The sequence below is a fragment of the Uloborus diversus genome, chromosome 1, assembly GCF_026930045.1.
Source record: "Uloborus diversus isolate 005 chromosome 1, Udiv.v.3.1, whole genome shotgun sequence".
In the NCBI taxonomy this organism is placed as follows: Eukaryota; Metazoa; Arthropoda; class Arachnida; order Araneae; family Uloboridae; genus Uloborus; species Uloborus diversus.
This window is the reverse complement of record NC_072731.1, coordinates 21057278-21129366: the sequence shown is the minus strand read 5'-3', so window position 1 is coordinate 21129366 and position 72089 is coordinate 21057278. Positions and strand designations below refer to the sequence as shown.

Genomic DNA, 72089 nt, shown 5'->3' with positions numbered 1-72089 from the left:
TTGGACTTTTATTCCAAAAAATTTCTGGGAGAGAACCCCCCGAACCTCCCCACCCCCCCTTACTAAAAGCAAGAATTTTTTTAGAGGGCCCTCCTAAAGCTATGCGCCACTGACTAAGTGAAGGGTTGCCTTATTGAGTGGCGCCACTGACTAAGTGAAGGGTTGCCTTATTGAGTGGCAGTATGAAGTCCTTGGCCCACTTCAAAAAAAATGAAAACATCAGGGCACTTTCTCTCTCCTCCCTCAAAAGAAAATAAAATTACGAAAAAAAGGGGGAGGAAAACTAATCTTGCTTATATGGGCCCCCTCCAAAATAAAAACATATATACGCCACTGTATCAAATCATGTATTAGGAAGGAATTATTTATTATCTATTTATGCAGAATTGCATATACATTTAAATCAAATAAGCCATTTACAATATTAATTTGCTTTTGCTTTTGAAATGATTTATTTTAAATTAATAATAGGCCAGTGCTGATACCTTTGAAAATGGTAAAAAGTTAAAAAAAATTAGAACAGGATGAAACCCATCGGAAAGTAAGAAAATATAATAAAAATAATAGGAAAAATATTTTACAGGCGATCTGAATTTGGGAAGGGAGGGAGGAGGGACGGTTTAAGTGGGGAAAATGGTTTATCACGATTTCCGGCAAAAACTACCGAGTCCTTATCGAAAAAAGCTAAATGACAAAAGTTGTTTTTGATAAAAAGAACTACAAAATTTGTATTTGCAATTTTTTTTGTATAACCTCAAAATTTATGCGAAAAATTTAAAAAACCAATTTTTGGTTTTTTATTTTTGCCTTCCATAAAAAAAAAGATTTTTTTCACGGAACTTAGTGAAAAGTTACCTTTTTATGTCTCAAATACGCTGCATTTTTTAATTTAAAATATTTATTTTCTGTTCTATTTTTGATTTATTTAAAAAAAAAGAATTGTAATTTTCAATCAAAAATCTCACGTAAAAATATCTGATTTTTTAAAAAATTCTGAGCGTGTTTTTTCATTGTTATCTCTACTTTCTGATGGTATAAAAATATATACAACAGTATAGAAAAAATTCGCAGAAAAAGAAAAAACACGAAAAAGATTGAATTTGAAAAAAAAAATCATTATTACGTAAAATTTTAAGCTATATATTAAAATTTAGGCTTTAATTACTCAAAAAATGTAAGTTTCCATGTTAAATTGCTAAATTGAAACATTGAAAATCTGTGGAACATAGAGATTGCAAAAAATATGTAAAAATAGTTAATAAAAGTCGACATACAAGCAGTATGATAATGCGCTTTTACTGCAACTAAATCAGGCACATTTCTCAAACTAACTAATAATGTTTTTATCAAAATCATTCTGTGTGTTTTGTTTTTGAATATGCTGTAATTTGTTTTGTGTTATCTCTTGTATTGTTATTTTGAACCTATTGTATTTTTCTTTCGAAATATTTAAAAAAAACATGAGATTGGAAATAAAATGTGAGAGCGTCTTCCTTTAATTTTTTTCCTTCCTTTGATTTTCTCTGTCTTGAAGTGCGAAACATAGCTATTGCAGTCTTATCATTATATTGACTTTGACAATGTCGATGAATTAAAGCTGATGTTAAATTCTCAAATTTTTTGTGTTTATTTTCTACTCTTCTCTTCATGGTAACGTCAGAGCATTAGTCAATCAGTGATATTCGCTATTCTATATGTGAGGATAACTTTTTACTTGATTGGTCTATAGAACATTGTAGCCTTCAGAAAATATTTCATACAGAAGAGGGAAATGGTCTAGAAAGGTCTGAGCCTTATTACCTGCTGATTATTTCGCAGCAGATGCTAAGATCGTTCGAACAATGAACAACATCATTTATAAACATGCATGTGCAGGTTAAGTTACTTAAAGTAAATAGTGACGAACTTACTCATTTAAAATAACTTTTGAAATCTACATAGTAAGGTAAATATACTATGTATATCTTAATTTGAATCAATCAGCTATAAAATAAAAATATTATTTTCTTTCATAAATAGTATGCTTAACTTAACATAACCTAAAAAAAATTGAATAATACAGAAAAATGGTCATTTTTTAATCAAAAATTTCTTTCATACTTTTATTTTTAATACACCCTAACATTGAATATGTGAAGCTGTTCAAATTAACAATACAAGAGATAATACACTACAAATTACAGCATATTCAAAAACAAAACACACGGAAAGATTTCAATAAAAACATTAAAGCTTGTTTGAGAAATGTGCCTGTTTTAGTTTTAGTAAAAACGCATTATAATACTGCAACTTTTTATAAATATTTTCGTGTGTGTTTTGCAATCTCGATGTTCCACAGATTTTCAATTTTTTAATTTAGCAATTTACAGGCAGACTTAGATAAAATGAAAAGCTTTCTGCGAACACAAATCCTAACTGGAAAATTTTCTGCAAATATTTATTTTGCCTAACTCACCCTTGAATAAAGAATTAAATTTACATTCAAATATGAAAGAGGTCCAAAAAAAAAAAAAAAAGTGCTTTAAATCATTTATTTTTTATTTTTTATTTTTACAATAACATATATAGTTTGTGCCTATTTTTCGCTAACTGAAGAAAACTGTTAAAACCATTATTTTTATCACACAATAGCTGTACTCGACGCGCGTTGCTACGCCAACAAAAAAATCCATCATTATACTGATTTTCATGACAATCGGTTGAACGGGGCAGAAGTGGCTACTCTGCAGTGCCACCTGGTGGCGAGTGGCTTCAGTGAGCCTACGATGCACCTTCTCCGTGGAAAAATACATATCTATAGCCATTTTCATAATAATCGGTCCAGGTATCCGTCCGTAGCACAAACGACTATCGACCGCCGCACTCAGTCCCGCGGGGGGGCCGCTACGCGGACCCCCCGTGAGATGGAACCTAAGGCCCTCGGCTAAAAGGTGGGGTGCGTGCGGAGAAAAGTGAAGCCGTGACTCTACTCAAATTTCGTTCTCACGCAGTTTGCAAGCTCAATCCATCGCTAAAAATATCAAATAGAAAAAGTTTGAAATCCCCCCGTTGCATGAAAAGCCATAAAACAATAAAGAAAGAATTTATTTGTTCAAACTCAAGAAAAATGGCAACTTCTTATCAATGAGATCTTTCACGCGAATTCATTTCTGCATTTTATTCGTATTTATTCCAATGGGTTGTGACTTAAATTGGAATAAAAAAGGAACTATTTTTTTTCGAACTGGTCTATAAACATTCCCAGTACCAAAAATAACAAACGGTGAAAGTTTCAACCAAATCTGCCGGCTAGTTTTTGAGTTCATGGATGACATACAGACAAACATTCATTTTTATAGATATAGATGTGCTTTAAAAGGCTTTTGGAGAAAGGCTTCGAAAGAAATAAACTGGGATTTTTTTTAAAAAATTCCCTTAAAAAAAATAACGTAGCAGTTTGAAAAAAACTTCTGCGGAGCTAAAAATTTTCTGCGAACGCCGTTCGCGCGTTCGTCTATATTATGCAAGATTGTTTACAGGGTTGACTTTTTGTTGGCAGAAACTAGTTTTTGCCGTGCCAGTGGAGGAACTGGTTATAACAGGTAAAAACCGGCAGGAACTGTCAAAAGCTGAAAAGTCTTTAATAACTCAATTAATTACTAAATGATATTTGTTTAAGTAAACTAAAAAATAAAACTTTTTTTAATCATTTAAAAAACTAAAATCGTATGCTAGTGCCCTTGATTTAGTTTGGAAAGGGAACTTTTCAATTGCAGATGCTCTAATGTTTGGATTAATCTAACAAAGGACGAAAAATCATATGGGTGCTTAAGAAAGAGGAGTGACATACAAATTTAAACAGGCATTACTGATTGTAATTTGCTTGCTTATATGCTTCATCTAAATTGCTTGTGATGGAAATTATCTGGTGCTTTAAGAAGAAAGTGCCAGAATTTGACTGGCGAATTTTTATGTAAATTTTGTAACTAATGTTTTGCTTTGCAAAACAAATTGGCCCCATCTTTCCAAACTTATTTTTCCGGCCAAATTTTACCACTATCCCAGTTACCACATGATGGACCAGTATAAAAAAATATACAATTGATGAAAGTTTCACGAACATTGCTTGTTCCTTGATGCATTGCCTGCTAGCTCTTCTGTTGCAAGAATATTCTAAAGTTTCTCATTTGTGCATATTAAATTGAGAAACTTTAGATTTTAAAAACCACCTTTTCTAAGAGGTAACTGCAGGGTCCAAACAATGAAACATTTGATTTTGAATTGTGCTAATGTTGTAATTAAATTGTGCTTTGATTAACAATTAATTATTTTTCCATGCATTTTCTATTGTATGTCAAAAATTAATTTTTTGTCATATTGTGAGTTTTTGCTAGTTTCTGCTGCAAATGTGACACAAAGTGGTTTTTGCCATGCCTGTTTTAACCGGTTTCTACCAGTGGTTTTAACCGCCTTGGCAGAAACTTGCCAACCCTGGCAATTTAACATGGAAACTTGCATTTTTTGAGTAATTAAAGCGTAAATTTTAATAAATAGCTTAAAATTTTACGTAATGATGATTTTTTTTTTTTCAAATTCGAGCTTTTTCGTTTTTTTTTTTATTTTCTGCGAAATTTTTCCATACTATTGTATATATCTTTTTATACATCAAATAGTAGAGATTCCAAAGAAAAAAAAACCCCAATAAAAAAAAATAGATATGTTGACGTGAGATTTCTTGGTTGAAAATATGCTTTTTTAATATTAAGTCGAAAATAGAAGAAAAAATAAATATTTTAAATCAAAAAAATTGCAGTGTATTTGAGACATAAAAAGGTAACTTTTCACTAAGTTTCCTGAAAATATTTTTTTATGGAAACCAAAAAGTTGGTTTTTGAATTTTTCGCATAAATTTAGAGGTTATGTAAAAAAAGCGCAAATACAAAAGTTGTAGTTATTTTTATTACCAACAACTTTGTCACTTACTTTTTTTCAATAGGACTTGTAGTTTTGCCAAAAATTGTGATAAACCGTTTTCCCCCCCTTAAACCCCTTTCCACACTCAGATTGCCCGTAAATTATTTTTCCTATTAAATGTTCTTACTTTTCCAATGGTTTTTATCCTATTCTAAATTTTTTGGTACCAAACATTATTACCACTGGTCTATAAGTGTACTTAATGTAGATAAACTTGTAGTGTGGAATGGAAATGCACTAGATTTCCCAAAATATTCAGAATTGCAGATACACGTAAATCAAGTAAGCCATTTGCAATATTAATTTGCTTTTGCTTTTGAAATGATTTATTTTAAATTAATAAGTGTACTTAATGTAGAGAGTGATAAACTTGTGGTGTTGATGGAAATGCATTAGATTTCCCAAAATAGATCAATATTTTATTTTTTAAGTTGGCGTAAAACTCATGTTAAAATTTTTTAAACAAATATTTACCAGTTGACTAGTATTCAAATTAAAGAAACGGGATGACAAATCAGTAATCCAGTATTATGTGATTATGTCAGATTTGGTTGTGACTTTGGATAAAATGTTTGCATGTTGAGAAGAGAGAGAGACATGTTGTTTTCTTCATAGACAATTTTTACCTGTCTTCTGAAGAAATCAAAAATATGAATTTCTGTAAAATGGTTGAAAGTGTTTAATTTTAAAACAAAATTATTACTGATCTAACTTTATTTTATTACTTTGTAAACGAAAGAAGAAAGTAAAAGTACACAAGGGCGCCAACTTTCAGAAATTATTGGGAGGAGAGGGGGGGGGGGCTAGATGAACGACAATGGTCCAGGGGGTGTAATCCCATGGAAACCCCCTCCCCTTCCAAAAAAAAGGGTCAGATTTGTGAACCTTGAAAATTCCAATTTACATATTTTCTGGTAGTTATGATTAATACAAACAAACAATGTGGCATGGCATTTTCAAAGTCAATCTAAGAATTGGTATTCAAATTTTGTGGTTCAATTAGATCATGTAACTTGTCTTAAATGAGATACATTTTTACAGTTCTATTTTGGGGGAAGCCGTGCAGTGCCGTAGCTTGGCATTGATATGAGGTAGGGCACTTGACTTGCATGGACGGGCACTCCCAGTGTGCCGACCTATAAAAAATACTCGATGGAGACGTACCGGGGGTCTAGCCCTGGGAAATTTTTTAAATTCGAGATGGAAAAAGTGAGTTTTACAGTTTTTTAAACATTTTAGAGAAATATATTATCAAGATTAGAACCTCGAAAACACTACTCTCTCTAATTTGAAACAATTTTTAGCTTTGAAAAACGAAGAAACACATGCACGGTATTTTCGTAAAAAGTTAATTTAATTTATAGCAATAATTTTGTTTTTAGACTTTTACAGAACAGTGAATATATATCTTTAAATAAATCTTTAACTAAGATTAAAAGAATAAAACATAAAATATTGCTGTCGCATTTTGATTAATAAGTTAAATAGCTAATTTAAACTTGCTTTGAATAAGACTCCGAGTTCATTAAATAAAAATAATATCCCAAAGTTAATTAGTTTAGTATAGTTAATAAAGTTAATACAGCATGCAAATATCTGGTTTTTATTGGGTCTTATACCCTAAAAATATTTAAGTACTTGAAAATAACTAAAACCGTGCTATAGTAATACAGTAATAAAATTGTGCTAATATTTTGAAATTTTAAATTTAAGATTCTGTATGTAATTAGTTCTCTATTTTACAGAGATTTTTAATATTGCTTTAAATACCATTATTAGGGCTGTCTTTAGAAAGGTGAAAATGTCAACTGCCTGACTAGATTACTGAATTTGAAGTCATTGACGACTGGTCGAATATCCAATTCGTCCAAAATATCTCGGTGGGCATAAAGAACAGCCAAGTTGTTCGCTCGCTTCTACCCCATTGTTGATTGGATAGATTTTACGCTCAGGTTCGCACACTGGAACAAATTCTAAGTGTGCTCGCAGCACCATAACACTATCATTACTCCACACCACTCGCTTTTGTTTAACCGGCTTTTTACCAAAATAGTTATTTGTTTTTACTTATTACTGAATGTATTTTGCAAGGTAACTATCTTCGAACAAAGAAAAATTTTAATACAGACATAATTTTGTGATTTTAGAAAGCATAATGTAACTAAGCATTTTCTTAAATTATTGGGGGGGGGGAGGACTCCGCCCCCAAAGCAAATTTTCGAAGGGGCTCGGGCCCTCTCAAGCCCTATGGAGTCGGCGCCACGGAAAGTATATTTTTCTTCTCTAAATTAAAGCCTTGAATAGGGCTGCCAAGAGACTAGATGGGCTCCTTGTCAATTTGGTCTCCAGTCCCCTCCCCCACACCCCTAAAGCTTGCCAAATTTATACTACGATTCTGAGCCGAGCCCCTAGTTTTCGATCAGGCTGACATGGTCTCCATTGGCCCTGACCTTGAAACATAAATTTTCTTAGTGCCTTCCCCTGTAAAATTACACATATGCAAGCAGCCCATGCCTTGTTGAGAAGAATGGAAAGGAAATAACAGCATTTTCAAAGACACCTATGTATCAATCATGGACTCAAAATCAATTACTGTACAGCTGGAATCTCTATTTGCCCCATGAAGTTAAAAAATGTAAAAATAAGTGGCCAATTCGAGCTCTTGCATGTCAAATAGGTTATTCCAAAGAAAAATCAAGTGTATAAATTTTCAAAAATAGGAATTTAAAAAAAACTTGCACTCTTCTCAAAAATAAAGTTTTCCTTTGTTGCAGTGGTTTCATTCTGTTATTATTTTTTGTCCCTTAAAAAAAAATTTTTTACAAATTTTTTTTTTTATTTATAATTCAAAAAAAAAAAAAAAAATCTGTGTTCAAAAAGTTCGTTCATTTTGTTTCCAGAAATAACACATCTAGGATCAATTAAGAAACTCAGAATGACACAAATCTGAGATCTGTATATGGGGTCGATAAAACTACTTTATAATGTGACGCGTTGTTTTATTTTTTTATAATTTGCCAATAACTTCTCAAACTAATGCATGCTTAGAGTAAATTTAAAGAGGGAGCTTTTCTGGCAGAAAAGTTTTTCTTTTTAATGAAACACCGCACAACGTTTTGCGCAAAAATGAAGCATATTTTGTTGAGGTTGAGAAGGGATAAGCTTTTTTTTCCCTTGGCGATCATTTTTTACCTATGGTTGCCGCACCCTGATCGGGATGAACATTGTTTCTTTTCTCCGTGCTACTCCTCCAATCAGATGAGCCGGGGGTGGACGCCGGTTGATCGAAGGGAGCCGGCGCTCACAGCTGACTTCTCCGCTCAAGTTTGGTAATTCCCACCCCATTTGGGCCTAGTGAGTTTATAAAATGGCGGACATTTTCCGTAGCTGTAAATGAGGGGCAAGTTTCTCATGAGAACATCTGTTGACTGCTTGCTCATAGACATCGGATTAAATTTGTATTATTTTTTAAAATGTTTGAGAGTATTTGAAAGACGGTTTTAGAGCGTTTTATTTTCATAAAAAGTGTCGAGTAATTATTTCTTTGACTTCTGAACTTTCGGTTCCGTTAGTGGTTGCTTTCAAGTTCGACATCGTGCGCTCATAGTAAGAGAAAATATGCTGCTTATGAGGAAACTAGCTTATTTATGCTGGAAATTTATTTGGATTGCTGGAAAGCGCTGAGTTCAACCGAGAAAATTTCTGTCGGTATTTTTAAGAGTAGGTTTTATTTATTTCTTCGAACTGACTGACCTTCCGTAAAGTGCGATGAAAACCACGTGATGTCAATGGGACTGCGCGACGCGTAAGTAATAATTGAGCGAAGAACTGAATTATTTTTTAGTACTGTGTTTTATCCAACGTTCTAATTAGGAGGCGTTGGTTTTATCAATTGCAAGTTTTATATCATGGAATAAAATAAAAAATTTTTTGTAATAATGTTGCCCATTTAATTTAGCAATTATTAATACTTTAGCTGGTTTTTATAGTTCATAGAAAATGTTATTGTTATCTACAAATCGGCGCTGATGAAAATCGTTGTCAATAGTAAAGTGATCTTGCTTAATTGAAACATCAAGTTGGTTAATTAATTATATTTTTTATATGTGAAATATAAAAAATACAATAAAGGAAAAAGAACTAAAAGATATTATCTTTTCGAGTTATTTATAGCTCAGAGCTTATTTTGTTTGATTAAATGTCCAGCTGAAAGATTTTTTTCCTTGCATTTTTAGTAGATTTCTTTTAAAAAAAATCTAACATTGTATGTTGAATATTTATTTCATTTGTGCTTCTTAATGCTAAAATTGCGCAAAGACCTTGTAATTTTTTTTTCTTGCAACAAACTCATTCAGATTAGTCTTTCGATATCAATTATATATTTATTGTTATGCTTGAAAAAATTTTATTTTAACTATCTTCAAGGATTTTAAATCATGCAATTCACATTCCAATGGTATGTTTTACACCTGGAACAAGCAGAATCTATAAAACACTTGGTAAAAAAGAATATTTTATTTTCAAGCTGGTTGCAACTTCTTACATTCCTGTTAAAATTTTAAGCTATTAAACACTGATAAAATTCTTTGTCCATGGTAGTAAAGTTTAGTCTTGCATAGTTGAACTGTCATATTAGAAAACAGGATCAATTGTTTTATATTATGTATTTTAAATCCACTTGCAAATTTTCATAGCTGCAAAATTTTCTCAAAAAAAACAGCAAAGGAAAAAAAATAATTATCACTTAGATTGACCAGAAATTCCTTGATGAAAATCATAAGCTACTAGAAAATGTACCAAAGTGAAAATAAATATTAGTTAATTCAACTGTATTTTCGCAAATTTGAGAGATTACCACCTTAGAGCAGGAATTAAAATGGAGGGAGCAAGTCCAATCATTGGCTTAGCAAAAGCTGACCCAAGGACCCCAAGTTATGTGACTGAACAACAAATGGTTGGCACGTTTTGCATGAAAAAAAAGCGAAAGAAACCTGATTTCTTCCAATGCGTTGCTTTAAAATGTATCGGGTAATTGGGGTCTGGGTCTCATGAATGAAAGTTTTCACTCCTTCTATTTTATCCCTTCTCGATGGTTACAACCCCCCCCCCCCCCCCTATTTTACAGTTTTACAAAATATGTTCTGATATGTTATGGCAGTGTATTTTTCTGTGAGACAAAAGCAAGAACAAATTTTAAATGAGATATGTTGTAAGATATCTTGTTGGAGTATACTTTTTGGACACAGATGAACGTTTTGCATGAAAAAAGGCGAAATAAACCTGATTTCTTCCAATGGGTTGCTTTAAAATGTATCAGGTGACTTGGGGTCTGGGTCTCATGAATGAAAGTTTTCATTCCCTCTATTTTATCTCTTCTCAATGGTTACCCCTCATTTTACAGGTTTCCATCATATGTCCTGATATGTTATGGCAGTGTATTTTTCTGTGAAACAAAAGCAAGAACAAATTTTAAATGAGATATATTGTACAGGGGTCTGTCCAGGAATTTTCACAGGGTCCGTTTTTTGTGAAAAACTAAATAATTTTGTGAAAAAATGAATAAATTTTGTGAAAAATCAAATAATTTCGCAAAAAAAAAAAAAAAAAAATGTTAAAACGAAATTTTACAATTTAGAGGTGGCACAAACTGCATCAATTAAACTTAAAGTTGAATGTTTTCCTCTTCTACATCGAGAAGATCATTCTGGAGTGTTTTTCTGATATTTGGCGGGGGGGGGGGGGAGCATCGCTCTCTCAAGTATCAATATTTATCTACCATTCTACATTTTGTTAAATTATACTACAAATATTTCTCTCCAGTATTTAAAATAATTGTAACAAAAAAATAAATAAATAAAATTCAGAATAGGGTTCAGCATTTAACTTTGTGACCCAAGACACTCTTAAAAAGCACAGAATTTCGTTTTAAACTTATAAATTCTGTGATTTTAACAAAAATAAAAAGTGATTTTAATTGTTCACCTCTTAACAAAGCGTAATAAACATCAAAAATTCGAAAAATCGGACTCCGATAGCGGATGCAAAGAGATCGCAATTCTCAAAGTGAAGGCATCAAAAGTATAAAAACGACTTGTAAAAGAAATATTTTTGATAAAATTATTTTAAAATCGCATTTTAGGGTCCTATGATAAACATTTCATTAACATCTCTGGACACAGTTGAAGCAAAATAAATAAATAAATAAAAATAATAAAATAAACCATCTATTCAGCATTTTAATTTTTGACTCATAACAGAAAATGGAATTTTGCTTTAAAAACTTGAAATGAGAGTTCTAACAGAAATAAAGAGACTTTTCATTTGTTTGCATCCTAATAAAGCGAAGTTAGCTCGAAAAAAGAACAAAATATGACTCTCATATTGGATGTTAAAAGATAGCATTTTTTAAAATGTAGACATCTAAAGAAAAACGGTAATTAAAAGAGTTTATTTAAAGTTAATCATCCTTGTTAGCATCGAAAAATCAAAACCCATATAATTTTCTCCCAAAATAACAATTAAACATCGCACTGCACCATAAAAACGCAAATGCAAATATTGATAAGCAAGTAAAATGATGAGAATATTTTCTAATCAAGTCATTATAAAGGTTCAACGCCAGACACTAAGTGGTGATAATTTTGAAGTTGGTAACCCTATCAGAAGCGATCATATTTTTCCCCCACCCTTACTATCCTTTTGCAGTTCCAAGTTCATTTTGCAGATATATATTATTATTGTTTATTAAATCACGAGTGGGGAGAAAAAGTGCTTACCAATGCCTTTTCAGAAAAGTTTACAACAACACCGCTGCTAATTAGCTGTGATAAAACAAACAAACAACCATTATATTTATTTGGCATTAGCAATTATTTATCGCTTGCAGGAGCATAGCAAGAGTGCCGATTTTTTTCTTTCAAAATTAGCCGATTTTGTATAAGCTGATCCCTCTAATTTGACTTCAAAAAAGGTCCCAAAAATTATTCGGTTTATACACAGAAATATGCGTTATTTTGCTTTCAGATTTGCTCTTTCATTAAACAATTTGTGACAGATCCGAGATCTTGTTCATCAGAATTTTGTGAAGGGTCCGTTTTGTTTGATCCGGATTTTGTGAAAGGTCCGTTTTGTTTGATCGGGATTTTGTGAAAGGTCCGTTTTGTTTGATCGGGATTTTGTGAAAGGTCCGTTTTGGTGGATCGGATTTTTGTGAAGGGTCCGTTAACGGACCCAAATATCCTCTGGCCAGACTCCTGTTGTAAGATATCTTGTTGGAGTGTACTTTTTGGACATAGATGGAATCACGGTGTGCCGATATATATTGTGATGTATATCACAATAGATATGCAATATTTATTTTGAAAATATGAGATGTATATCACAATAGATATGCAATATTTATTTTGAAAATATGATATTGTTTATATTTATTTTTTCGAAGTACGCCATTTGTGATATCATTTATGAATGATGCTTTGATATTACGTTTTGCCCTTAAAAAAAGACAATTCAATGAGAATTTCTTTTTTACAAAAGTAAAAAAAGTTCACAAAAATATTTTACTTTTCACAAAATTTGCACTTGAGAAAAAAAACCTGGATCAACCCCTGGTTTTATTCTTTTATTATTAAAAATAATCAAAAGCAATATAGTACAGGGTTGGCCGGATTGGACCCAATTGGGTTGGACCCAATGGGTTTTTTTTGAAAAAACCCATTTAAAAAAACCCATTATTTAGCCCACTTTTGGGTTTTTTTAAAATTTTGAGAACTTTTTTTTTAAAAATAATTAATTTAAATACTTTTACAATTTAAACTTCTTTTTTATTTCTTCTTCACAATAGGCAATGGACATAAAAAATGAATTTTGAACTTTAATAGTATTTCTTAACTCTTAAGGGCATTAAAAAATGCTTCAAAGATTTTAAAAAAATATATTTAACTTTTTTCCTTCAACTGGTCAATAACAAACTCAAATTATCTTGACTAAGTCCTGTCACGTCAGATTTTCTCAATATTTGTAGATTGTATACAGAGGATACTACTTTAGCTAAAAGGCTCTCATGTGAATTATTTTCTGCAAACCAACACGTCACAAAATTCAAATAAACAAGGTATATTTTTTAGAAATTAACAGGTTTTACAAATGGTCGGACAGAAAACGGAATAGGATGTACAGTATTTTCATTATATTACGAAAAAGTTTAATATTTCTTACTCTGTACACAGAAATAGAAAAACAGGCAACATAAAATTCAAAGAAATGTCTTGATTAAGATGGAATTCAGTAAATAAGGATTTAAACTACTTGAGGTTCTACAGTAGTTTTGCATAACAAAATAAAATACAATAAAGTAAAATACAAAAAAAAAAAAGTCGAAATTAAAAACGAACAAATAAACAATAGATTTTATCACTCAAGAAGTAACTTTGCCTTAACTGTCGGCAATCATGGAAACTAAAAAATCTGAAACTTCACCATTCTTGGATTTCGCCGTCTTTTTTACTTTTCTTCAGAAAACGCTGAATTTTCCAGCTTTTTTTATCAAGACAATTTTTGTGCTTTGTCCATATACTTATGCTACAATATGCTACGAGTACCCCACCTTTCCCCTAAAAAAAGACAAAAAAACCCACATTTTTTTGGGTTTTATTTAAAAAAAACCTAAAAAACCCTGGGTCCATGGGCTTTTTTAAAAAAACCCGGGTTTTTGCCAACCCTGATATAGTATATTATAGTATATTTATGTAACATATTAAAATTAATCTATCATTAGTATAATGTAAATGATATTATCGTCCTTCTTCATTTTCTATTCATAAAACTGTAGGTAATGTAATAATTTTAATTCATAAGGGAAAAAAAAATCTTTTGGATGTGTACTAATGCATATTTTTTATTTCTGAAATATATAAAATTCGTTAAAGTAGTTTACCAAAGAAATAGATGCAAAGCATCTAATGCTTAAGTAACTCGATTAAAACTAATTGAAATGTATTTCCATTTTATTTCCAGTAGATTCAATCATCAAATTTTACAAATGATTGTAAATATTATTTATACTTTTAAATGCCATTCAAATTATGTAAATTTCTATGTAATATGAATATTTCTGAATGTAAATAGTGAAAGAAACATCAATTTACAAATTGATGCAATATAATAATAACAACATAGGAAAACAAACTTAAGTTTCTACTGATTGAAAATATCGAATATATCTCAAAATATCGGATATTTCTGATGTTTTCGAAAATGCAGTCGGATCCTGACTTACGCGAGGGATGCGTTCCAAGACTCCTTGCGTAAGTCGAAATTTCGCATTGTGGAAAAGTGTTGTGTATATGATTCTTTATTAACATACTCAATCATTTTAGACATTTTTAAACACCTTTTCAGCTGTTTTAGACCATTTTTTAACAATATATTACTGTTTCTTGCATAAAGAGCGGAATTTTTACCGTATTTGAAAAAAAAGCTGCATTATTCAACATAAAATACTGTTATGATGCACAAAATCAATGCTCAATAGTAGAGAGACATAAAAATAAAACACGTACAGTATGTAGTAATAATAAAGCACTGCACTGTAAAAGTACTATACCGTAGATACAATAAGTTACATTTATAACTTAAAAATTGAAGATGATGATTTATGCTGCACAATCTGATCGTCATTATAATCTATTTTTAAATACAGTAGCTTCACATTTACTTTTATAACATTTACATCCATGGTAACACCCCTTATTTCAGGGTCTCTATAATCTACAATACAAGGGCAGATTCCAATTTCATATTATTTGCATTTTGCTGAAACTCTACCCTGCAAGCTTCATATTAATGCTAAGGTCTGGACTTACACGGATTGTCTTCTCTTGACTTTTAATTGTACGTATGAAAGATTCACGGATACATAATTGTCGTGTAAAATTTGACTCACTTTCTGGTTGTTCAAGTGTATCAAGAATCTTTATCTTTTCTTAAATTGTCGCAAACTTTTGTCGTTTTTTCTTTCTATCTTCAAACTTTAGAGGAAATAGCGTGCCTAGGTGCCACAATATTTCATCACCTTTCATATTTAGAATAAATAAAATTAAAAATGAGGAGGGGTGATATATGCACACTAATAAAACTATGTTTATAGTGCAGTATGTGGGAACTTGCACAGTCAGTGATGTTGAAAGGATGAATGTACATTCAGAAAGTCTATGTTTAGTAAGCAATAACAAAGCCGAAACTTGCGTCATGATTCCTTTCCAAATATTTTCGTGTTGAGAGGGAGAAATTTGCTTTAGCTTTAAAATTCGTTGCTCCTGAAAAGCTCGCTTTATAGCCATTTTGCGGGAGTTGGAACGTTTTGTAGCGGGAGTTGACTCTATCATATTTTCAAACCCTGGATGGGACTAATGAAAACTGATGAAAAGGTTGACTGCCAGATTTTTTAGAGTTACTTTTGGAATTTAATCGCCACATTTCGAGAAAGATATGAGTAAAATAAAAACATGTTTAAATTTTTCCTGGGAGCATATGCAATCTACTGCCTCTGGGTTTAATCCACTGGGAGCTATGAGTATTGTAAAAAAAGCATTCCTTTCTGCCTCCGTCTTCCAAAAATAAATAACAATATTTAGGAAAGTCTGCAAGTAAAGAAATAATAAAACAGCAAACGAATAATTTGTGAGAACGAGACAGATTTATGGTATGTTATTGTTTTTATCAAAAGAAATTGATGTCATGGAAAAATTCTACTTTTGTAACTTTTCTTATATTGATTCGGATATATTGATAATTGAGTTTTTCAAAATTTGCTTTAAAGTATTGCTTGTTCTTTATTTTTAGCTTGGATCCTTGAGGATGGGCAATTGACAGCACTCACATGATCATATCACTGGAGTGTTATGGCAGTCACTCTTCCTACATCTTCAGTCGCCTCTACTTCAGCTTCTTGTCTATCACCGCAGCTGCCTTTGATATCTCTACGTGAAACTGTGGCCAAGATCAGCATGCCTGCCGTCGTCCAAGCGTCAGTCATGAATGCTCAGGTTCCTTCTTCCACTGTCGTCACTTCCGATGCTGTGTACAACTTGACGATTAGCAACGGCGAGATCTTGCCCGCGTCTTCTGCCACTGTATCGAAAATTACTGTTCCTTCCATTGGTACTATTGCTGGTATGTATTAAGTGATTTTTAAAGCTAACTTTTTCTATTGTTTTACAAATGTGAGGAAAATATGAAAACTTTTTTCTTTACATTCGAGTAATAAGGTAACTTTGTATTTATTTGAAAAATCATCGGTCGCTAAGCAAGTGATTGCGAATAATTTTCATTGGGAAACTATTTATGCCAACTATGCCGCTTTTGTATGATTTTTTTCTTCAAAAAAAGTTGATCTTGCTACAGATATTTCAGTTGAAACAGATATTTTATTATGCAAAATTTTAGTCTACTAAAAATCTAGTCATTTTTAGTGTGTGTCGATTAATTGACTAGTTGTCCTTCATTGATTCATCCTTAATGAGTAATCAGTCAAGTTGCTTATCCATGCATCTTTCAGGGGTCGATCCAGCGCCAAATTGGGGCCGCTTTGCGGCCCCTTCACAAAATTCCGCATGGCAAAAGCGGTCCCATTCACAAAATTCCGCGCCGCAGAAGCGACCCCATTCGCAAAATTCCCCATCGCAAAAGCGTCCCCATTCACAATATTCTGCGTCGTAAAAGCAGCCCCTTCACAAAAATTTATAAAAAGGCAACCTTTTCACAATATTTTTTAACCGCAAATGTGTACGCATCTACGCGGGAGCCTCTTCCACCTTCCCCCATCTTATCTTTTTGCTTGCTGCATGAGGTGTTTTTGCTTGAGAGAGTCAGAAGGGGGACGGGAGAGGGAAAATTGTGATTGGTAGCTTGTTTTCAGGAAAATCTTAAATTTTACTTTGATTACGCAATATATATTTGGTATCAATTTGTGTTGAGTTTCAAAATCCAATTCTAAAATAACTTTACTTAAAATAAACATATTTACATGCTGTTTTTATATTTTTATTTGTTTTGAAGATCTTAATTTCCTTACATCGGCCATGGTAAACGAATTTTTCGCATTTTTTATGTTTACTGTACCTTGTTAAGAGGCAAACAAATAAAATTTCTTATATATTTATTAACATCATTAAATTGCAAAGTTTTAAACGAAATACCTACTCTGTAAGAACGTCAAAAGTCAAAAAATTAAACGCTGAATGCTGGTGCAGTATTATTTTGGGTTTTAATTACTTTTAAGTTTTTCAAACACATACATGGAATCTTTAATGAGTATTTCACTTCTGTGTTAAGAAATATGTGATATCTTTGAGTCTGTTCATATTGTATTTATTAGGAGTTATCATTACGTTCAGCAGCATGTGCAATTTTCATTGCTCTTAAAGTATTTGAGAGAGGCAAACAGGAAATCTGTTGTGAGACTTTCACCTTAAGAAAGTGTGCCTTGCATATGTATATTTGTAAAAAGCAATAAATGTAATGTATGTGTCAAATTACGAATAAAATGTTAAGGGTCTTACTTCCCCCCTCCCCCAGCGCATTTTCTCTTGACTGCTTTCATGTATTCTTCAAGAACTTGCAATCACCCCTGAAACCTGTCTAGGGCTTTTCTATAACGATACGACAGCTAAAAATGCTTTGATATAATCTTTTCCAAGAAAAAAATCGCGAGAAGGTCTTTTTTACAAAAGCAAAGAAAATTCACAAAAATATTTTGCTTTTTCACAAAAATAACGAAATTTCACAAAAATATTTTGCCTTTTCACAAAATGGGGACCCAAAAAATAAAACCTGGATCGACCCCTGTCTTTAATAGAGATCAACTGGAAATTGTAGGATGGAAGTTTCTCTGACTAAGTTAAATTTTTTGTATAAGGACGTATCATAGTTCTCATTTCTGCAACATTATGGCTTAAAAAAAAAAAAAAACTTGTTTTTCATACTTTTACTTGCAGAAAGTAATTGAATTTGTGTTGAAACATTTATGATACATACGGTACATACTTGCCTATAAGTTATACCCCCCTATTTTTCAGAGGACAATCTGGAAAAAATCAAAAACCCAAGTATAAGTTGAGCCTGTACTTAAAAAAAAAGGGAATGTTTTGCCTCTAATTTTGAAAGGGTGGAAAATAAAATGCAATGAACATTTTTACATTTAAAAAAAATCCGATTATTATTCTTTTGCACATAAAAAAGGTTCACTTCTGTGATGACAATTTTTGTAAAGTGTTCGATTTTGTTTTTATGATTTTTGTTATTTGTTGTTTTTATATTGGTAAAATATCAATAAAATTCTGCACTGTAGCCATATTGTGCATTATTTAAAAAAAAAATAAGCATTAATTCGCAATTATCAGGAAAATTCGCAAATAAGACGATTCCCAAAACTTTTCATGTTGTCAGCCGTTACTGTAATTATTTAGTCTTTATTTCATAGTCAGACTATGCAAAATTATAGCCAAATGTGTAAGCGTTTACTTCTATAGCATCTGCTTAAAAGGATTGGACTAAAATCGGGAAAAATGTTAACGTTTCAAGTGTTTTTCCCCCAAGAATTGTTAGAGAAAATTTGTCGCAAGTTTTGCCCTGCGTATGTCGACCCCCTAACTTTTAGCTTTTTTTTTTCTAAGTTTCTTGACTTATACGCAAGTATAAGTGGTATATATTAAACATCAGCATTAAATTTAATTTCTATACTGTTGCTTTGTAATATTTTAATTATTATGGACAGTTATCTTTCAATGGCATGGTTTATAGGTAAGAGCATTGTTTATAAGTTCCTTTCAAGTGGCCAAAAACCCGGTATTTGAATAAGTAAAATAAACATTATACATACATTTTCTTGAAAATTCAGCGAACAACATTTTTTGTGCTTCAATGCATTGATATTATCTTCTTTTAAAACTTGACATAGCATATCACTTTAAATGTGATGAAATCAAATATTAACAGCAGTTGTTCAAAAATAAAAAATTTTTTAAGCACCTTACATTTTTTTTTCTTTCTCTTATTTTTTCAAAAATATTATAAGGGGACCGGATAGTAATGCAGTTTTTTTTATTCAAACTAATAACTTTTTACTTTTCGTGGTGTATTTATTCATTTTCCTCGAGAGAGTAAATTGAATTTTTTCTATAATGTGAAGTCAACATTTTGTAGTTGTATGCAGGACATGGTGAAGATGCCAGGTAAATTTTCTCCGTGGGTTGGTTTATAAAAAAGTCATTTTTTGAGAATTTTGTTGGATTGTGAAACATTCTTTGGACCAACTGCTTCTTAGGATGAAGTTGAAAGCTGTCATGCATCTTGGCCTCACAAAGGGAGTATTTTCTTTTTTTAAAGTTTGAGATGTTTATTTTTCTTCTACCTTTTTACAGTTCCAAGAGACTTTAAAAATGTTCCTGTGACAAGTTCTAGTCAAAACCCTCTTATTGTTACTGTTTCAGGCATGCAAGGGATGACACCCACTAAACAGGTAAATATTCAACTTCAAGAATTTTATTTTTTAATTCAAAACAACTCATTTTTCCCCACTTAGTTGTTGCTATATACATTTTTTTTAAAAATTTCATATTTTTATGAAATTGGTCAGATGACTGATAAACCTTGAAATAAGATCATCCGCACATAAGATCACTCTTTTTAATTCCTGGCTCATTAAATAGGAATTATATGTTATGGATTATAGGATATATGGTCGGGTGTTAATACTGTCATCACTTAAGAGGTCACTTTTCCCCAACTTTCTTTGAGTTATTTCAATGCCTCACGGATTCAATTCCAAAAATTTTCTGTGATACAGATTTTTAAGAAGGAAAGTCATTTCTCCTACTACTGTAGTACAAAGCGTAAAGGAATGCAGGAAGTGAGTGTGAAAAATAATAGAGGTAGTAAAAAGTGAAGTAGTGACATAAGCAGAAGCACACAAATCATAAATATCATTAAAAAAAATTTACGAACTAAGAGAGAGATAGAAAATATAAAACAAGTAAAATATTGGACAAAGATTTAAAGAAAAATAAAAAAATAATGACAGGCCTACCTTATGGGTTATTTTAAGTAAGGTAACTTATATAGACTAATACCAAACTAAAAAAAAAAATCAGAATTCATTTTGATTCCTTTAAATTTGATTGGTTCAACACAGTTTAAAACATTTTAACCTGATGAACTGGCATGCATACTAAACTTTATAATTTACACTAAGAATGAATATATGTATATATATCTTAATGTATAAAAATCTTCTGTGCAGACGTTTATCACCATAAGGCTTTTAAACGGCTGGACCGATTTTGATCAATTTTTTTGTGTGTTATTAAGTTGTGGCAAGCATGGTTTTGAAGCGCAATGGATCAAATCAGAAACGTTTTTCTCAATTAATTACAGTAGGCGCCGCTTAATGTGATTCACGATTAATGTTATCATTCGCTTAATGTTATCAGAATCACAAAGTCCCGGAACACTTGTACATTAACACATGTTAAAAAAGTCGGGTATTGTAATCAGCGACTTCGTTTATTGTTATCACTTTTTCATAAACTTTCAATTTTTTCCCCGTTTTTGTTCCTCAGTTAACAGAAATGCATAGGCAAATCCTGATGAGACTAACTTTCTGTGTAGCATTTTGTGTTTTTCAATAGCAGTTCAACATTTTTCTAGGAATGAAGCTACAGAAAGTTCGTCCCCAGGGACCACAAACTCCCCCTAAGAAAACTTTCTTTTGCACTTGAAAAAATACAGTCGCTGGACATGTTGCAGGCATTGATGTAGGACCTCCATTGTTGCCATTACTTTGTAAACTATTAAAGAATTGTGTCGAGACCCTTAATATCTGAGAACGCCTTTTATCCTTTGAGTAGGGCTGAAGGAACAAATCATCAAGTACGGGAGAAAAAATAGTTAATAAAACAACTGCTCAGTGGGCATACTAGTTGTAATAAATGTGCGCATTCAGATCCCAAGCAGCTTAAAACATTTTCTTTTTACTTATTTTTTTCAACAAAATGGTTCAAACACTTGATAGTTTATTGAAATTTTTTAACTTTTCAATTTGCAAAGTTTGAACAGAACAACGTCTGTCGGGTCCTCTAGTATATATATATATATATATATATATATATATAAGAAACACTGTCATGTACTGTATTTATAACCTGGACAATTCAACCAAAATGAACTTCACTACTCAGATCAAGGACTACCTTGAAGAGTATCCCCTGATGAGGCCCCAGGGTATTTTCAAATTTTTTCAATTTTTCCTTCTTTAAAAAAACTTGTTCTTTCTTGTTCAATCCTTATATTAATATATATATATATATATATATATATATATATATATATATATATATATATATATATATATACTATCTGACCACAGATTGTATGGAAAGACAAGCATCCGTTTTACAGCTGGAAACGGACAAATCTATTATTTTTTATCGATGTCAGCTTTTGCAGAAGCAGAGTCTCATTCAAATGAGCTGAATACGTGCATCAAATTTTTACTTTTCCCCCTTACTCACATAGATTCGTCTTATCTGGACGTTTAAAAATTCCAAGCAATCTGTGGTTGGACAGTATATATATATATATATATATATATATATATATATATATATATATATATATATATATATATGCACCTTTTTTATAGATAAATATAGCTAATACAAATTTTTTCATTGGAGCAATGTTAAAAGTTTCCCAATTGCAAGTAACTTTTTTCATAGTCTTACCCTCCATAATTATTTAAATAAATACTCTTTTATTAAGTGAAATTCCCCTATTGTAATGTAGTAGGTTTTCCCCTTCCTTTCTCAAACACATTTGATTCAAATACTCAAAAAAGTTTTTCTAGTCTTTTATCCCCCTTCAACTTATAACAGTCAGAAATACGGTAGCTTATGTCCATCAGATCTGAAATCAAGAAAAAAAGTTGAGCTCATTTCTAAAATTAATGTTGTCAAAATCTTATGTTATTTATTGTCATTTTAAGGCTTGTAGGAAAAAGTTATTTCACGTAGTAAATAGATACTAGATACTAATACTAGTAATAGATACTATCAAAGCAACTGTGAGTTGGTTTTGGGCCAACTTTGATAATTTTTCTGGTTGACGGAACTTACACATGGGCAGTCTGACCACTGATGAGATGGAAAGGCTAACATCCGGTTTACAGGCAGAAATGGATGCATCTATTAGGTTTCAGGAATGCCAGCTTTTGCAGATATGTGTTAGTCTCTAAATTAATGAAAGTCACATTAAAATGAGCAAACTACACAGCAAATTTTTACTCCCCCACGTCCATTCAGATAAGTTCATTTGTTCATCCTAACTAGATGTTTGCCAATTCCATAGCAATTGTGGGAGGACTGTGCCATACATATCATATTCATAATTTTATGCTATATGCATTTTCTTTTTGCCTATGTAGCTTACTTCAGCTACCAGTGTGCTGACAGCCCCACTCCTATCAGCTCCTGTTCACATGGTAGCCCAACACTTCACCACAGAGAAACTACCGCCTTCATCAGGCATCGTCACTGTGCCGCCGCTTTCGAGGGCTGCCACAGTCAATCCAGTGATATCGGCCAAACCTCGACAGACTCCGCATATTGCTCCTCTGTTGCCTGCCAGCATCATTACCTCAAAGGGCCAGCTTGTCTTAGCAAGTGCAAACACTCCTCTATTGGGCTCTTCCGGTGGAACAGTCATCACCACCATGTCGGGAATCTCGCTGAACAGCAGCATAGTCACTGTCACTCCCGTGATCATGACTTCGACAGCTCCCCTGGTTTCGCTGCCGACGAATTCTGCCATGACCTTGAATCCAGGCACTCAGGCTCAAGTTCTGTCCACCATGATTCAGCCAAACGTGAAGCCAACGAATAATAAGACCATCGTTCCCGCCTTTTTGAAGCCGGTCAATATTACGACGAATCCTGCCTCGTTCACCATGGCAGCGGTTCAACCTGGCACGATAGCTCCTGGGACTATAGCAATTGCTCCGGCGCCAGCTCCCATGGTTCCTAATCAGATTCCTCTGCAACAGAAAGAGCCAGACATGGATCCTAAGTGTGATCCCAAAAATCCTGATTTTGATCCCATTCAGGCTATGGAATGGAAAGATGGAGTTGCTACTTTACCTGGTAGCAATTTGAAGGTATTAGCTTAACTTCTTAAGTAACCATGTTTAAAATGTGGTGAGATGTAAAAGTTTGGTTGCAGTTTAATTCAAAAAGCAGAACTGAATAAGTAGAAGTAGATTTTAGTTATTAATCACATTGAATGTAAAATATATAACTACAGTAAATGTATAACATTTGCAAGAATTATATTTAAATAAAATAATAGTTTAAAAAGCTTTTTAAAAAGCACACTTTTGTAGCAAAATGAACTAAAATGTGAAAAATAATCTTAGGATGATAAGTATATAAAGTAATTGACCAAACACTTAATTTTAATGTAATACGAGAAAAAAACCCATGGAGTGCCGTCTATTTACAATTTTGCATGGACAACAAATGGAAGAAATTCAAGTCAACTGATAAGAAGCCCCCCCCACGCTGTTTTTCGTAATACATTAAAATTAAGTGTTTGGTCTGCTTGATATACTTATCGTCCAAAGATTATTTTTGAGCAATTACAATTGCTTATTGCTTTCATTTGACTGTTTTTGCCGTCCTATCATTTTATTTTCCTACCGCCACCCATCGCACCATCACCGTCGACTGGCTCCTCACGATGCTGCTCCTATAGCGAAAGCCGTCTCCAGGTTGCATCCATGTTCTACACACATGCGCATACCTACACACAAACACACACACACAAAAAACCCACACATACACACACTCATATAGACACCTACACATACACACACACAAAAACATACACACAACTACCCACACATTCATGCCTGCACACAGACACAAACACATATGCCTACACACACATACACATACCCCCTACACACAAACAAACATACCTACATACACACACTCGTGATTGCAAAAAACATAATTTGAATTCAAGATGTCAAAATTCAAATTAATTTTCCTTTTTTTTTAACTTTTAAGTTCATTTTGCTACAAAAGCGTGTTTTTTTTAAGTTTTTAAAACTATTCAGGGTTTATGGAAATCCTGGAAAGTCACAGGAAAAAAAAAAGAAAAGGCAAATTTCAGACCTTCAAAAGTCATGGAAAATTAATATTTTTGTTAAAAGTCATGGAAAGTTTATTTAAAGTCATGGTCAAATTTCTTGGGTAGTAAAAAGGTAACAATAGCTAAAAGTGCGCTAAAAATATTGAGTGATTTAGTAATATTGCATATAAATTGAACCATCTCAATCACCAATCTGTTTTGAAATCCTATTTCATCCCCTTCTGTAACAGTCGCTCGCCTTTTCTTGTTATGAGATTTTACTACTTGGGCATCACTAATTTTGAATTCACCACTATTTTCAGCATTTCTTATGTTTTATATTCTGTGGTAGTGGACTTGCACATTCTTGATTTTGCTTTTGCCCCCTCAAAAAGTAATTCAATTGCATCCAAGTTCGTTTCAACTATTTGTAAAAAATTCATTATTAAATTTATCAAGAGTTTATCTTGATGTGTTGAAGGCTTTAGAAATTGAAGACTTCAGTCAGGCAATAGAACATAGAAATAGGGAAATTCTAATACTCTAAAACAGTAGTACCCAACATACAGCTCGCAAAACTGATCCTTGTGCTCAGCTGAAATATCTGTTTTAGAAAAATGAATTTACTGAAAAATGTGGCTTTACTTTAATGAGCAAATATTCTGTCAAGTTACATGGGTGATTAGATGCACTATTGACACCATTGGGCAATATTTTTATGAAGTTAATTTATTGTTGGAAACTTAGTAATGACTCATTCAATTTTTGTAACATTCATCTATTCTGCCCTAATTATTAGATATTTATTAGACATTTAAACATCAGTGTATTGCATTCATTATATTTTTACTTTACTTGGATTTATATAATGAAGACAAAGAAGAATAATTTATTAGATTCTGCAGTGTGCGCTGATATTTTTTCAGTCACAAGTAAGTGCTTCAATGAGATAGTGGCACTCATGTAAAAGTTTTTCTAATGTCCATTTCCGAAAATTGACTAGTTTGACATTAAATAGTATTATTCTCTTCGTATAACAAGGTCATGAAAATTTTTACGAAGTCATGAAAAAGTCTTAGAAAAGTCATGAAAACTTTTTTTAAATTGAGTATGAACCCTGACAATTATTTTAGTTTTCTATTTTATTCCTTCTTTTTGTTTTCTGTTTAGTTTAACTTGTTTTAAGAAAAATATTTATTTCAACATAATTCAAAATATTTTTATTCATGAAATTTTTCCACAAAAAAAAAAAAAAAGTCTAAAGTTACTTCTCTTGAAGTGCAAGAGAGTGCTATCAAACAAAAAGATTTTTTGAAGGAAATAATTCTTTTAACAATTAAATTTGAAAAAAAAAAATGTTTAGTACGTATAAACATTGTTTTTAAATAATTATATAAAAATCTTTGTTATAAGTTTAGTGAAAAATTCAATTTTGTAAATATATTTCTAGTTTAAATTGAATGAATTTGGAACTCTAGAGATGATCACAGAAGATTTCTGCAATTTATCGTCTGCCATAGCTCGTACTGTCAAAGATGAATGCACTACGGACCTCTGAAGATGCTTCATCGGAAGGCAGGCAGAAAACAACGAAGTTCAAAGAGATGTATCAAGATGGTATGTAGATTTTGAAAACTTGATTTTTTAAACAGTTTAGAGAAAAGCAATTGAAGATCAGTGCTTCCTCATAGTTTTTAAAAATATCAATCGTCAGGAAATTTAACTTGAGTCCACTCTCATCCCCGGTGTATATTTTTATATGGATTTTCATTGCATGAATGTTATTTCTATCATTTTAGAAAATAACATTGAAAAATGTACTCAAAATGGCCCAAAGGATCCTAACATGTCTGAGGAGTTATGCCGGTGTGAGAATTGTGATTGCTTTGGTCTTAAAGTTGAATTTTGTAAGTCTGGAAGATTTTGCAGTCAGTCATGTGTGTCATCATATGCTAACAAGTAAGTAATTTTTTTAAAATGTTATCTGATCAGATACAGTTAATTCTAGTCTTGATGTCATTATTATAACAAGATCAGTGCTGCTTAAAATGTTAACTACTGTTGTTCAAATGTGTTAGGCTTTAGATCACATAATTTCAAAATGAAAAGATAATTATGTTTCAATACATATTTTTAACAAGCATTTTTCTTCGCTCCAACCATTGACATTTTTTGTACCACTAAACCCCAGGAAATTTGAAACGTTTCCACAAAAGAGCAGCTTTCTTGCATCTTTTTTAGAAGATTTAGGAATTGTTTTCCAAACATACTCGATTTGTTGGGTCTAAAAAACGAATTCATAGTATTTTTAGAGTCGCAAAATTATAAAAAAGAGAGCTTAGTTTCTTGAACCCTTGAGAATCTAAGATGATACACATATATATCACTTCAGTTTATGAGTGCATCCGCCATTGTGGGAGGTGGATAAGGAAAGCAGCTTATGAATAGAACTGTCCTTGTTCATTTTAATGGTTAAAATTTATTTTTAGTTATTTGGACAGTTGAGAAATATAGACTAATGAATGAAATCTAAAAGGTCTCGTGGTTGCTCTCAGGCTGCGCCTCATAGCATTTATAGCCTTAAAATTTGGTAAAAAATTACTTTGAACTCTGAGGGTTTGCCCTATATTTTTTTTTTTTAATTTCAAATTAGTTTTTTATAATTGATTTTTTAAGCTAAAATTTCTCATGAATTGTCCATTGAAGGGATGAAAAATTTCCCTCACCTCTTAACATTCTATGTCATTTGAAAGAGCTTTTTTTTTCTGTATCAGATTAAGCTTGTGCCAATTTTCTCAATTAGATCAGCAGATATAAAGGTTGCTATTTCAGTTTAAGTCTTAGGCTGAACTGAATTCAAGCTCAGAGCTGAAGAGCAAAATGTTACTGGAGAATGCAAATTTGAATATGACTTTTCAAACATTCGAAACAACCATTTTACTTTGCTCAGCAATCACTTAGCACTTATAGCTATGAAATTTGGTTATAAATGGCTCTTTGATTGCCCAATCATTTGCGAGAAAAAACTTTTAAAATAATAAAGAAAAGTTTCAGTTTAGTGATTCAAAAAATCTTTTAAGTTGTTGACAGTTAAATGAAGTGCTGTTTATAAACTGGTTTAGTGAATAAAATTTTTATGTAATTCTTTGCTTTATTTAAAAAAATCTTTTTTTTTTTTCAGACGAAATGCTTGGTTAAAAAGAGGAGCTGCAAGAGAAAAAATCAAAAAGAAAAAGTTAAAAGTAGAACAAAATGAGGTTTGTAAAAATATAGTTAATATGTTTATGCTATGCAGTGAAATTTGGTTACAACAAACTTCAGGGAACTGTAAATTTTGTTCACTGTGACGGATATTTTGTTATACTGTAATTTAAGTACTGTAAGGAAAATTAAATTGGGACAAAAAAGCTTTATTTCTTTAAAACAGATATTTCATTGTACTAGTATTCATTGTAAAAGGATTTCAATGTTGTAACTCCTAACATTTATTAGTTAGCATCTTGTTTATTTGAATGTCTTCATTTAGTTTTTTTGACTAGAACATAGGGTTAAGAAATTTTCCTTCATTGAAATCAGGGTTTGTATGCTTCTTCAAAACTCTTCCAATACTCCTTCATTTAGGAAATTTTTTTAAAGGGTCCTTCATAGTCTTCCTCTGTGACAGTAACTTGAAGTACCTCGATCGACAATTTAACTTCATCACAAGGGCGAAGGTATAAGGACGATTTTAAAGTAGTAATTTCGTGTATTTACATAAAGATGTGATTTACAAATTGATCATAGAAGTAATAAAAGTTGACGGTGAAAATATTATTAGTTGACTAAGACACTTCATTAATGAAGCAAACCATGCTTAAATGGTGACAAGGCCGTCCCAAGGGGGGGGGGGGCAATTGCAAAAAATTCGGGCCGCCGTAAGGCACCCCTCGTTTTGTGTATCGTAGATACACAATCATGGACACACAAAATAGAGAATCATTGCAATGATTCTCTATTTTTTCCTAGGGCACGAAAATATTCCTTTCTCTAAGTCTCCAAAACATTCGTTTCCTTTGTATCATTGAAGCAGACACAATTTCTGAGAGTTTAACTGTTTAGAATCAAACAATAGGCGCTTCTCCTTTGTCTAGTTCTTATCAAATTTGCTTGAATTCTGCCCCTGTGTGCAGTGACGTAACCATAATAAAGTTTTAAGAGAGCACATTCAAAAAAAAAAAAAAAAAATTCTTTTTAATAGGTTGGGAAAAAAGACCAAAAGCTGTCCAGTTAAAATTTTGAAATTTTTAGTTTTAAAAGCGCAATTTTAACCTTAAAAACGCGATTATAGGCCGGGTTTATTGACGTTATGGTAAGGGAGGGAGCTCAGAGACTTTTTCCGATCATTTTTTTAAATAGATTGAAATCAATTCCTTCTCCCCCGAGCGAGTTTCGGAAATTTAAGTTTCAAAAACATAACTTTGGACTCCAGGAGAATCTGGAGCATTTAACTGGTCCCCCAAATTATTCAAAATTGTGGTTCAAAAAATTTAAGCAATGTATAAAACCCATCGCTTGTGATATTTAAGAAAGACGGCATGGGGACTCTTGTACGAATATTTTCTTAAACTCAAGTCTTAAAATGCAGTAAGGCCATATTTTGTAATATTAGGGCCAGTGATTTCTCGAAATTAGAGCTCCAAAAACGCTATTCTGAGTGATTCTCGATGTTGTTGAGTATTTGTAGGCTTCTCCCTAAAACTTACAAGTATTTGATGTAAAAGAATAAAAACTTTGTTTATAACATATATAAAAGCTGGTGTTGAGTTTGTACAAGTAAAGCCAAAAAATATCTTAAAAAGTATTATGGGATGAGTCCAGATTGAAATTTAATTTTGATGCAATTTACTTCGATAAATACATTTTCTATTTATAATCAGCAAATTATTTATTCGTGTTCTTGGTCTGATCAATATGAGAAACCAACTCAGTTTTAATTGTTTGTATTTTACTTTCTTCTATATCTAATATATAGAAGAAAGTATTGGATTCGTGCAAATTTTCGAATTTCGAATTTTGACAGATTCGAACGTTTTGAGGTGTGCTGAGTCCATTTCGACTATTTTTGGAAAATGTCTGTCTGTGTGTGTGTATGTGTGTCACGTCTGTGTGTGACCAGTTTTTTGTGGCCGCTCTACAGCAAAAACTACCACTTGAAATCTAACGAAATTTGGTACACATATGTGCCCCTATGTGAACTTGTGCCCATTGGTTTTTGGCGCGAATTCCTCCAAGGGGGGTGGAGCAATGGGACGTTTTTTGAGTTTTGCATGGCTGCTATTCCCCAGGAAGTAACTGGCAGAATCAGACAAAATTTGGTTCATATGTTGCTCCTAACAGGAGCAGGTGCTGATTCAATTTTGGTGTCAATAGCTCAAACGGGGGTTGAGCTATAGAACGTTTTTTGCCGTCAATTGTGACTGCTGTATCTCAATAAATAATGAACGTAATCAAACAAAAATTTATCGACAAGTAGCTCTTAGAGGGTATAAGAAATGATTTTATTTTGGTGTCAACAGCTAAAAAGGGGGTGGCGCAATCGAACGTTCTTTTTTTCCATTGTGAGTGCCATATCTCAAGAAGTAATGCTACGTTCTGGATGAAATTTGTAATAAATATGAATCCATATGTAAACAGGCGTTGGTTTAATTTTGGCGCCAATCGCTCCATGGGAGGCTGATTTTTTTTTAATTTGTGTGAATAAAAATAGCCTTTTAATTGCAACAATAAGAAAGATAAATCGTAACAGACTGTCGTCTGCGTTCAGCTCGTGCTTTTAATTGCATGGAAATGATCGGAAATATTATCTCAATGATTATCTCAATGATTTAAAATTTTTAACTGTTGCCATCTTGTGTCTGTTAACAGATAAATGTTTGTAATTATTTTAAGCAAGGCTTTTAAAATAATTTTCAATTTTCATTCTTTGCTTTGCTTTTGAGATAAATCAGGAATTGGGATGGTCATCAAGTTTTGGCATGTGTAATTTTGTTTTCGCTGGGAATATTGCTTCCTCGTTAAGCATGGGGAGGGATCAGAATTATAAGAAAGATATAGAAGAAAGTTTCGTGCTGGCCACAACATACTAGTTATCTAATGGGATAACATTTTACTACATAAATATTTGGATTTTCAGCATTTTCATTTTTCGAAAAGTTTTTGGGCATTAATGTTTTACAAATATTCGAAACAGATTCATTGCTTGTGTTTTAATTTGTATTATACATAGCCTTATGATTGTTCTGTTCATTAATATGTAAAAAAATAACTATGTATTATGCATTGATGTTATAACTAACTTGATTTTTCTGTGTGTATGGGGGGGGCAGGAAACTTTCACCCCGGGCGCCGACAGCTCTTCGGACGGCCCTAAATAGTGCTTTGCTATTTTTTAAAGTATTATGATTGTTGCTTTTCCATCCACCCCAATCTCAGCTGCAAAAGTCAGTTTGTCTAATTATTATTTAAATGTTTAAAAATACATAAGCAGATTTGATGTAAGTGATTGTGTTAAAAAAGCAATTGTGTAGTAAATCGCAGTTATGATATGTAAAAAGGGTCCTCCACAAGTGATGTCATGCCTTGAGGGGGGGACGGGTTCGTGAAATTGCGACAAAGGGAAGGGAGAGGGTGACAAAAAGTAACATCATCCAGTTATTATAACAATATGTTTTTAAAAATATGACATGTGACAAGAGGAGTAGTAAGATAGTGTGGCACTTCGTGACAAAGGGGAAGGGGGTAAAAAAAAGGGTGACATTTAAGGACAGCCCATTAGTATTTCTTCAAAATATCATTTTACTCCTTCAAAACTCCTCCATAACTCCTTCATTATTTTTTTCTGAAATTGAATATGAACCCTGCAAATCATGCACTAATGTTTTCATTTTTACTTCTCATCAGTTTTAAGGAGGTTTTATTAATCAATGAAAAGTAGTAATAAATTCTTTATAGTCAAATTGATTCAGAAACCTTATGTAATTTATTTTTCCTGGTTGTCTTTAACATATTTTTTTTTCAATCTTATGATTTGTATTGCATTTTAATAAATCATTTGATACAATTTGTTTGAACTGTTTTGGATGCTATCTGTTATTCTCCCTTAGCTTTTTTTTTCCCTTTCTATCCTATCTCCTTTTTCTATCCTTTCGTTTTTGTCCTGTTTCCTTCCAGTTTTCGTTCTGCCAAAAAGCAGTTTCGTCTTAAAGAAACTTAACTTTTGTATCATCAATAGTGAAAGAGCTATAATGTTTCCTTCATTTTCAGGAAAATTCTCACACGGAGATCAAAAGTGAAGAAACTGGCTCGGAAGAATCGACAGAAACAAAGAAAGAAATTCCTGAACCCAAAAAAGGAGACTTTTCATGGGATGAATATTTAAAGCAAGAAAATGCTGTTGCTGCTCCTGTTAAATGCTTCAAAGATGCAAGTACCATTTTGGTTAATTTTTCATTAAATAATTAGTCTAATTCAGTGTAGTCATAGACATTTTATTGTATGTGAAATACACTGCCAGCTCAGTCATTTCCAGCCGAGGACTGCAGTTTCGTGCTTATTAGCACTCATCAGCCCGGCATAGGAAAGTGACTGAGCTGGATTCTTAGTAAGAGTTAAATGTATTTAACACAAGTAATAATAGTAATTAAACATTAGTGTCACATGGCTAAGCAAGGTCAGCTCTGATAAAAATTTAAAATAGCAAATCCTTTTTATGGGCCTAAGAACTGAAAATTTTCTCAAAAGAGAAATAATGGATAAAAGATTCTGTTGGGAAGGAAAATATGGATCATTAAAGTTTTTTCCCCTCCATATGCAACACCAGAGTATGCACATTCTGACCCAGATTAAAATGAATGATAATGAACAAGTGTGCAATTTAAATAGGCTCGCTCAGTGCTGACCGTATTACAGCATGAATAGAAATTTCAATTCTTGTTGATTCACTAGTATGATATGTAATTTGAAAAAAATTTGCGCCAAAATATTGGGTTACAATAATTTGCAGATAGTGCAAATATATTTTGCTTCACTGTATTAATAATTTTAATTTACGTATCTTCACCTAACTCAGAAATATTTAGTCATCAAAGGTTAATATTTTGTATGCAGAACCTGTAAAACATCTAGTTGTGCATCTTCTCTTGCTAGTTTCAATCAGATGCTCCAGAAGGTCTCTTTATATGTTTTGTATGGTAAATAAATATTAATTTCAAGTTGATTTTTATCGATTTATTTTTGGCAATTAAACATTCAATCCACCTTTATAGTTAAAAAAAATATTTCTTACAATTTGGTGAATGTTAGCGACACATAACTTTTCAATTCCTTTTTATTAATTTATTGAATGCTGTTAAATAAGTTTTATAATCAAGATATATTTTAGGTTTTAGCAAAATAGCTATGGGTATTGCTGTTCTTGCTTCAACCTAACTCAATTTAAGCTATCAGACATGCACATAATTTAAACAGAATTCAAGGAATTTTTGTGGTGTCAACTTTTTATGTTTAATTCTGGAAGATGAGCGTGTCAGCGGGAAAGATATAATTTCCTCTGAGCCAGAGATACTTAACTTGCCTAACTTAGTTACAATCATAGAATGTTTTATTTATCCTATTCTGCACTTTCATTGTTTGAAGTTTTGTCCAGTACTGAGTTAATCGTGAAGTTCGATTTTTACCTGTGTCACTGGACTTCTTTTTATGAATTGTGTCAGAAAATGTATGGTTTTCCTCATTTCAACTTTCTTTAGACCTGAATGCAGGAGAAAGATCACTTTCTATTACTGATGATTTTTTATTTTGATATGAAATTAGGAGGAAAGATTTCGATTTTTCATCTTAGAACAATAGTTTTTGTTTTCTATCTTTCATTACTAGTGTTTACATAATGTGTTGCATTTGAGAATTCTTTTGTACTATTTTGTAAAATTTGATGATATTCTTTGCTCTGCAGAGTCAGGCGTTCCCGACCGAGAAGAATGAATTTGAAGTTGGGATGAAGTTGGAAGGAATTGATCCTAAACATCCATCTCTGTTTTGTGTGCTTACAGTGAGTGAGATAAGAGGATATAGGATACGTCTGCATTTTGACGGATATTCTGAGTGTTACGACTTTTGGATGAATGCGGATTCTCCCGACATTTTCCCTGTTGGTTGGTGTGAGAAAACGGATCATAAACTTCAACCACCTAAAGGTTTGGTCATAAGTTCATTTTTATCAAAGTGTGCATGAAACTTTAATTTTATTAACGTTTGAAAAATTGGTACTAATAAGGGATATTTTACTCAGCTAATACATTTTCTGAATCCAGTTTGTGAAACATTTTTTTGTTGAAATATATTAAATTTTAGCTTTTATCTTTCTTTCAGGTTTTACACCTCAGGAGTTCAATTGGGATAGTTATCTCAAATTATCTAAAGCAAAAGCAGCTCCCAAGCACCTTTTTTCTTGCAAACAATCACAGGTAAATGTGATATATATTTTTTTCTTGGTGTGTATTCACAGGGTGGAGTGAAAAAAATCAAAATCTGATGAACGCTAAGTAATGATGTGGAAAAATTGCCTTTTGTAGAGATATTTGGTTATGCAAAAGGATTTCAACTGCAAAAAATATCTTGAGGTGTTCCTCGAGCCTTGAAATTGATCATTATTGTGTAAAAACTGGAAAACAATAATTTCATCAAAAATATAAATTTGATATAATCTCTTAAGTCTTTATCTGCAGATTACACACCATATGATATAAGATCATTTTACTAATAAACTATTTTAAAGTTCCATACCTGCCTTGAATTTGTCCGATACAGTGTCAAAATAGAGTAACATCGTGATGCTTGGTACAGTTGGATCCCAACTTACAGGAGGGATGCGTTCCAAGATCCCTCACAAAAGTCGAAATTTTGGGTTGTAGAACAACATATGTTCAGAATTTTTTTATAGGCATACCCAATTATTTTAGACACTTGTAAACACCCCCCGAATTGCTTCAAACAATTTCTTAACTATATATTATCGTATCTTTTATAAAGCACTGGCTTTTTATTGTATTTTAGAAAAAGAGTTATTATTTAACATAAGTTATGTTTATGATGCACAAAATCAATGATGAATAGAACAGAGACGTGAAATAAAACAGTACAGTACTCAGGCGCGGATCCAAAGGGGGGGGGGCAATAGGGGCAATTGTAAAGGTCAAGACTCAGAAAATTTCCAAATGGCCCAAAAAACTTTGTGGCCACCATTGTCGCCAAGTTTTGAAGTAAAAAAGGGGGGATTTTTACTACTTTCATAAAAAAATAAGTAATCAGACGGATAATTTATTAATTTAGAGAGTGTATTTTAAAAGCTATAGACATACATTTTGGAAAAATTAAGATAGGTTTTTAGTTTTTTTTTCAAACTAAATCGATAAACAAACTAAGGAGAAGTCGGCAGGAAACCACATTTTAGATGAAATAGTTTTAGTTTATCATAAAGCCTCTGAAGCAGTGAGGATCAAATGCAATTGCTGATAAAATTTTACTTTTCAGAAAATTACTAATTTAAAAAAAAAATCTGGCCCTTTTTATGTTATTTTCAGAAGTTTGCATTGAGATAGGCATCCAATTCTGCTTTTGAAAACTTAGGCAATTAATAGTCTTGTCTACTTCCATCTTGCGAATGACCAAACATGGCGACCAAGCGAAAAATTTAAGAAAATAGGCTTTAGAATTTGTTGCATAAAAGTAATTATAAATAATTTTAAACCCTCGAAGTACTAATTTAGATAAAAGAGTTAGTTTTTAGCACATTAGCGTCCAAAGCAATAAGGATAAAACAATATTCTGAACATAAAATTTGAAGGAAAAAAATTTCCATTTTTTTCAAGAAAGTAGTTAATAATCTAGGCGGGGGGGGGGGGATACGGCACATTTTGGGGGATGTTCAATAGTTTGTATTGTATTGCAATGGACATCAGGGGCGGCAAATAGGGGGGTCAAGAGGGGGCGGTCGCACCCCCAAATTTTTTAAGCAGAATGATAGAAAATGGGTGAATTCAATTTATGTAAGTCGGAAATCAATGTTCATTAAAAAAAATCTCGCTGGTTCTCAGTAACTATTTGATGAAGCTCGACACATTCCCAGACTAGAAAAAGTGTTTTTCGTTATTTGGATGATAACTTAGAAATTCAAGAAGTATTTTTCGGCCTTTTCTCGGCTAAATATTTCATACTTGTGTGCCCAGTGTAACGATGGTATGTCCAATATGAGAGGCTCGTGCAAAGTGGTGTGGCTGCATGGTTTTCTCAAGAAAATTCCTTGATATTTTGCATTCACTTTTACGCTCATTTTTTAAGTGTATATTTATTTAATGAGTGTTCATCGCTTTCTTTTGCTAGAAACACGCTTTAGCTGCCCAATGCATTATCTGCTTTCATAGAAACTTCTTAAAAATGCACGTGCTTATTGAATTTAAAAAATAAAAAAAAAATATCAACAAATACCTTTTATGGGACTCTATAGTTATGCAATCTCGAAGTGACACAAGATGGTCTTCAAGAGTTAAAATCATAAAAACCTTTCTCTATAACTTCAAAGCAGTGATTTGACGACTGTGAGAATTATTGCAAAACGATTCTTTCAAAAGCTCATGCCCTTCAAAGCATGTATGACTTCGTTTGAATTTTTATTCAATTTGTTTCTATTGCGGAAAGTGTTTTAAAAATGCTTTACTCTATCAAAACATCTTCAATCCGCCACACTTAATTTTCGGACTATTCAAGCCACAGTTCAATCTACAATTGATCTGTGCGTTCATACTACCATAGTTCAATCTGCAATTGAAATTGAAAATAGATTTTACATAGATGCATATTTCAATCAATGGTGAAACGTTTTCAAAAAAATTCTTCCTCCGAGCCAATTTGAAAAAGGCGCTAAAAAAAGAAAAATCCACATGATGATGTGAAGTCAAACACTGATTTTTTAATATTTTGTATGAAGTAATAGATTGTTTTTCGAATAAAATTAACACAAGATTTGATGATAATTATTTTTCTGCATGGTTGGCTCTATATTATCTGGATTGGATTTTTTGAAAACGAAAAATAAAATGTTTCAATTATGAGTATAAAATTTTTAGCACTAGGCAAGAAAAATTACAGGCAATATACCGACAGACCAGTTATCACATCCAGAGACTGCAGTTCCGTCCTTGTTGTGGACTCTTCAGCCTGGAATAGTGAATAACAGAGCTGGTGGTAGATGACATCTCATTGAAGCTGAGAGTGCCCACGAGACTAGATTATTCAATGATGAAAATTAAGCTCCTTGCAATTTTTTAAGTTGCCTGTGTGATTTTGAAGAGCAAGACATAAAAAGTGTTTTCATACATAACTTTGTTACTTCAATTATTTTTTAACTATTCCAATCAGCTCAGCTGGTAGAGAAAATTTTTTGTTAGGTTAGAGAAATATTTTCGAAGCACAATGAGCAAAAGAAAAAAAAAGAAAGAAAAAACCTTTTCTATTTAGCTGTACTGGCAAAACAGCACGACACTGGGTACTGATAGTAAGACGATTCCCTGCTCTTCCGAATTCCAAAAAACATGCATTAAAACTTTTCCAAAAGGTATAAAAACTTCAGTATCGAGATGTTTTGTATGATAACTTATTAGAAAATGAATCAGAATTTTAATTGCGTCTAAGCACTAATTTTTATTCATATTAAACCGATTTTATGACCACTTCTTGTTAGCTAATGTGTGTTTGTTACCGCACTGTGATAATACATATTTAAGAAACTCGACCCCCCAAATGAAATGCTGAAATGCCGCCCCTGATGGACATCCAATTCTGTTATTGGAAACAGGAACTTAAAGAATCCTGCCTACTTCCATCTTCTTGGAAGTGACCACATATGGTGTCTGCCCTAAAAATTAAGATTTAGGTTTTTGAATTTGTGGCACAAAATAATTATTGAATAAAAACTCTTCCTTAAGCATCAATTTAATTGAACTGTTATAGCTTTTAGCACATTAGCATCCAATGCAATTAGGGTAAGATGAAATTTTAAATACAAACTGTTTCATTTCACAAGAAAATTATTTCAGATATTCTCAAAAAAAAAAAAAAAAAAAAAAAGAAATTGAATTCTGAAATTTCGAATTCAAATTATGTTTTTCGCAATTACGAGTTGCGACAGGATCCTATTTATTGATTACTACCCTACCCACATGTTTCTAGAAATGGCTTCTGTCCTTCCTCTTGAGCGGTTATGTGTGTACAGTTGTGTATGCATGTGCAGGTGCTTGTGTGTGTGTGCTTAGACCTGTGTATATGCACGTTGGTGTGTATGTGTGTAGTACATGGACGCCACCGACCAGGAGAAGCGACTACCGGGAGGAGTCGTGCCTGCAGAGGACGGTGGGGTTGAAAAAGGAACCATAATGTCAAGGACGGTCAAGTGAAAACAATTAGTAATCGTGATTGCTCAAGAAAAAAATAATGTAAATAAATAAAATGCTTTGCAGCACATTGTGCGTTACTTTCACTAGTTTGAATATAAATAAACATCAAATTCTGCTTTGTTTTTGTAAACATAAGCACTTAGTCCTACCTTCAGCTTGTGCACCTACTTCCAGCTTGTGAATGACCAAATATGGCGTCTCTGTTTCATAGGTATTTGAAAAGTCTTGCTGTTCTTTTAAAAAAACAATCTTCCTTGAGCACCCCCCTCCCCCTCCTCCCCTCAGTGTTTATCCTCAGACTTATGCTTCCAAAGCAATTTATTTTCTTCCACCTTTTTGAGCTTGTGCATAATTCCTGTTCATCCAAGATTTTTTTTCTTAGGAACAACCTGGGTAAAAATGGCGACTGAAGAGGTTTTTTTAGGTTGCCACTTTTTCAAACTAGGGTGCCGAGTGGCGACCGTGAATCTTGACCTTTAGGCAATTGCCCCTCCCTGGGAAAATCTGGGGCGAGAGTAAGAAGGGGTTGCCAAAGGCGCTCTGGCTCCTACTACCAACGGTATTCTACTAGCAATGATGTCACACTCCGATAGAAATGTATGTTAACTGCTTTTTGACTCTTGACGGAAGCATGGTTTGACCAAAAGCCAACATCTAGGACAGGTTGGCGAGGCAAGTTTGGGAAAAAGCGTGCTTGAATAATGGGAAAGGCACTAAATCGTCAATGCTGACGGCGCTGCATTTGCAATGCAAATTGGGTACTCTGCTAGGGTTGGGGGGGGGGGAGTAAGAGGTTTCCTCTATTTTCTCCACTCTGTGAAATTGCTGAAAATGAAGTAATTAAGCCTCATTTGTCTGATGGCAAAGGTTCGTTGCTAAAGGATAGTAAAAAAGACATTGTAGAATCTTTAAGTGTATTAGTTATATGTTTGCAACATGTGATTTAAAAGAAATAGAGCAAAATTAGAAGGGCGCACGGTATGAAATGAGTAAAAATTTTGAATCCTTCAAATAAATTAATTTTGCAGTAATAAAGGAACCATGCGTTGTTTTCTACTTTGAGATTTTATTTTGGTCCTTTTAAATCGCAATTTGCGTAACACCATGGCCTGTCATCAGTCAGTGGACCCTCGTATCAGATATTATAAAGGAACTGCTCGCAAACTCCCCTGCCCCCCCCATCCCTTCCCCCTTCACTTATTAATTTTGGGACAACATTTTGACCTTTTAAATATTTCCCCTCTCTATCTTCATAAATTTTAATAGGTTGAACAATTTCAACAAAAACATTATTAACAACATTTCTTACAAAGTTTACTTCTGTCACAACTTCAGATAATGCAATATATTCTGCAAAGGTAGATGACTTAGAAACACAATTTTGTTTTTTTAGATTTCAATAAATGGGGTTTCCAAATAATACAATTACAAATCGGGTAGTTGACTTCCTATCAGTAACATCTCCTGCCCAGTCGGCATCAACATAACAGTTCATAATATCAGCTTTCTGATTTTGGTAATAAGTTAGTTTAAGATCTTTAGAGTTAAATACAAGTATTTCAAAACTTGCTAGGCATACTTGAGATGTGTTTTGTCATAACAATTCTGAAATCTTTTTAAATAATTAACACTGAAAGATATGTCTGGTCTAGTACCATGACTAATGTACAAAAGAGCTCCTATTAAGTTCCTATATTTAACATTCTCATTTATGTTTGATTGACTCAGTTTAAGGTTGACCTCCATAGGTGCATTGTGAAGTTTTGAGTTTTTAATATTATAGAGTTCAGCTAAAGATATGATGTAGTTTTTCTGACTTAATGTTAAGGTGTTGCATTTCTCATAATCATATTCTATGTCAATCCCAATGTAGCTTTTTATTTTGTTCAAATCTTTCATTTTAAATTAATTATGTAGCTGTTTCTTAATATCGTTAATTATTGAATGATATTGTAACAAGGCAATAATCGTACTTACTTCTATGAGAACCTAGACTTTTAATATAATCATTAAAACATTCATACCAAGCTTGTGGACTCTCTTTTAGACCATATAATGCTTTGTTTAACTTATAAACACTATATGATTCATCATCACAGCCTTGTGGCTGTCTTCCCTGTCCACTAGCTCTTTCCATCGATCAGCTTCATTGCATGTTATCACCTCCTCGAAGTTATCTGGAATCATAGCATCACAAAAATTCGCATCAACACAATATCCAAATTCTTCATTAAATCAAACGGGTGGTTTCACTTGCCTTTTTGGTCTTGTTTCACTTTTAATATCATCATCATTTTTCGCATTGTCTTTGAAACGCTTTTTATTACTTTGCCCATTTGACACTTCTTCAGATAGTGTCCTATCATTTGTATCATGATTGTCATCTTCATCACAGTTAAGACACATAACGTCTTCTTCAATAATGTCAACATGCCTGGTATCTATTATTCTATTATTGACCAAAACTCTGTATTCAACTTCCAAGTGAAATTCCAAATTCTTCCTTTTCATCCCATTTGGATTCTCTTTGTCCTTCTGGTACTCTGACATACACTTTACTGCCATACAGTTTTAATTCTTTTGCAGATGATTTTTTGTCAAAAAATATTTTATAAGGTGTCTTCCTCGGTACAGTATTTGTCAATGTCCTGTTTTTCAGATAAACAGTTGTTTTAATTACTTCAGGCCAATAACACTTATCAACTTTTGCTTCTGCTAGAAGGCATCTAGCTATATTAATTAATGTTGTGTTATACATCTTGGCCGTACCGTTTAGTTCTTATACATATTGCGGACATGGCTTTATCTGTATTCCTTTTTCTCTTGCAAAATTATCTATCTTATTATTCATATATTCTTTGCCATTATCGCATCTCAACTATTTTATCATCTTTCCAGTTAAATTTTGAACTTCATTTACATATTCTATAAAACAATCAAATATTCGATCCTTTGATTTAATACAACAAACTTTTGCCAATTTGCTATAATCATTGATGAAAATAAAAAAATATTTTTCTCCATTGCATCCAGTAGTTCTGTGAGGTCCATTTACATCAGTGTGTACAGTCTCCAATATATCTTCAGCTCTTCTATTATTCTTAAAGGGTAAATTACATATCTTGTTTTCAATAGACATAGTACACTTCATAAATTCTGTTTCTATTTCTTTAGGTATCTCTTCTAATAACTGATTTTTACTTTATGTCCAAATATTTAAAATTTACATATCCAAATGTGCGATGTAGCTTTTCTTTTAATGTTGATGTTTTTTTTGGTTACATTTGCAAATATTTCATAGTTTGAAACATAACTTACAATTCTATATAATTTTTCATCTTACTTCGCTATTGCTAATAATGTGCCATCAAAACCATAAATTTTTGAGAACCATCCTTTTGAAACAATTTTATGATTGTCATTAATCTTCAAATAACTTAATAAATTTGCCTTCATTTCTTTAACATAAAATACATTTTTCAAAGTTACTTTGGATTCAAGGTCATAAACAAGAAAAGGGACTTTAATATTTCCAACCTTTGTCGCTTCTAACAACCTTCCGTTACTAACCTTTGCTATAATTAGGTTCTTTAATGTTACTTGACTTTCAAACTATTAATCACTATTTACTATATGATCGGTATGCCCGCTGTCCAGCAACCAATTAATTTCATTTTTATTTGTCATAATCCTTTCATCCGAGCTTGACATGTTACTTTCAGTTATTGTAGTATGGAAACTTTCTTCTAACTGATTATTGTTTACACTGTGGTTAAAGTTCGCTCCATGTGCATGATGATTACCAAAACTTCGACATTGTTCCTGATAGTTCGCAAGGCTTCATCCATCGTAACTTTCGTAACCTCTGCCATGATAATTGACTTGGCTGTTGCCATACCAACAGTTCTTTTTAATGTGTCCAGCTTTTCCATAATTGTAACAAGTATTTCCTTGTGTGCCCGATTTCTATGTTTCAATTTTAAAAGCATTTGATTTTTCCATTAGAGTTCGTTCGTTACCATCATTTTTCTCTTTGAACGATTTCACTTTAATTTTGCTTTTCAAATATTCAGCTGTTCTATCTTTTTCTGGTAAAACATCGATTAAATCGCCAATATGGCTATAGTTTAATGCTAATGCTCTTAGCATATAATTCAATATCTCTTGTTCTGTTACGGAAGCACCAGCTTGTTTTAGGTCGTTCACACACTTTTCAAAGTCATGGAAAAAAAACTTAGATCAGGATGATTCTTTTACTTCACATTTTCTAAATTATTTTTACGTACAATTTGCAAAGAAGTGGAAGTTTTTAAATACATTGTCAAATTTGGCAATAATTTCAGACACAGACTCGCATTCATGGATGTATTCCAATTGCTTATTTGTAATAGCGCCATAAATATAATTTGTCGCTTTAAAATCTTTTTCTTCCCATTTCGCTTGATCGTCATTTGCGTTAACTATCTGTTAAACTACTTCCTTACACTTTTTGAACTGCAAAAATTTCATCATTCTTGTTTTCCAATTAAAATAATCTGAACCGTTGAAAAGCGGTATACCAGTATCACTACTTCTTGCGTATGCCATATTAGTTTTCTTTCTCTTATATCACTGTTTTTAAAGCAACTTACTAATAAATCTTCTTGATCTTTGATAGTTTTCAATAACTACTGCTTCTGCTACCATGTTAAGTGAACTCTGTTAATTTGTTAAGTTACTTGAAGAAAAACTAGAGTGCCAGATGCATTTTTCTTATTTTTTTTCACAAAAGACAACAACGAAAATATAACGAAACTAAAGCAACAACCATTTTAAATAAAGTTAAAGGTTATAGATGTTGCCACAATGGTAATGATAAATGTATCATAATTTAACAAAAATAGTGAGCCATTTAATCAAATCAAGACATTTGGAGGCTTTTAATTCTTTCTTTAGACACGGCAACAACAACATTTAATCAAATAGAGTGTATATACAATATCTACATACAATACAGAACATGACACTAACAAAAATTTTTGCTCGTTTGTATTGAACATAAAGAAAAATGTATTAAAACTTCATAAAATTATGTTTGGATTTTCGACATTTTACTGTATTAAATAGGTAGTGCCATCTCTTGCTGCTGATACATTTTTATCTGATGCATTTTTTTTTCCGAAAAGATGTGAAGCTTTACAACTCCTTCAAAAAGCATTCCGATCTTAAGGATTCCAAATTCAAGTTCCTCACACCATATTTATACATAAATTTAATCCTTCTCACAGCAAAAAATCTGACTGAAAATATTTTCAATGATCTGTAGACCTCCACCCGAATTTCCTCTGGCGTTGTCGTGAGACGAGATTTTTTGATGTAAATGTACATGTAAAAATGAATTCTTTTTTTATTGAAACATAACTGAATAATAGCAAAATAAAAACAATTTGTATTTTACTGCTCTGGAGTAGTTTGCGCAGTTAATTTTTAGAAAATTGCAGTAAAAATATAATTTTGTTTATTTTTTTAAACATAACCATCTTTAATCGATAGAAATGTTAGTAATTTTCTTATGTATAGAACCCAAACCCTAACTTCAAGCGTGGAATGAAACTGGAAGCTGTTGATAAAAAGAATTCATCATTGGTTTGTGTAGCTACGATAACAGATGTCATGGATGTTCGTTTCCTCATTCACTTTGATGGTTGGGAAGATGTATATGACTATTGGGCTGATGCTTCGTCTCCACACCTCCATCCCATCAATTGGTGCCGAGATAATGGCAAAGTATTAACTCCACCAAAAGGTAATTTGGCTTTGTTCTGAAGATTGATTCAAGTAAAGAGAGTAGTTACTAAGAAATTTATTTTATTCTATTAGAAATGTACTTACTGTTCATGTAAATCGTCTTTTCATAAGCTTAAAAATGATGCAAAAGAAGAAAAAGTGAATGTATTTTTACTGGGGCAAGGCAGAGTAAGCGATTTTTCTAAGTTTGAAGATTTTTTTTTATTGATATATATTTTTAAAATGATCTATGCACCCAATTTATGCCAATTTGGCAGTGTTTAAGTTCTGGATTGTACTTAGTCAAATCCTGAAATTTGAAATACCATCAAGGAAGGAATCTCTTTTTACTCTCGCCACACAGAAAGCTGCATTAAAATTAAGAAAACAAAACTTTTTTTTCTTGTAAATAAAAGGGAAATTAGTGTGATAGATGTTATTGGATGCTACTTGTTGGGTGGTTCATTGGTGTCATGTCCATGAGATGAAACAATTAAAAATATTCTTGCGCAGATAGCACACATTTTGCGATGTTGACAAAATTGTCAGTGTAAAACTGTCCACTGAAGAGAAACTCCCTGATGAGAGTCGACTCTCAGAGTAGCATGACAGTCAAAAATTCGGTCTGGGCTAAGGGGGACTTCTGGGGTGTTATAAAGACGATCTCATACTGTCGTAATTTTCTTACCTCAATAGTGTTTAGTTCATAACTGTGTAGTTGCCTTCGTAATTTCTCCACTTTCATTTATTTCACATATCTGATGGCCATTCTTGATAGCTTTTCCGTTTAGTTTGAATCTCAAAATAGCATTTGCATCTTCCTCTGTGTTACCAACGTTTTTCACAGATTTTCTCCAATTTCAATTGTACACTTTGAAAATTCAATTATTATGGGAAATCTTTTTTCTTTGATGAAAAAACAGCATCAAATTTAGTGCATTAAAGGATTGACTAGTTTAAAACTTCCATGTAACTGAATTTTCACAATTGAGGTAGTGAGAAGCAAGGGGATGCAAGTAGCAAAATTAAAATTTTGGAGATAACCAGCACAAATGGTAGGTGAACCTCTCCTCTGTCTTGGGGCAAGAGATTGTACTAGTAGCCCTGGTATGTGCTGCTGTACAGCACAAATTATAATAAATTCAATGAAAGTCTAGGACCTTATTTTTAAATGCGTTTTATTCAAAACTTGAAAATTTCATCTTACATCCCTTTGCCTCATTTGTTTGGTCAAAAACAATCACTTTAAAAGTTGCTCCATTGCCAGTAAAGAAAGCATATTCTGGAATGGTTGACATTAACCACAAGAAAATATTAGACATTAAGAAAGTGTTAAAATTACACGTAGTAGTTTTCTGACTTTTTGTAACGAAATTTGTATAAGGCACAAACAGAAATGAACTAGAAGAAGATTCTTGAACTCATGGGTTTAATTTAGCTTTTAAATTTCGTTATTTACTGTTAATTTTTTTACAGTACAGAACTATCCAAATCCATTTCATTTGAAACACATATAATGAGTTCTATTTTCAGATCTCAGAAAAAGAATTATTAATCTTCTCCCTTGTCATAGGAATCTCAATGAAAGTTTACCTAGGATCTGATCTTTAAACGCATTTTACTCGAAACTTAAAACAGTCCACTTGCATCCCTTTGCTTCTCACTGCCTCAATTAATAATTGATTTAATAAGTCTTTTTTATTTATTTTACTTTTGATGGTAACTTGCCTACATCAAACTTGTTCTTTGCTGAATAATGCATGCAGTGTTTGAGATTCCAAACCTATTGAGCTTGTAATTTTTAAAATTAATTTAGCTACACTACCCAAAACAATTAAAGGATATTGAGATTTTGTGTTGATCTTGAATGTAGAGAACTTTTTGGATGATTGATACATTATTGGCAGATGTAATAAATTATGTGATACAAAAATTACATTTGTTTGGCAAAAAAAAAAAATCCTTTTTTAAAAAAAAATTTGGGTACAAAAGGGAAGAAATGCACTTTGTGCATATGAGAAAAGCGAATAAAAAAGTGGTGTTTTCCTTAAAAGAAAATTGCTTTTAGTACGGGGTATAGTAACCCTCAACGGCCAGCAACGTAAAACACCCCTCAGGCATGGAATCAATGAGGCTATTAATGAGGGGCTGGGGTATTTTGTACCATTCCTCCTGAAGAGCTCTTTCCAGTTCTTGAAGAGTTTGTGGAGGTGATAAGCGTTTAGAAACTTGTTGCCTAGAATATCCCAAACATGTTCTATAGCAGGGCTGTCCAACTGATATTGCCTCGCGTTGCCAAGGGGGGGGGGAGAGACAATGAGGGAAGAAGACATTTCAGATAAGCAAAACCTGCCTGCAATTGGTTAACAATAAAGACGACTCTCACTGACTCTACGGCCTTTATTGATTTCGTAAAAGAAATCGAGAGCTTGCTCTCGTCAATTCTCCGCTCTTTTCCGTTGATGATATTTATCTGACTGGTTTTCCCATTAAAATGTAAGCAAATTGTTTTATAATCCTCCAGTTTCATTGTTTTTTAATTAATAATTCAACTATTAATTGTTATTGTATAAGAGGTAAGAGGTTATTTTTCAACTTTTTCAAACTGCGGCCCGCCTGGTGATCAGTGACCGTAATTCTGGCATTAGGGCTCTTTGCAGTTGGACAGCCCTGCTCTATACGGTTTATATCTGGAGAACATGCTGGCCATTCCATTCGTGTGATTCCTTCCTCCAAAAAAAAAGGAAAATCATTCATCAAGTTAGAACGATGTGGTCTGCAATTGTCCATTAACATGAAGTCACCTCCAATTGCTGCGGGGTAAGGCACTACAATAGGTGTGAGGATCTCATCCCTACTTTGACGATCAGTCAGAGTTCCATTCGGAATGACATGCAGATTGGTGCGCCCATCAAAAGAGATGCCAGCTTGTACCATTGCACCACCACCAAATCTGACACTTTGTACATGAAAACTGGATAATTTCTATTGCCATGCTCCCTCCAGATGAAAATATGCCGTTATCAGGATGAAGGCAAGAACAGGACTTGTCAGAGAAAAGAAGATTGCTCCATTCATTTCTTCTCCAATTCACTTGCTCTGTTAAACACTCCCTGCAACGCGACGGTGCCTCGCAGCTAATGTGACACATACATACCATTGGTCGACGAGCATACAGTCTTACAGTGTTAAGGCGATTCCGGACAGTTTGTATCGAAATTGTGGTGCCAGAACCCGAACAAAGGTGTGATGTAGTGGAGTGGCACTCATACTTTGGTGCCTCCAAGCCGCTGAAGCTAAATAACGGTCTTCATTGAGTGTTGTTGACCGTCTGTGACTTTGCCCTGATCTTCGGCCAACACTTCCAGTCTCTAAAAAACGTTTCCTTATCCTAGAAATCACACTTTGCAAAACTTTAATAGCTTCTGCTGCCTTGGCTTGTGTTTGACTCCCCTCTAGCCTACCTACCACTTTAGAAGCTTCTGATTCCATTAAACGAGTTCGTTGAGACATCAAACTCATTGAAACAACGTGCTTACTGAATGTCAATCATTCTTTTCTGCTTTGTCTTACAATTAGTTGAGCGAAATCTCATTTGTTGCCACTAAAACGTCGTCTTCAATGTCAAACTCAAAAAAATTTGCATACTGCAATGTTTGAAATTAAGAAAAATTTGTATTTGTGACTCCCTTCTTTGATTCTATGCAAAAAAATATTTGCCAATACTTTTTTTGTGTGCAAGACTTACAATATCCTTTAATTGTTTTGAGCAGTGTATTTTAACTATCTGCTTTTTTTATGTTTCATTTTTACAAAAAATTAGATGTGTATGAGTTTGATTTAATTTATTAAATAAAATGACATTGGCAAACAGCTGCATTATTTATTGAATCACAGCTTTTAATAGTGCACTCTTGAATTGCATGCGGCTAAAGATATGTAAAATGCCAAACTTTTGTGGACATGAAAGACTTGAAAATCATGACATGTAGAACACCAACAAGTGTTAGAAAAATATTGCATCATATTTTCCTGTGATGCCATCACAGCAAACTTTTAAAATGTATTTTAAAATTACAAATTGTATTTTATTTTGTAACTGCACAGCAAAGTAAATACTATGCCTTAATTGTTATTTTAAGTCAGTAGTTGTTGTCAATCTGATTCTTACTTATTTCCCACTATTAAAGATTGATTTTGAAGCTTTTATAGTGTGTTGTAAAAAGTTTTGTCTGATGTTGGAACTGAATCAGCAGATTGTTTTGTTATGGTCAAGGTTTCAAGCAGTCCGAACTACTCCTTGAAAAGTTTATTCTATCATTCAATATCCCCTAAAAAAAATCTGATTTCATGTATGCACAATAATTTAATGTAACTTATTAATTTTTTATTAAAATTTTAGAAGTAAAAGACACTGCCACTTTCAACTGGACGAAGTATTTGTCAGATACTGGAAGTGTTGCTGTCACACCTCGAGCTTTCAAACCGTGTTCACCGAATGAATTCAAGGTGGGCATGAAGATAGAAGCCGTAGATCGGCGGAATCCTCTCCTTATTCGTGTTGCCACCATAGTTGACAGAAATGATCACAGCATCATGATTCACTTCGATGGCTGGTCAACCGTCTACGATTATTGGGTGGACGATAATAGCCCAGACATACATCCCATAAACTGGTGTGCGCAGACGGGACATCCTCTCGAACCTCCCATTGGTTAGTTTCTCTTCAAGTTCATTTAAATTGTTTTGTCATAGAGGACTGGCAAATAGTAAAAAAATATGATGATGCTAGATTCATATTCAGTTAGCATATTTGCCTGCACGGCTAGTTGTGTTACCCTATTTCTGATAGAAGAGATAGCAGAAGTTTAAAATTATTTCTGTAATGATTTTCAACATGATTTAGAAAGAAATTACAAAGAACAGCAAAATTTGGCTCCCCCTTCCATCTTTAACTCCCCCTGCCCCCACAGGGTCGGAGACTTTCAGTATATTTACTAATTAATTACTTCTAACAAATTTCTTACTGATCAAATGCTGGCTTTCTGCACTTCCTCAGTTCACTTTCGTTAAATAATGCAATGAGTATGTCATACTGCATATACGTAGTTCTGCAAATCTTCCTCCGATTTCTTGGTAAGGGGCTGTCCATAAATGATGTTACACTTTTTTCTCAACATTTTTGACCCCCTCCCCTTTGTCTCAAAGTGCTTTTCATAAACTAATTTTTATAAACATATTCGTATTAAACAATGCTTTATGTCACACTTCTTACTTTTCCCTCCCCCTTGTCACAATTTTACGACCCCCCCCCCCAACCCTTTAACATCATTTGTGTTGTAATAATCCACAAATACTTCTTTACTGTCCATCAAGATTGTCGCATTCATTGAAGAAAGAGGAAGTGCACAATCCTTTCGAGTCAGTTTGAAATTTGTGAATGGCAAGTGCTCCATTTTTTGCCATGAAAGTGCATGTTTGAAATTCTGTAACTTTTGATTGGTTGATTACAATATAATAAAGTAGCATATCAAATTGAAGGAAATTTAAAGCTCTACAACTTTGTCTTTGATAATTTTCATGAATACTGATCTTGTGAGGCACTAGGAGCAAATATTTGATAAAAAGAGAGAATTTTTCCGAAAATCGTCGATTTTTCATAGCATATACCCGGAAAATTATTGAAAATTTGACAAATATGTGTAGAAAGTTTCATAGTAAATTTATTTAGCTTGAATTTTTATTTTAAATTCATTTTTTTCCACTGTTTCCGACTTTTTCTCGAAAGCCCCAAATTTTCTTCCTCCCTTCCTCCCACCTTTAGCTTACCCCCCCAGGGTCGAGGACTTTTAGTCTGTTTACTAATTAACTACCCGTAACAATATTCTGAAGTCAAAAATTATCGCATATTCCATGCACGCTACACCACTGTTTTGACAATTCATTGACTGGACTATATCCAGTCTTTTGAAGTTTGCTGCAACAGGACTTCACTGTATTTTGTTAGAAGGTCAATAACGAGTACTATACTCTAAGTATAAAAGTAACAAAAAACGAAAATGACTGTTGTTTCAAAAATTTCGCTATGTTCAAGTAATTAAATTTTTCAAAAAAAGTATTTTTGGTTCAAAGACCCTTTTTAAAAGTTTAAGTACATTCGTACTCAAGTTTTTTAATTTTAATAAATCGCATTTCATTGTTACATTGATAACTAAATGACCCTCCTAACTGATTTAGCTAAATTTATTTTAAAAAGAAACGGAATTGCTTTTGACAGTGGGAACTTTTGCAGTTTTGCTTTTGTTGCTCTGCAACATAGTCATGTGCAAGCATGTTAGTCTCTCTTAACTCATTTTTTAAATTATTATTTATTAGCTTTCAATGTAAATAAATAAATGTTTTTTAAACAATTTTTTTAGTCACCGCTCCAGGCCAGCCTGGGCCTTGTCCTACAGCCGGATGTTTGGGTCAAGGACATATCAAAGGACCAAAGTATACTACACACCATAGGTGAATATGAACCAAACTTTTTTTATTTTGTAACAGGATAACCAGTGACCTATATTAAACAAACTGGGGGGGGGGGAGGTATTCTGTTATTATAAAAAGAAAATTTTGGGAGTTAAAAAACAGCCTATGATTCTCAATTAGTAATCAAATACATGTGAAACTTGAACCAACTATTCAACTTCAGTTGCTCAATTAGTCAACATGAATTGATTTTTTTCTCTTTGGATATTAGTTAACTTTGTAGAAGATGTGGAGAAACTAGTTAAGATAGACATATAATTATTAGGGTTTCCAATTCCGCGCCAAATTTAGTCCCGCGGGATTTCGGGATTGTAAAGTGCCTATCCCGCGGGATTGACTTCATGCTTCAAAACATTTAATTTTTATGATAGAGAAAAAGTTGTGCGTTTTAGACTGCTTTTATTACTTGAATGAGAAGTCTTCTTGAATTCTGTACAACAATTGTAAAGCACTACAGTCAGATCCTAATTAGCAGCTATCGCTTAGTAAGCAAAAGTGTGCTGCTCGTATGGGATGGTAAAGGATTTTTACTCTTAAAATGATGCGCTTGATGAAAACATGTGTTGTGGCTGCATTGCAATTGGCTTTACTAAAATTAAGAAATTAAAAAACATTTAATTTTTATGATAGAGAAAAAGTTGTGCGTTTTAGACTGCTTTTATTACTTGAATGAGAAGTCTTCTTGAATTCTGTACAACAATTGTAAAGCACTACAGTCAGATCCTAATTAGCAGCTATCGCTTGGTAAGCAAAAGTGTGCTGCTCGTATGGGATGGTAAAGGATTTTTACTCTTAAAATGATGCGCTTGATGAAAACATGTGTTGTGGCTGCATTGCAATTGGCTTTACTAAAATTAAGAAATTGGAAAGCTAAAAAAAAGCTCCCCATTAACTTTATCACTTTCTGAAATAGATTTTTCTTTTCTTATGCTGGGTTTTTGCTCAAGAACTGCACATTTCTGATAGTGTCTGTTGGATATGTGTTTTGCTGCATCCTATTTAACTTGCATTGATAATACCTATGTTGCTTCATTAACGTTGTTCACTGTATCAGTGAATTTGATTCATTGCAGCAAGGGGTGAATACTGCTTGATTTTCCCATTTCACCAATTTTCAGTCTCAGTAAAAGTGTTTGGATAACTTCGCTAATTTTACCTCTCACTTTATTGGGGAATTCAAAAACATGAGCAGCTTCAGGGGCGTGCACGGGGAGGGGAGGGGGGAGAAGGAACAACTGTTGACCCGAGACAGAAGGTGGCCCAATACTTTTAAAATGATGGGTGAAATATAGGGATAAACAATATGAAGTAGGTCCCGTAAAAGTTATTTGTGACGGGCTCCAAAATTTATGTGCACGTCACTGAGCAGCTTAACTTACTGCATTGTCAAGAGAGTTATCCTGTGTTTCATACAAGTTTCTGTCACCCCTTTTAAAGTTGTGCCAAATGCATAAATAATGTCAGATTTTTCATTGCTTTCTTCTTTGAAGTGAACTTTTTGTAACTTTTAGATTTTGATTGTACTTACTAAAGCTTACAGAAGTACTCCAACATTGCATTCAAGCTACTCAGCGGATTTTAGAATATGTAACACACTTTCTCTATTTTTTTAAGCGTAATTTACTGGATTTTAAATTTTAGTGATGCTTTTTAAAACGCTTATAAATTTTACACATTTTCTCAATTGATGAACGTATTAAAACTTTGAATGAGAATACCAATTCGTTCTCAGAAAAATATACTCTATTTTTATTGCATTCTGAAATGGTAAATCCAGTGTTGGTCTTATGAAACAGTTTTACTTGCTCTTCCTGCAGATATAAACGAGGAAGAAGATTCAAACTTCAGATGATGCTTGTGAAAATAATTATTTTATGAGCGGCAAAAGCTGAAAAACACTTGAATGAAAGAATTTTGAGAGATTGCGAGCAAAATCCCACAGTACTATCCCGCTAAAAATCCTGTGGGATTCGGGATCGGGATTGGAAACCTAATAATGATAGGTTTTAGAGTTACATAAGGGGAACAAGAATCGGTGGTGGATAAAGATGGCACTATTGGAAATATAGTTTAATCCTTATTATGATGATGTTAGGTTAAAACTTAAGCCCAAGTTTTTGTTTAAAAAAAAGCTGCATAAGTTTTTGTAAAAGACCTGTGGCTCCCTCAGTCACTTTTCAGTATGGAGTTTCAAAAGTGCAATTTTAGGTGATCATCAAAGATGCTATGAAAAGAGAGGAGTGTTGAAGGGGCTTTATCTGGGAAAATTTTCGGTGTTCGAAAAATGTGATTGTAGGTCATCTTTGATGACATTAGAAGAAGGTATGAGGTTCAGAACCCTCTTCCAGAAACGTTTTGATATTTAAGTTCCAAAAATGTACTTTTGAATGATTTTTTGTGATGTTAGGGTGTGGCGAGATTCTGTACCTTTCCACCCGTTTTATCGGAAAAATGTTGAAATTGGAGTCTTAAAAATGCAATTATAAGCCTTTTTCGTTATCTTAAGGGATGGAATGAAACTAAAAATTATATGTATGTAACAAAACTTAAATAGCAAATGAATTCTTTTAGGTAAATTCAAAATTTTAAAGGGGGGAGGGGAAGCTAACCCTCTTTGTGTACGCCACTGAAAAAAACCTTTTTGTTAATATTTTAAAGAAATACTTTGAAAATGAATGAAAATGTTGGCAATTACTGTTTGTTCTCACGGGAGAAATATATTTAGTTTATTTTTTTAAGTTAAATGTACTTATTTTTATTAATTTTGCAGTGCCTTCGGCTGTCCATATTCACAGATAAACCTAAACAAATTAGACAGTGCTTGCCAAGACAGAGTTATTATAACAAAAGAATCTCTTAATGAGTTCACAAAAAAGATTTCTGATCAGAGCAGTGCTACAGATGGTTTGAGGTAAAACCATTTTCTATTTTTGTAATTTAATTGAGTTGCATCTTAAATGTCAACTATTTTTACATCACTTAGTTGTCATATTCAGTAAAATAGATACTGTTTTGGTATCAAGCTGTTTAGTTTCTTTCATATTTCCTGTCACATTTTGTCATTTGTCTGTTGATGAATTCTGAATTCCATAATTTTGTTGTGTTCTATAACATTAAATTTTTGCTTATCTTCTTTAAGGCTTAAACTTAACTACTATTGGTAGGATTGGGTTGGTTGTTTATTCAGAATATGATAATGATTATTTTTCTAAATGTTTGTGCTATTGTAACAAATTGATGTTTCAAGAATGCTTTATTATAAAATTCCAATAAAACTTAATCAGGTGGCTTCATTTATTTATTTTAACAGTTCAATCATAGAATGTATCATGTGGTTAGTATATATTTACATTGCTTATATATATATATATATATATATATATATATATATATATATATATATATATATATATATATATATATATATATATTTTAGGGTGGTTCTTATTTTTGAAGTTGTAGATATTTTACATGACGCCCCCTCAATTTGTTCCATTGTACAAATAACTGATCCTTGCAAAATTTTAAGTCAATCCATGAATATTACCTGTGCCCCTAGGGCCCCCTTTTTTGAGTTTCGAAGAAAAAATTGCGGATTTTCTCATTTTTATGTGAAAGTTTTCTATAGTTTCATAATTAAAGTAATTTTGAACCTGAATAGATGTTGCTACTTCCAGACTGACCATTCTCTCACTTTCACTGTGTAAAATTTTACAAGTTACAGAGGCTTCATGTACACCAATGAACTTGGGTCAGCCATACCGCTATTTTCCGCTCGGTTCAAACCAAGCGGCAGGGGAACATTTCTTTCAACCGATATAGACACCAGGAATTCTTAAGGCCATTAATGAATGACCTAGGCCATTAATGAATGATCTTTGACGATAACAAATTGCCTCCTCCAGGCTTTGGGGGTGTTGCTTAAAAACACTTCCTGTGTATGTTATAGGTATGGCCAATAGGGTCCCTAGATTTCAGTGCTATAAATATAATACTGGCAATTATATTTTAATTCGTGTTCTTTAGTTATAAATATACTTAAATGTTTATGCAATTTTTAATTCTTGAAGTATAAATTTTGAAAAATACTCGATTACTCTAACATAAAAATATACTGTATTTTCCATACCTAAAATATAAATTTTAAAAATGTCCACATCGGAATAATGTAAAAGTTTATACTTAAATTAATTTTCTTCTATTTCAGTAGCCTTTATTATCATCAAATTCTTCTTACAATTCACAAGATTTAGAAACCGAAATGGGTATTTATCCTAACTAGTTGAAACTTTTTTCTATATCTGTTCTACTACTACCAAAAAAAGCTTAACAATTATTGATATCGGCTCGCCTTTCATCACTGTTAGACAAATGCCGTATTAGGGACAAAGATGCTGTTCATTTATTAACAGCCTATGTAGATAAAGTAAATTTAAATCCAAATGACCTTGTGATCAATTGGACATCCCTTAAGAGAGCAAGAGAAAATCTTCGAGACGAATCAAATTTCATGAATTTAAATTTAGGTTTTTTAGTTATTCACTGGGATACAAAGCTACATCCAAATGTAACTGGAAAAAAAAAAAAAAAAAAAACGCTGATAAACTGGAAACAATTTAACTTGACCTTACATAAGAGGAAGCCCATAAATGCTGTTTTACAGTTAAATGCTGTATGAAGATATGATTTTTCGCAGCAACCCAATTTAGGCTAATTTAAATAATATAATGTGTCTAAAAAAACTAGCAGTGTACAAAATGATGACAAACATGCAGCAGAAGCAGTGATTGAAAAATTCATAAATCACTTATGGTATTTATGGGATAAATTAGTAGCTTTGTCCGTATTGGATGAAGGAATTAACTTTGAAGATAGGAAAAAACTACTCCAAAAAATGCTTCCTGATAAGGAAGAGGTGTCTTATGACGTATAAGAATTTTCAGATAACAGTAGACGATTTGGAATACTTCCTTAGTAAAGATCTTCCTCTTTATATAGTCAATACAAATCAATAAAACTGTTTGATAAGTTACAAACACCAAAAGTTGTTTTCCTATTTGATCCTGATTCGTGGCAAAATTAAGGAAGCTATTTAAAGGGAAGAGATATCGTTAAAATACACTGAAAGTTGTTAATGATACAACAGAAAGAGGATCACAATTAATCGTAGAATTTCACAATCAATTTACCAAATTTGAGTCACAAAAGCAATTTAGTTTACAGACAGTCCAAGACTCGGAAGAAAATGCACACAATTGAAATACATTGAGAAAAGCATATGATTAAGGTAAAGTTTCTAAAGCACCATTTCATTCTTATTCAATGCAAAATCTTTAGATGAAATGAAGTAATTAAAAAGATTAATTTTAGTGCTACCTCGCTGTAAAAATATTTTGCAAACATAGGAGAAACGATGTACGGGGTCTGAAGTAAAAACTCGAAGATTTGTGGAAAAATTATCAAAAGTGTTAAAGTTCACCGCCCTAGGGGCACGTGTTATTATTAACCGATGGAGTTCAAATTTTGCACAGATTACTTTTTATTATAGTGTCACAAAACTAGGGGGCGTCACTTGTTGAATTCCGAAAAAAATATTTTCCCAGATAAATAAGGACCACCCTAATATATATATATATATATATATATATATATATATATATATATATATATATATATATATATATAAAATGTATATATTTTAGCCACAGAACAAAAGAAGTAAAACATTTTTTTTTTTTTTGGAACAAAATCCATGCCAACATTTTATGGCAAAATATTGTAGGTTAATACCAAGCCAATTCATTTAGCATGGTTGTAAATTTTTACTGGTTTGTCAATTGCTGTTGGGGGATAAAGTTGCTGTATTTGAAATTATTAGGTTATTTGATTGTAGTGAATTTTAAGTGTGCTTATTTTCTTCTGAAATTGAAAGCAAGTGTTGATTCAAATACAAATACGACGACCAGCAACAGGCTATGGGCCCAGCTAGGTTGATCCTATTCAATTTACAATCCCCAGTGAAGATCAATGGCCCTCTTAAAACCATCTACTCCCTTACTCATTACCGCCTCTTCCAGTAAGCTTTTCCAAGGTTCCACTACCCTGCTAAAATAATAATATATCCTAATATCCATGTTAGCCTGAGATTTAAATAGCTTATAACAATGACCCCCTTGTCCTGTTTTCATTGCTAAACTTTAGCCCGTAACATCTTTCATTTTAATAAAGTTTAAGCAACTGAATCATGTCCCCTCGGTTTCTTTGCTCAAGACTACATTTTTAGCATTCTAAGCCTGGAATTGTAGTCTAAATGAGAAAGTCCATTTATTAGCCCTGTAGCCCGCTTTTGAACCCTTTCCAGTACATTAATATCTTTCTTAAGATAAGGAGACCAAAACTGAACAGCATGCTCCAAATGAGATCTTACCAAACTTCTATATAAGGTCAGAAGAACTTCTTTAGATTTGTTTGAAATTGATCTATTGATAAACCCAAGCATCTTATTGGCTTTGTTACTAAATATGCTGCACAGTTGACTAAACTTTAAATCCTGACTTATTAAGATGCCCAGATCAGTAACGTTTTCTACCTGACTAATGACTGAACCATGCAAATAATAACTTGTACACTTATTTCCATGCCTTAAATGTAGTACGTGACACTTCCCAACATTAACAGCCATACCCCATTTATTAACCCACTCCGTAATATGATCTAGATCCTCTTGCAGCTGATTTTCTTGTTTTTCGTTTTCTAGTCCCCATAACTTTGAGATCATCAGCAAAACAATTCATGTTCCCAGGAATATTTTTATGAATATCGTTCATAAAAATAATGAACAAAACAGGCTCTAATACTGATCCCTGAGGAACCCTGCTTAAAACCTCACTCCATTTAGAGTAATTTCCCTTTACAACTACCCTTTGTTTCCTTCCGGTCAGCCAGTTTTTTACTGAAATGAAAATTTTCCCTCCTATTCCTACATCAGCTAATTTGCTAAGTAGAGCAACAGGCGGTACCTTATCGAAAGCTTTTTGAATATCAATGTAAAGCTTCTTATTGTCTAAAGCCATGGTAACTTTGTCATAGAAATGTAATAAATTAGTTGCACAAGATTTACCTTTCCTGAAACCGTACTGAAAACTACTCAATAGATTATTAGTCTCTAAAAAATTTACTATCCTAATTTTTATCAATGTTTCAAAAATTTTGCAAACCACCGAAGTTAGACTCACAGGTTTCCGCACTAACTTTAGACCCTTTCTTGAAGAGCGGTGTAATGTTAGCCAGCTTCCAATCCTCTGGCACTGTCCCCAAGTTATAAGAAGCATTGAAAATAATTACAATTATATCTGCTAATTCCTCTGCACATTCAACTAAAATTTTTGGATAAATATTATCTGGTCCCGGAGCCTTAGTCTCTTTAATGTTTTTCAAATGAAGTAAAATGTCATCCCTGGAAAATGCAAAGTCCTCAAGCTGTACTATAGCTTGTGTCTTGCTGGTGTCAACTGTTGAGATACAGTTGTCGTTAAAAACACTCGAAAAAGTTATTAAGAACACTAGCAATATCACTATCGTACTGAATTAAAATTCTGTGCTCATCAACCAGTGGCCCAATATAACTATTCCATTTAATTCATTAAAATTTGTGGTATTGTATATTCATTCTCTTATTTTTATCCATTAATATCTTTCTTTTAGGAGGTGTCCTACGCCTGGTTGTAATGGTGTTGGTCATGTGAAAGGCAAGTACTCTGTCCACCACAGGGTGTCAGGGTGTCCCTTGGCTGAAAAGAATGCCCTCAAAGGACAACAGAACAACTCCACCCCTACACAGAATAACACGTCTCTCTCTTCTACTCCTGTAGCATCTCCCGCAACTTCCACCACTGATACAAAGACTCCAGAGTCCATAAAAACCAGAAATGGTGTTGGCAGGGGGCGTAAAAAGTAAATCTTTAATATTTTGTATAGCTGTAGTTCTGTTGATTCTTCTTTTTTTTTTCAATGACTGTAAGGTTTTTAGGGGGGGGGGGGGTTACCCTTGGTAAAGTTTTGTTATTTTTTTAATGGCAAGAGCTGGTCAGTCATTCAGAGGAGAAATCTAGAAAAAAAGGGACAAACGTTCCCCCTTTTACAGAATTTTTTTTTTTAAATTAACCATCAGTTTTAAGCCTGTATATATTAGACATATCTGATATTAGGTTTTTAAAGGTGAGGATAGACTCGCTTTTAGTTTCTGAATGAAAAGAGGAATCATAAGTAGCCATATTATTCGCTTATTTTAGACTTTTGTGTGTTTTTTCACTAAAATTTTTAATGTTTTTTTTTTTTTTTTTTTTTTTTGCTTTTTTCCACTAAATTTACAAATGTCCCAAAATGTTGTAAACATTTTTAGTCATAGTAAGTAATTTTGTTTTTAGAAGAATGATACAAAGAGAGAGTTCTTCCAAATTGCTTCCATGCATCTAATCAAATATTTATAAAAATTTAAATTAAAACAGTATCAAGCAGTATTCATCCACATTTTTGAGGTTGTGTGATAGTAGTGTTAAATATTTTGAAAGAGGAAATTTAATCTGTGAATGATTTTTATTTCACTTCTTAGGTTCTGTAAATAAAACAGAAAAAAAGTTAATGAGTTAATGATGTTTTTCCTCTTCAAAGAAACTCGAATTGCAAGAATTGCTCGAACGCAAAGGAAGACTTTGCCCTGATTGAACCTTGTTGTGGTATTTCCTACTAATTGTAAATTATAATATAACATGAAAATTTAGTGCATATATTTATATATTAATTTTACTTTTTAAAGGAAATACATATTTTAAAGCAAACATTGAGCCAAAATGTGAAAAAATTGAGCAATGAAAAGTAACACAAGTTTGTCATCCTATTTGTGACATAAATAATATTTTAGTAATTCTTGTGAAACTTTGTGCACAACATGTTGCAGTTTAATGTTATCTGCAAAAGCATTACTTTTTTTTTCCAGTGTGTGTATGACTTTAAATTGACTTCAATCTGTCGTGTACTTTAATGGTTGCATTCACGAGTTGAGTCAAACCCTGTCAGACAACCCAACTGCTGAATAAAGGCTTCAATCTGCTGTTCAGGAGTCTGGCAGATGCTTGAATCGGCTAGTAGCCTAAAAATAACAACTAATACAAGCATTAGTTATTTGTCTTCTTGTATTAAGAGTTCAACTGTATATCAAATTATGTGGAATAATTAGTGTAATTTTTTTACATTTGTATAGTGTTTTAAATTGAAACAAATTCTACTTCTAGGTTCAAACTTCCAGGTACAGGATTAAGAGGAAGACCTCCAAAGCATATTAGTAAGCTAGTTTTTAAAATTCCTATATAATTCTGTTTAAAACGCTGTACAGAATTGGCATGTGTAACCCATTGAGCTATAACACTAAGAGGAGAAAGAACTTCCCATTCTTCTACACTGAGGCTCACAGTCTGAATTTCGAGCGAGTTTGGCAAAACCAATTGCATTATAAAACATCTTGTTTAATGGCAAAAGACCGCTTCTTTTGCCACAACAATTTGAATATATTAAGGATTTGAAAAATGCATGGCAAAAGGCTTTACATGATAAAACTTGAGTGTAAATGTTAAAAGTGCGATTCTTTTGCCATACTCGCTTGGGCAAAAAACGGGCCGATTAGTTCGCTCTCCTCTTAGTGTTACAGCTCAATGGTGCAACCACTTTAAGTAAAATATGAAAAATGCTTTTTAAGCCTTAAGATTTGCACTAAAAAGTGAAATAAAATTAGTAAAGGAAGGTGGGATACCTCGGACCTCTATTTTCACTTTTTAATTTTTAATTTCATAATTATTTGCCAAATCTAAATACAAATACCTTTAGTTAAAACTTTATGATTTTTTACACAATATATAGTTATCTTAAAAAATTATTTAAATTATTTCAATTACATGAAAAAAAAAAAGAATGCAAATAGTACCGAGGTACACCATCGGTGGTGTACCTTGCGCCAATGACTAACAGGTAAAGAAAACATGATTTTCAGTTAGAACATCACTATTTATCAATAAGTAAACCACATACAAATTTAGAAATACATTTTTTATTTGTTTCAAAGATAAATAAAAGTTTGATGCTCTAGCTTTTGAAAACCATAGTAAAGATTATTTTTTTAAACTACAGTTATTTTTAACCAAGATTGTATTTGGATAGACCAATTCCTAATGTTAACTTCTCGAGCTGCCTTTCAGATCCACCAGATAGTATTTGGTGTGGTAGCTTGGATATGATATCGCTTTTGTCAACTTCAATCAATGGTAGGATCTTCTCTTCTGAACGTCTGACAGTTTGGATCTTTTTTCAGATATTCAACTTCATATCCCATCATCAGCAATAGAAATAATCTCTGCAAGAAAATATTTGGTAGTTTTTTTTTGCTAGCGAATTTCACCAATACAAAAACACCAATCTGAATATTGACATCATATGGATCTTCTTGCTCATTAAAATCTTCCTCTGAAATATCGGGATTCCTCACATAAATCTTCAGTATTCTCAAGTTCAGACTGTAAGGAATATTAAAGTTTTCTGTTAGATGGATTGGAAGGGGTGTTTTACCATCTTAGTTTACTTTACTTTTTTCATTGTCCTTTTAGCCTTTTCTATTTCAAGACGTTCTTTCTCGAGTGTATCGGTCAAAGTACAAGACTTTCTTTTAGGTTTCCTAAGGCTATTAGGTCCCCACAGAATTGTTTTCTCGGTAGTGCATTTGAATAGAGCCTTATTTCTTCAGTAATGACAATGCTTGGCAAAGAAGTGCCTATTAGCTTCAGATGTTGACACTCCAGTAACATCATAAAGTAAAAATCCAGTTAAACCATCGTCCAGTTAACCATCACCCAGTAAAATTTTAGGAGTTGTAATAACTATGCAGAAGTGTGTACCTTGGATTAGTCCAAGATACACCACTTGGTACTAAAAAACGAAGTAACTGACCATTATGTTACAGTTAGGTCTAACTTTATTTTAAGCACATGGTGTTATAGTTAGAACATGACTGTATAATGCATGGCCTTTATTTCAGAATAAACAATATATGTTTCATCATAAAAAAAAAAGGTAAAAGTATCTGGAAAAACTTACTTATGAATGGTGGATTTCTTTTTTCGATAATGCTTCAATCAGATGAGCTTTCAACTAAACAGAAAGGTATGCACTGAGACCTCTAGTAGTAAATACTTTAACTACACCCATTACTATTCAACTATGCTTAATAAACAGAGCTATAATCAGCTTAGGTCCAAGGTACACATATGCCCGAGGTATACCACTTACCCCTATATGATTTCTAGATTACAGCACCCAAAACTGTAGTTAATCTCAATATCTTGATATTTTGGTTAGTTCTAAAGCAGCCAATAAAATTTGAATTAAAAATTAAGAGAAATAGAAATATGGGGAGTATAGTAAAAGCTATTTGTACAAATCTGTAGACATCCTATTTCGTCCCTCAAATTTGTAATTTGAATTTTATTGGCAGCTTTAGAATAGACTGAAATATAAAGATATTTTTGAAGTTTAAAACAGATTAACCTATTATTTATCCTTATTTGAAAAAAAAAAAAAATCACTTTTGTTGTAATATAAATGTTTTGCACAACTGGAGAAAATAGTTTATATTTACCACTAATTTGCTCTAACTATTGCAAGTGTTTTAAGCTCGAATTTAAAAACAATTTTGAAACAAGTGTGTTGTGAAATAGGAAGTATTTAAAAATGCATTTAAACTAAAAACTTGACTTGGATCAAAGCAAGCCTTGACTTATTCTTACTTGCGTTGAACCTTCAAATTAGAGTAACTACATTAAAAAAATTAACTTTATGATTACTATTGCTTTTCAATGTGTTTCGCAACAATTAAACACCAGAATCTGCAGTCATGGCGACAGAGAAAGATTCAAGAAATTAAGTTGATATGTTTCAAGTTTCCCTTCAAGAAAGTCATTACCTCCTCCTTCCAAGTTTATTTTCAAATGACATTTTATATACACTAACTGTAAAAAAAACAAAAAGTGCATGTATTCGGTAATGAGTTGCATAAAAATATGAAATAAAGTCATGATATGTATTGGCTAAATTATTCCAAAATGCAATGTTGTAAAGAAGTGATTGTATATCTTAACTTTTAAATCTTTGTTCCTATGCCTTGCTAATTGATAATTAAAAGTTCTCAAAAGGAAAAAAATGGAGATTTTTTCTGCATATTTATTTCTTTTTCAATTTTTATCTTTTAAAAAGTCAATTTCTAAATTTACAGCAGAGCTTAGGCTGGAAGCAATGAAAAAAGCTCGAGAAGCCTCTGAAAAGAAATTGGACATTGAAGAAAAAGTTCATGATTCCGTGTTTAATATCCCTTTTACCACACAACCTAAAGAGATGCCACTGACGTGGGATCATAGTACAAAGCTAATTCCTGGTTTGGGCTCAATTAAAGGCTCCGCCGTGGAAAAGTGGTCAGTCAATCAAGTTGCCAAATTTGTCTCATCTCTGAAAGGATGTTTAGATCAGGGCAAACTTTTTCGGGAACAGGTGAGAAACTAGTTTTTATGTTGTGTATATTTTCCTAGATTTAATTTTCTAGGGTTGCCACTGGCAACTAAAAAGGCGACTTTTGCGACTATTTCTGACCATAGGCGGCTATGACGACTTTTCTGATCAGAAACGGCCTAAAAGCGATTATTTTTAAAAAAATTTCGACTTTTTACAATTTTAGGCGATTTTTTTTCATAATTTGTGATATTCATTGAAAAAAAAGAAGAAAGAACAATGGGTACCATGTTGTCAACACGTGTGTATCTGCGATTTCAATCCTTTTGCATCTTGTAAATATTTTTATATTTTTACAATTAGACGTTAGTTTGATTGTATGCTACCTTATATTAACACATTTTGGTTTTATTTTAATAACTAACAAATTTTACAGAATTTTGGTGACAAATAAATGCTATTCAGTTTAAAGAGCCAATTAAAATCAGAGTTCCTGGCTCAACTATTAATACAAAAATAAAACTATTCAAAACTCTTATTTTACTAATTATTTTATATGGCAGTGAGACATGGACAATTAAAATAGAAGAAATTTGGCTGTTCATTTTTGAAAGAAAGATTCTGTGGTCAATTTTAATAACAAAGGGACTATAAAAAATGGCGTATGGGGCACACAATGGATATAAAAATTATCTGGTGGAACTAAGAAAATTGATATAACAGGCTTTGAAGGAAAATGTTTATTGATTATGTAACTATAAACCCCCAAGAAATGTCTTAAGTTTTCATTTTTTGTCATCAAATTTTAAAATTAAATGTTTAAAACTTTTAACTATGCAGCTACAGTGGCTCCCAAAAGTGTTCGTACACCTACGATTTTCAATGAAATAGGCCATTATCCATTGGTTAGAATTAATATTTCGGAATAGGTATTTTATTATAAGATCTATGATCTATACTTAACAAAACTACATGAAAATTTTTAATAAAACATTAAAACATAATTTTAAAAAAATCAAAAACCAAAACTTGCCGGAAATTTTATCTCACAAAAGTCTTCGTACACTTTGAAAAAATGTCAAAAAATTAGTAAATAGTCTAACTTTTTACAAAGTTATTATTTAGTAGAACATCATGCAGTATCAACAAGAGCTTTTAAACGTCTGGGAATAGATTTCGTTGTTTTTTCTTTCTTTTTTTGCGTAATTTCTGAGTAAGTGTTCAACCCCAGTTTGAGTCTTACTGTTTCTAGCTCTATATTTGTTTCAAAGCTGTATTTTCGTAATCTAAACCCCAGATATCTCTAAATATGTTACATTAAGTTCAAATCTGGAGATTGAGGGGGTATTTCTAAGCTTAAGGACAATTTTTCAGGCACCAAACGCAAACGTGTGCTTCTTATCGTTATCTCGATAAAAACAAAGTTGTTTCCGATTGCCAAGTTTTGGGCTAATAGTTTAAAATTGCTTTTTAAAATATTTAAATGAACAGCATGATTCATTATTTAATCAAAAAATTCCAAATTTCCAAGTCCTGATGCTGTAATGCACCCTCACACTAAAACACTTTCACCGTTCTGATTAACTGATCCAACTAAGTTCTTCAGATTAAATTCCTCATTTTTTCTTTTATTTACAGTTATATAACAATTTAACCCAAAATGTTAAATTTATTTTCATCTATAAGTAAACGTTGTTCCAAAACGTTTTGAGCTTATTTATCATTGATTTTGTGACGGAAAGCGTAAGCTTACTGTTATTCGCACGAACAAGAAAATTTCTGCAGGAAGAGGTCCCATTTAATCCAGTTAATCAGAGAACTTGGCGAACAATTTTAAGTAAAAATTAAACGTAAAATGTTTCATTCAATTCTGAAGAAATTTTATCAGCACTCAAATGTGTATTTTTCATAATTATTTTAACTGTAAACCTCCGATCACGCATTGTTAACTTTGCCAGTTGACCTTTTCTTACCGTGTTTTCGATCCTATTCTTGTCTTTAAAGCATTTTATCAAGCACTTCACGATAGAATGGTATAAATTACCTAATTTAGAGACATTTCAAACCAATTTACCGCTACTGTGAGTAAACAATTCAAATTTCGAATGGTGTTTGTAGTGTTTTTCAAATACCAGTCATTTTAAAGTAATAAGCACAATATTAAGGAATAAATAAACAAAAAATTAAAGCCAAATGACTTTTAATGGTCAACACAATGCAAAAATAATAAAAAACTGACATATGATAGTTTTAATCATGAATTTATTCGAAAAAATTTGAGTGTACGACGACTTTTGTGGCGTATTATTTCTCCGTCTCTTCATTTTTTGACAAATTCAAAAATAAAATCTGGCAATATTTTGAAAAAAACTACTGAGTTTTATTCAGAATGGCATAAGAATGGTGTGAAAAAAAATTGGACTTCATATTCAAATTCAGTTTTGCGTTATTTTGGTTTTACTACAAAATTTCAAGGTGTACGAACACTTTTGGGAACCACTGTATATGTTTGTTTTAATTACACACAAAATCAATTAAAACTTGTTTTTAAAAACAGGGTAAGTATGTTTAATTGACCTTGTAATTAAAAAAAATACCTTAATTAAGTTTTCTCCTGACTTAGTGACACTTAAAATGTAATATTGCACGTAACACCTTCATGACATTACCTGAGAAGTAACTTCTGTTTTCAAAACTAAAAATACTAAAAATAAACTAAGTAAATGTTGGAATAAATATTAAATCTGAGAAATTATCTTGTATTTACTAGATGTAGTCATGTTTCAAGGTGTATTGTGTGGTTGTGTCACGCAATGTAGTTTTTGAGTTAGCAAATAGAAAAAAAAAAAAAAAAAATTGGTAAAAGCAAATTCATGGATTCAAAATGCAACTCAACTGTTCCTCTGAGGAGACTATTTAGGCAACTATATTTGAAATTTTAGGCTACTAAAGCAACTATTTTCAAGTAAAATTTTGATTGCAACCCTAAAAATTTCCAACAACCTTTTCAATTTTCCAAAAAAAAAAAAAAAAATCCTGTAGTTCTGAAAAGGTATTTCAGTTTTAATATGAAGTGCATATATAAGAACCATAGAGTGTTTTCCACAAAAGCAGCTTGTGATTACAAAAATCTCATGATCAGTATAAGGAATGCACTGTTTTTGATATTGGCAACTTTAAATGTGTAATAATTTGAAAAATTGAAAGTTATGTATTCTAAGATACCCTTTTATCCTTCAAGAATGCCCTTTTTCGTTTTTGTTTTTTGGGAGGACCATGGATTAGGTTGAGCAAAAAATTATTGTGTCTGTATGAGCTAACACATGTATCACATTGACTCTATTTCAAAGGTAATTTAATTAATGTGTTGCTAGTTAAAATTGTACATTGTAAAAGCTTAAAAAAGTATACAAATGGCAATTTGTTTCTTTTTTTTGAGCAATCACGATTGCTTATTGTTCTCATTTGACAGTCCTTGACGTTGGGATTATTTTTCAGCTTGGACCAGCAGCACCACCGCCCACCGGCGCGGCGGCGGCATGGCTGCTCTGTTCCTGAGCACTGTCCCCCGGAATCCACTTGTGCTGGGTGGTGGTGTCCATGTCCTTCACACGCATGCTCATACACACTCGCCAACGCGTGAGCGCCTTTACACACATACACAGGCCTACGTGCACACACTTAAGCCTGCACACACACAACTATACACACATAACCACCCAGGAGGAGGGACATGCTTGGGGGGGGGGAGCCATTTCTAGAAACAATAACTCTAATGAGTAGGGTCTTGTCGCAACTCGTGATTGCGAAAAACATAATTTGAACTCAAAGTTTCAGAATTCAAATTAGATTTTTTTCCCCCCTCTCTTGCTAATGTTACAGAGATCGAGAGTTTTACACATTCTATCTAGTTCCCATGAAAGTTTCAATTTATCACGGATTAAAGAAGAGGCAAGGTTTATTTCGAGGTAAAAAAAATGAATCCCGATTGCTAGATTGCAAGGAAAATCTCCTTTTTTCTGCAATTTTCTTCTCTGAAATAGTTTAACCGTGTGACGGAAGAGAGACAATTGCCAGATGTGCCATTTTGCTTGTCTAAAAGCAGAATATATATTTCATTTTTACTTCCTTCAACTGTTATAAATGAAAGAATTAACTACCTAACTCTTTTGAGCATAAAAAGTCGTGCAGTCCACTGGAGGAAAGGGTTGTAACAAAAGAAAATGTAGATGTTCTAGAAGGTAGAGGAGTTGCAGAGAGGAACTCCCATCCCTGCCTCACCACACAAGATGCACCTAGGAGAGGCCACAAGTCTTAAAATGACGAGGATGTGCTAATAAAAGGTTATATTCAGTTAGCAAATAGAAAGGAGAAATACTTATCACTTTGGGAAGTTTTCTGTGAAGATAAGATGAAAAAAAGCTTATCCGAGATTTGTGGAGACTTTTCTTGCTACTGGAAGTTGCATCAAAATTTTTTAAAAGTGTCTGGGTATAATGTGACTGGCTTCCTTGTAGTGCACCCTGGATAACGCCGAATCTTTCATCGAGAGCTTTGGTTGGAGAACGACAGCTTTAGTCTTATATCTAAAAGAAGTGTGCAGTAGGTGTTGAAATTTCTCTTATGTGAGAGGGAGATGATGCACCCCATCCATATCAATGATTGATGTAGATCTGTGGACAAAAGATCATGTCCTGTTCGCAAATAGCAAGAATAGTCTCTTGTGCGGTGGTATGCTATGAAATGATGTCTCTCCCCCACCCCTCAGCTCCCATATAATCATTCCCTTTAAATGGTAGTGCATAATAACTTATCTTTCACTCATGCTTGAAATTGATTACAGCACTTCAAGGCAATTTAGCATTTTATTTATTTATTAAATCATTTTCAATTTCAATTAAAAGTGTTTGAGGTTGTTTTAGCTTTCATATCAGAGAATATGTAAGCAGAAATCTTGAAAATGTGTATATTCCAACATATTAAATTGAATGAGCCTTTTGTGTTTTTATTTTTGCAGTTAGTAGATGGTGAAGCATTACTCCAAATGAAGCAAACTGATCTGATTGACATTTTACACATGAAGTTGGGACCAGCGTTAAAAGTGTACAGTAGCATCGTAGCATTTAGAGAATCGATGAAACTCGAATGAGAGATTGAATGTGATCCAAACTAGTTTGTGCTCAAATGTAAATAAGGAAACAAGAGTCCATAATTTGCTCAAATAAACATTCTTTGTAAATAAAACGGACAGTATGCTTAACTCGCCAAATGACAGAGCTCCTCATTTTTTATGTTGGTTCCTTAGTTGGAGCCTGCTAAATGAACTATATTTGTGCCGAAATGTGTTGCCGTGTAAAGTGTTAGAAGATCATTGTTGTAATTTATTTTTTTAAGCAAAAGAGTACCAATGAAGTATCATTGAGAAAGATTGGGAAAGGACTTCATGGCAAGTGATCAAGGATCTGGGTGTCATCGCCATTGTTTTCAGACTGTTCCTCCTTATTGCGGATTTTAGGTCTTGTGAAGACAGCAGAAAATGAGTGCAAAAATATTTAAAGAAATGTGCAATTTTATTGTTTTATAGTTTTTCTTTTTGATAATAAATAGGAAGAAATTCCCGCCCCCATTCCCCATCCTCTTTCGATGGAAAAAATATTGAAATATAAGTATCAATTTTCAAGTTTGTTTATATTCCTTCAGTACGACTGATTTTCGAATTTATTCATATTACATATTTCACTGATACAACTTTAACATGTTCTTGATTCAACAGTGAACTATAAGGGGTTAAAAAAGCTTTCAACTAATGTCTGGCTGTGTAAATTGTTAGTAAATCATTGTTGTAATTTATTTTTTTAAGTAGAGTAGTACTGATGATTGAAGCATCATCACGGAAGATGAGACAATGCCTTTGAAAGGAGTAAAAGTAGAATAGTACCCATGAGGTATCATCGAGAAAGATATTGAACGATGACTGCGAAAAGAGTGATGGAGGATCAAGGTAGCCTCATTGTTTTTCCAGGCTGTTTTTTCCTTTTACAGATTTTGACTCTTTTGAAGCCAAGTGATAATTATGTGTGAAAAAAATACAAGAAATGTGCAGTTTTATGATTTATTATTTCAATATTTTATTTTAGAAGTCAGTGGTGAGAGATTCCATTTCCTTTTGGTGAATAATATTAGAACTTTGGTTTTAAAGTTCATTCATGTTCTATAAACACGCATTTGATTTTCGAATTTATTTGTATTCCATCGATAAAACTTTAAGGGGTTTTCAGGATACAATAATAAATGGGTGGCGTTTAGCAAATGATGCTACTTGTTATTTCTTTGCATTTTGTATCATAAGTTTATATACCAATGGGACAAACTTTTAAATAGTTTTTTTTCTCACTTTACACAGATCTTATACTTTTATTCAGCGTAAAAAAAATCATACTTTATTCGAAACTAAAAACATATTAAGTAGAATCAAAATTATATCAATCAAATGCAAAATATTATCAATGAATTCAAAAATTTTGTATATATCTCTTGACTTTTTTGTTGAACATAAAGTAAAGTACTTATTAGTAATAGTAAAAAATATTTGACATTATGTTGATATTTTTAAAATCTGTAGTATCAAGTTTGATTTTGTACATTACATATGTTGCTAAAAGTATGTACATTGCAGACATTTTTTAAAATTTTATATAACTATTAGGATGTATTTTTTACGGAATAGTATCAAAAAGTTTGTTTAATTTCATGTATATATTTTTGCTTCAAAAGCAATTTCTAAAAATATTTATTAAAAAGTTTTTTTTTTAAATTTTTTTTTAATATTCAAAAAAAGGTTCTTTGTTTTTGAATTTTTTGTTGAATTATGAAACCTTGGAAATGCTGAAATTTGTAGCTTTACATATTTTTTTTAATACATTCTAGTCCCCTTTTTTAAACTTATTAAATCTTTGATTTCTATCTATAAGAAAATGCAACTATCAAAATTTATTAATATTCGAATGAAAAAAATCAACTCCAGGTTCTCCTAATCATTAAATCTTTGATTTCTATCTATAAAAAATGCAACTATCAAAATTTATTAATATTCGAATGAAAAAAAATCTACTCCAGGTTCTCCTAATCGAAAATTGTTGTCAAAGTATTCTTAAGTTGGAATGAGATCCTTCACTAATTATTTCATGATGATTAAGTATGCAATAAAGTTCATATTTCTGTATTTTTTTGTGATCTGCAATAAGAAAGTTTCGAGATTTCTACAATCCTTTTTGAGTTGGGAGTCAGCATTCATGTTCAGAATTTCTGTTTCCTCTAGGATCCCTGTTTCGTAGCTGCCAACTCTCCCTATTCATTTGGGGAACTCCCCAAATTCAATACCTTCTCCGGAACTCCCTAATGAAGTCGATCTCTCTTAAATTTTCATCAAAACAGTGAAATTCCCTGGGGAAAAAGGAATTTTCAGTGTTATAGTGAAGTGATCGCAAAACTTTTTCAAATACAAGTATGAAAACTATATATGTTTGATCACTCTTGATGCATTTTAATTTCATTTTCCCCTTTTTGAAAACGTTTATCTCCCAAAGGTGCAATAAAACATTCAAAATATTATTCTGAACTTTTAAGTTTTACCTGCTGCAAGAAATGTGTATTATCACTTATGAATTCACCATATACCACTTTGAAAGCATCCCCTCAACTTCAAAAGTTGTAGATTTCTTGGGTGCTATCCAAGCTAAATTTAAGCAATTCTTACTTAAATTTTAAAAATCCTTTTTACAGTCAAACATTTGTCGTTAAATATATACATGCAAAGTTTCCTGAATTTTGTCCATAAGTAGTCCAAATTTTCACCTTTCAATGTTGGCAGCTATTATGTTTTTTCTAAACTATGAAAGCAGGAAGCATGAATGATTTTTTTACATCATAAAAAAATGCCTTTATGGTCTCTGTGCCTTGATTTTGGCATTAAATCCATGTGCATAAAAGGAAGTACATTAGAGTCTTGATCCGAGCCACGAGCTCTGTTTAGTTTAATGTACTTGATTTTTTAAGTTACATTGGAGTCATTCCATGCCAAATGAACAAAATTTACAAAAAAGTGGTGGCCGCACGCTAAAAGATTTCTATGAAATTTGGTGTACAGGTTCCTTTTATGCCTGTATAAACACATCTAAAATATTTTGGCTTAATATGTTTTATTTTAATAGTTACATGCGATTGAAAATTGGTCAAATCGAACAGCATTCTCATAAATGCTAAATGTTGCCTTTTTGAAGGCTTGTATTTTATTAACTGTTTAATCAAAACATAAAAGTTATATGAGGCAGCGAGAAACAAAGGGATGTAAGTGCCAAAATTAAAAATTTGGAGGTAACCAGTACACATTTGGTAGGTGAATCTCCCCTCTATTGGGGCAAGAGATGGTATTAGTAGCCCTGGTAGTTGCTGCTATACAGCATGATTTAGAAAAAAAATTCAATGAAAGCCTACCTAGGATGTTATCTTTAAATGCGTTTGACTCAAAACTTGAAAATGTCCACTTACATCCTTTTGCTTCTCACTGCCTCATATATTGTTTTAATCTATAGAGTAGGGCTTTTCATCTGATATGAGTAAAAATTTCAAAATTATTATAGTTAACTTTTAACCGAGTTTAAAAAAACTGAAAATATTTCAGTTTTCTTATAATCGAGCATTTTATTTTTTATTCACATTCTTAAAGGATTGCATCAGCGTATTTTAACTCCATTGTATTCAAAATCAGTTTTAAACTTAGTGACATTTTGTAAAATGATGATTTTCCGCTTCATATAGACACAAAAATTTAAATGAGGAAGGATTCAGACAGCTTTAAAATTTGGCAAGAATATCGAGCAGTATTTCTACAATTTACTTGAAGGAACTCGAAATTGTTTTATGATTCCTAAGCTTAAAATACAATTCAGAACAATAGCATTTTCTTTGTTTTATGTGAAATTACAAGAATTCAAAGACCTAGATAAATGACTAAATGTTGCAAAAGCAATTATTTCTAACATTTATTTCAATTTTTAAAAATGTACTTGTATAATGAGAATTTTATGAAAAAAATTTATAGATAAAATTTATATCCCAAGTAATAACAATAATAATAACTTCAACAAATGCATCAAAAGAAATGTTGCTTTTTTTCTTTATTTGCTCTCAACAAAAAATTTTTTCAATCTCGCTAAAAATTTGGCTCATTTTTTGTAGGAAAATCCAGTTGAAGATATTAATAGTACTCTCTCTCTTTCATAAATATATTTAAAGTAGTTTCAGACTAACAGCATCTTTAATAGGCCATGTGTACTACAGTGACGCTCCAAGTGGATTCAGTAACTTAATAAGAAAATCACTTATCTGAAAAGATTTTGATGCATAAAATCAATGCTTAGAAAAACTTTACCTAGTCACAAATAGTTGCTATGTAACAAACAAATGAAATTTATGATGTTGGATTTAGGCCTGATCTCTAAACTCTTTTTCTTCAAGCATGTGCTCCTTTCACTGATGATTGAGATAAATCTCAGACAAGGAATTTAGGTGTTCAATTGTTAATTGAGCTGAAACAATGATAATTTCCGATCTCAAAGACAGCAATGG

General features: G+C 32.4%; 1 protein-coding gene across 1 annotated transcript; it reads left to right on the top strand.

The window, feature by feature from the left end:
- The first annotated feature begins 23025 nt into the window (after positions 1-23025).
- LOC129234478 (lethal(3)malignant brain tumor-like protein 1) lies at positions 23026-67721 on the top strand. Its single transcript, XM_054868479.1, has 15 exons — positions 23026-23161; positions 25589-25755; positions 25938-26097; positions 27320-27395; positions 31441-31599; positions 33128-33368; positions 33544-33638; positions 43182-43407; positions 47791-48102; positions 49808-49898; positions 52690-52830; positions 57624-57872; positions 59210-59259; positions 62233-62504; positions 67480-67721. Exons 2-15 carry the CDS (start codon positions 25674-25676, stop codon positions 67609-67611), a joined length of 2286 nt encoding a protein of 761 aa, XP_054724454.1. The 5' UTR covers positions 23026-23161; positions 25589-25673; the 3' UTR covers positions 67612-67721.
- Positions 67722-72089: the final 4368 nt, after the last annotated feature.

What these genes read in the sequence shown, in the direction of transcription:
- LOC129234478 (XM_054868479.1), top strand. Translation starts at nt 25,674, where the DNA reads ATGAATGCACTACGGACCTCTGAAGATGCTTCATCGGAAGGCAGGCAG. An exon ending in AGTATTAACTCCACCAAAAG is followed by an intron (nt 43,408 to 47,790) that starts GTAATTTGGCTT and finishes TTAAAATTTTAG; the next exon opens with AAGTAAAAGACACTGCCACT. An exon ending in AAGACCTCCAAAGCATATTA is followed by an intron (nt 59,260 to 62,232) that starts GTAAGCTAGTTT and finishes CTAAATTTACAG; the next exon opens with CAGAGCTTAGGCTGGAAGCA.